At 38.1% G+C, this 60,969-nt stretch overlaps 1 protein-coding gene across 1 annotated transcript; it reads left to right on the forward strand.

The window, feature by feature from the left end:
- Window positions 1-27,635: 27,635 nt before the first annotated feature.
- LOC128544125 (neurexophilin-1) lies at window positions 27,636-59,798 on the forward strand. The gene is made up of 2 exons (XM_053514102.1): window positions 27,636-28,078; window positions 56,289-59,798. The coding sequence occupies exons 1-2, from the start codon at window positions 28,025-28,027 to the stop codon at window positions 57,078-57,080; spliced, it is 846 nt and encodes a 281-aa protein (XP_053370077.1). The 5' UTR covers window positions 27,636-28,024; the 3' UTR covers window positions 57,081-59,798.
- The last annotated feature ends 1,171 nt before the right edge of the window (window positions 59,799-60,969 follow it).

The raw sequence follows: 60,969 nt of genomic DNA on the forward strand, positions 1-60,969 counted from the left end.
TCTAGTATAATCCTCTGGTGGTGGCATTATACCCAAGTCAGTGGGTGCGTAAACATCTCAGTGAAGGTTTAAGTACACAAGTAGAGTCTCATGCTTTACAGTATATGTCACTTATTAGTTACTTAGAATGGAATTGTCATAAAGAGATCTGGGCCCTGTGATATGTTAAGACATGAAATTAGAATTAGCTAGCTAATTTCCTAGTAAATGCTGTGAAAACGCTGCACTCTTTATTGCAATTGGCCATAACTGTAAAGCTGCTCTTCATTAAAGTAGGTTATATCTAGTATCCTAAAGATTCCCTCGGAATGTCCCTCAGGAGGAACCCCTTAAAAGATAACTGCACACCCCTGAGGGTTTACCTTCCAGGAAATGTTCTCAGCAGAATCTTATTAGAAACCTAGAACTAAAACATCCCAAGTAATGCTTGCCATGTATGTCCCAATAATAAATGTTGGCAGGAATCATCAGGTTTTACAGAAAGGCAACTTGTCTGACACAGCAAATGTCGACCACAAACGTTTTTGTCACGTTAGCTAATATTCAAGTTTTTTATTTATAACTTTTTCAAAGATTATATTCACCAATCAGCGATAACATTACAACAGAAAAACATTATGCCTAATATTTTGTAGCATAATGTGCTACCGGGGCAGCTCTGACCCTTCAAGCCTGATTACACAAGACTTTGGGGGGTGTCCAGTGGTGTCTGGCACCAGGATGTTGGCGGTGAATCTTTTGGATGCTGTGCGTTGCGGGGTAAGGCCTGAAACAACTGGAGTTGTTTCTCCTGTGCATCCCAGGGGTGCGCTAACAAGGGGTGCTGGGATCTGGAGAGCTCCAGGTGTTCTTGTGTCTTTCTATTGTGGCCAGCACTGACTTTTTTTGGTGATTTGTGCTGCATTGACTTTTCCGTGGGATTGGATGAGACAGACTGGATTTTGGTCCCAATGGGCATGGGTGAGTCTTGGGCGCTCATGATCCTGTCACTAGTTTACTGGTACATAACTGATAATCAGTATTAATGGTATGTGGTGTTAGTGTTTTAGCTGATTCGTGTATCTCAAAATGAAAATGTTACACTTCAGCACTTACAGATTCTGAAGCTTGGAGCCAGGAAAGTGTACAAAGAATATAAGACACTCCATGGCCTAAAGATGAGCATATACTGTAGAGTAGTCGTAACATGCGTACCAACAATTTTTATTTTCTATAGCTGGTTTGTTGACACTTGGAGCGAACAAAGGTCATCTATTAAAGGAAAAAGAAACATATTGACTGTAATAAATGATCCAAAAGTAATCCTCTCGAACATTCTAACCCTGCATTACCACACACCCCGAGACAAATGAAAACCCGCCAAACCAAGCTGACCTCACGGTCTTGATTACGAACATGAGCCTGATTAAACAAGTATATATGTTAACACCTTATACTCTTAACACATGAGGGTATGACCTCAGGGTCTTCTTAGAGGGTGACCAAGTTCAAGGCTATTCTTTGTGTTTTTGATTAGCCATGTCTAGCTGGACTGCCGGTTGGAGGTTGTGACTGGCAAGCTATGATCCCGGAGACACTAACCAGATCCAGGCTTAAACTGAAACAGAGAGCCGTAATAAGATTTGCCCACACCAGGATGAGATTAACTCATCTAAGCCTGGCTCCTTCATGGAGAATCTCTTCCCCTCCTACTCCTAATCAGATGGTGATATATGATCGTGTGCTGACAAGCTGATTTTTAACACTTCGCTAGGATGAACTGAGTTAGCTGACTTGGGTTAATATTTGTGTTTGTGTGTGTGTGTGTGTGTGTATATACATTCTGCACTGTTGTAGAACAGTTTTTTTCACGTCTATGTCTCATAATGTGTCTAAGGATACTTATGTGGTGTGTATGAGTTTATACATCTGAGTGTTACTGTACATTTGTTATCACTTACTCCTAATTTAGCATCAGTATCTTAGGTTGTTTTTTTTCCTTGGGTTTTTGTAAACAGATTATAAGATGGTATATAGATGTGGTTCGCTTTGCTTACACCTTACTGAACATCAGAGGAAGCAAGAACACACAGCAGCACCAGGGTTGAGACAATGGAATTAACTAGCCAAATGATCTGCTAGCACTTTAATATTAAAACAAACCTCACTTTCTCTCTCTCAAACAAACTCTGTCCACTTGCTGTCGTCTTCCTCTAAAGTCTCACAGGCCACCCAGCGTCAGTACCATCGTATTAATCATCCTCAGTCATGTTTCTCTAACACTTTCCCCTCCTTTTACATTTAATGTGAGCTAGCATCAATTTCAAGCCAAAACCTTTTATTCATTCAGTTTCAAGTGCTAAAGAAATAAACAGACTTTAAGATGGCCGCTGTTGCAAAAAGGCGGGAAAATAAACAAATGTGTAAGAGTTAGCTGCTGCCTCAAACACTGGGTGGTTTTTGTTCCATTTTAGAAAAAAAAAGCTGCGTAATTTTAGCTTTGACAAGGAAACATGTGCGTCTTTGAAGAGTATGACGATAAGATATACATTTACAAAAAACTTGTTTACATGGAAAGTGGTTGAAGCCATGTTATATCAGTTTGGAGTCCTGCCTGCATACTGAAATAAACTAGGGAAACTGATGGCCCCTAGCCATTTATGAAATACGGTTATTGTATATGCACTGGGCCCCTAGTGTTTAGTCACTTACAACAGAGAGATTTGGGTTCTGTTGCACCATGTTAATTCCGTTTTAAAATGCAATCAAATCACCTGATTTTATTACAATGTGTTGCTCAAAACATTGCCTAGACATTGTGCACAAAGGATTGTGTCAACAGTGTAATTATACAAATTAAGGAACCTAAGGAAAGCCTTGAAATGTATATAAATCAAGCTAAATTGCTGACCTAATGCTGTGCATATTTTTTTTTTCTCCATTACTTATTATGGCATGCTTGATTGGTGATGATTACTCACAAAAAGAACTGATTAAAGGCATCAAAAAATATTTACTGTATTAATGGTACGGCAGGCGGCACGGAGGTGTAGTGGTTAGCACTGTCACGTTGCACCTCCAGGGGTCAGGTTTGATTCTCGGCCAGGCTTGATTCCCGTCTATGTGTCTATGGAGTTTGCATGTTCTTCTCATGCTTGGTGGGTTTTCTCCAGGTACTCTGGTTTCCTCCCACAGTCCAAAGACATGTAGTTTAGGCTGATTGGCGTTCCCAAATTGCTCGTAGTGTGTGAGTGAGTGTATGCGTGTGTGCCCTGCGATGGATTGGCACCCTGTCCAGGGTGTACACTGCCTCGTGCCCTAAGCATCCTGGGGTAGGCTTCAGGTCCCTGTGACCCTCAATATAAGATAAAGCGGTATAGAAGATGAGTGAGTGAGTGAGTAATGGTACTGCAAATGTTAATCTTTTAAAATTTTAGAAGAGTGAGAATGATCCCACTCTCTTAAATTGTTCACTGGTGCTGAATAAGGACAGTATTCAACTGCCAGTCGACCAGCAGTGCTGTGGTAGTTGGCACCAGGACATTGGCAGTGGGATCCTTTTGAGTGCTGGGTTTGTGGGGCTGGACCTCCATTTATCACAATTGTTTATCCAGTCCATTCTATGGGTGCTTAATCGCATTTGGATCTACGGAGTTTGAAGGCTGATAATCAATGTTAATATGTTAATGTTGTGGCTGAACTGTATATCCCATAGCATAATTTTGTTGCTCAGAATGATTTTTTTCTTGTCTCATGAGACTGAATTGAGCATTACATTACAAGCTCATTTTTGTCTTTTCTATTTCCCCAAAAGCTGACTTACGAGAAACAAAGAGACATAACTGAGACACAACCCAAGACATACTTAAAAAACATTTGAGGAATCTGAGATGTAGATGAGAAACAAAATTGCATTCAAGTTTCAAAGAACTGCTCATTTCTGTCTAGGAGACAAAGAAGAGATTAACGTGAGTTCTCATCTTGGAGTTTCTTTGCTATGGTTAGTATCCAAGATTTATTGTCAGACATCTTCGATTTGTTTGACAAATGTGAAATCATGGATTTATAAACTAATATAATACTGCAATTATTAGTCCTACCGTGCCAATTTGGTAAGCTAAACAGAAGCTAACACAAAATTACCTTTGCAATGGATTTCAAATCTTCACAAGAAGACTGGCAGTTCTTCACACTTGACAGCAGTTCTTCAGTCCAACATCACTTTGCTCACTAGACTGATTAAATGGTGAAAAAAAAAAAAAACTTAATTACAAAATGCAGTCAAGCAAGCGCATTAAGCACATAAAACACATATTCAGCAAGTCACTTGATTACAACTGCAGGGTTAGTGATGGGTATCAGCTTGACCTCTTATTTGTTTGGTCATGGTATTAAAGAAAGTTCGTGGCCTGTGACTGCCTATATGTTTCCCTTCATCTGACCCCACTAGAAATGTTTGGACACCATTAATATGCTTCAATATTAAATGTTTAGTGTAACATGAGTGGAGTTGAAAACACAACATAAACCCAATCCCATCCATCCATCAGTGTCAGGAAAAAGCTGGGGAGAATGGCTGGACCTCGTCATCCGCAAGGACAGCAGTTTTGGTTCGCAGTCCAGGTGGATGGACTTAAAGTCAAACCCGAAAAACAAGAATCACTCAAGAAGATGGATCGTCCAGGGGAGCTCTATCAGGAACATGAGAAAGGGTGCCCTAATTGTGTAAATATCGTTGGGGTGTTTGAATGTTCTCCAGCACATGCACTGATTAGAGGCTAATATTGTCATCACACTCAGACCGAGCTGCTGTATGTGCTGAAGAATGGGACCTTCACCATCCAGGCATAATCGCTCAAGTTTTTATGTCAGTTTACTCAAGACACCATGTTAAAAATGGGGTTCTGGAGACGTTATTATTATTAGCATGTCATCGGTGGCTAGGTTATCATTCTTATCATTTATATTGTAAAGGCACACTGTTGGTATAAATGTTGGGGCATGGCTACAAAACAGGTAACGGCATACAGTGAGGTGACACTCTTGTTTATGGCTTTAAGATGAATGAAGATTTCTGTAATTGAGCTGAGCAGGCCAGACCTCCACTTCCCTCACGGCTGTCACGGATCTGTCACCACACCACTGGGGCAATCAGCTGAATCCTTACAGGGTTTCCTTTAGCCCACAATGCCACTCATTTCTATCCAATCATGAAGGTCTGGCTAGTTTCAATACAATTATTCATTATTGTCTTTTTTCTTTTTTTTTGCCACAAAGTAAGAAATGAGGAATGTGAAGGAGGAAACATTTTTTTTCTGACATCCTAGAAGAAAAATAATGAATATGTGAAACAATGTAACTGAGGACCTTGAAGAAGCTTGTAAGGGGTAAATACCAGCGCTCAACAGAGGCCAACTAACATCTAATCTCTGTAAATATCACAGATGTTATAAGGCGAAAGATCTAAGGCTAGGATGGTAAACTCTTGGATCCAGCAAAAAAAACAACCGTATTTCAGCAGATTTAACTTGGGGGGGAAAAGTAGTGTAAAACAAAACAACCAATAAACATAGATGAAAAAAAAAATTGGCATCGTTCAACATTTAGTGCTCTAAACAAGAACCATCCTAGCTTCTGCAACAGACTGTATCTCTGTTACAGTTTATCCAATCACATGCATTTATACAGTATAAATAATTTAACTGAAAGTTGGAGCTCATTGGATCAGAAACTAGCTACAGGGCTAGAGGTATTAAATCAGAAAGGGGAGAGATTTAACAGCCTTTTATAGACTTTTCATTTTATTTACAGTCTCTCGTCTGATTAGTAAACTGAAGACATGGCATGCTTAAAAAAAAGTTGAGGGCGAAAAGGGAATGTTTGAACAGATGTACGTATGGGTATCAAACTCAAAACAGACGTGTCTCACCCAGCATGGTGCTAATTTAAAAAACGTGACGTGCCATTACTAGTCAAAAAAGAAAAAAACTTTCTTTTCTCTTTTTTTTTTTCTAATTATAGACTTAAATATCAAATTATAGACTTATAGATTTTTAAGTATTACACATTTGTGTCTTCTTATCCGGAGCTTTGTAAGCAACATGTTTTATCTGGACCTGTTCCATTTTAGTTAAAGTAGGAGTTTTTTAAAAGAGCTCAAAGGTGAGAAAAGAAAACAAGGAAAGGAAACCTGGGGGCAATTAAGAAATGAAGCTAAATTAGACAATGATTAATGACACTTTAGCCTGGGCTTTAAGAAAAACTAACAAAACAAACCACAAAAAGTCAGTTAAGTCAAGAAGGTTGCATCTATATACCGCTTAGGAACTCAGGGCATGAGGTGAGGATGAGGTGCCAATCCATCACAGAGCACAACACACAAACACACATACACTCACACTCTCAACTCATACACTGCAGGTAATTTGGAAAGGCCAATCAGCCTGTTCTCACTCACTCTCACTCATCTTTTATACCACTTTATCCTGTATTCAGGGTCGCGGGGGCCTGGAGCCTATCCCAGGAGGCTTAGGACACGAGGCGGGGTACACCCTGGACAGGGTGCCAATCCATCACAGGGCACACACACTCACACACTACGGGCAATTTGGGAACGTCAATTACCTACATGTCTTTGGAATGTGGGAGGAAACCGGAGTACCCGGAGGAAACCCACCAAGCACAGGGAGAACATGCACACAGAGACGGGAATCGAGCCCGGACCCTTAGACTCACACAGACCCAAAGCCAGGAATCAACCCTCAACTCCGGAGGCTACTGTGTGCCTCCTTTAGCTTAGTGACTCCTGTTAATGCTACGCTTAAATATCAAAAAAAAAAAAAAAAAAAAGACATACATCAAAACTTCATGTTTATTTTATCTTGGACATCTTGATTTAGTTATGTTTATGGATAAAGATGGTAAAGGAGGATAAAGAAAGCGAAAAAAGACGGACAGACGGCCAGAAAGCACAGCTGTATTAAATTAGACTGGCTTGGAGTTGTAAGTGTTACTCAAGGGCAAATATTTGTGTTTGATGCCACCAAAGGATGTTGAAGGTTAATCCCCCCCCAAAGAGAGAAAAAGAGAGGAGTACAGGACCTAACAGAAAGCATCCCTATGAGTACAAGATGAGCTAAAATGAAAAAAAAAAAAAAAAACGGAAAATGAAGCAAACAGTTTCACACACACACACACATGCACGCACGCACGCACACACACACACTCACATAACCTTCTCTTGTAGGGTTCTACACCCAACTAATAAATGCAATGACAATACATAAAAAGTAAAATAAAAATCATATTGTAATTTATAATATTGTAATTAATCATATTGTAATCATTCTGGACATTCATGGACACTGCACGCCTGCATATTTGCATATTTCTATTTAATTTTTTTTTAATTCATTGCACATAAGACATTTTCAATAAGACACTTTGCACACCCCCGGACATTTCTATTTAAATCCCACTTCATCTCCATACTAAAGTTTATATATATTTTTACATTAAATCTTTCTCTATATTTGTACAGTAAATCATCTCCTTCTCCATATTTGTACAGCTAGTTTTTTTTTATATATATTTTTCCTATATTGTATATTTTGTCTTATTTTCTATAGATATATTTTTCTTATTTAAGGTCAATTTCATTTCTATATTTTATTTCTTATTTTATTCCATATTTATTTCCTATTAATAGTCTTTTTATTTTTAAGGTCACGGGTGGGCGTTTAAGCATTTCACTGCATATCGTACTGTGTATGACTGTGTATGTGACAAATAAAATTAGAATTTGAATGGATTTGAATTTGAATTTAAAAAAATAATTATAAATGAAAAATTTGATAATTTCTGATTGGAAGGGGCGGTGCATTCTATGAGTTGGGATATGCTGGCACAAACCTAATCAGGTTACTCACTTACTCGATTTAGAAATATTACATTCAACAATTGTGAGCAAATGAATTAGGGGGATTTTACGACTTGGCAACTTTCGAGATTTTTTTGGAGGAGAGATAGAAAAAACAGAAAGATCTAAATACTCAGACATAAAACACAGCCTGGTGCCTTTGAAGATATTTTGTCAGTAGTAGAAAAGCAATATTTCACTCGGGTTTGTGGTGCTGTTAAAGGATATCCCCCCTGCCACATCCCTAATAATGTTATTTATTTTGTGAGGATAGGCCTATATGAATATGAAAGTCTGAAAAATGTAAGCCTAAATCATTTATGGAAAAAAAATTGTGCAGTGTATGGGGAGCATTGCCGCAGGGGTGCCGGAGGTGGGGTGCCAGGTTGTGGGTGTGAGGCGTGCCGCTGGATCCCCACTTCAAACGTCTATGCATGCATGCACATTCTAAAGTGTTAAAATCATCCAATATGATATGTAATACTATGTAATACAAGAAGTCTTTCTATGTGAATTTTTCGACTTCTTGGTGAAAAATATTTTACTGAACCACACTCGCATAGTTTAACGTTGGTGTGCAACCTTTGCTATCAGTGCCGCATGCTGAGAGAAAGGATGATCAGTTACAGAGAACAGACGGTGGGTTCTCAGACACATATCTCTTTTAATCATCTTCAATCTGCCTTTCCCTCATTTTTCTTTATCCTTCTCAGTCGGACATTGAAAACTGGCTTTTTCATTTCATGCATTTTATGTTACATAACCGTAATCTTTCATCCCTGTCACTGCAGCTGTCTCTCTTTAATGTCCTCCTGTCTCTCATTCATTCCCCTCTTCCACGCACTTCCACACTCCGCTCTGTTTGCTTGTCCTCACCACCAGAGCCAAATAAATTACCTTCAGCTGCTTGGTCATGCGACCTTTGTGCCCAGAGCTGTCAAACTCAAAATCATACAAATCGAGTGCGTCAGAGCCATTTATATAAATCAGCCAACCAATGATCAATTGAGGAACCTCATAATTGCACTCATCTTCTCTTTTTATGACCACAAAGAATTCAGTCGGGAACCCCTGCCATCGAGCTTGGACATCCTAAACAGTTCCTGTAGTGAAGGAGCAAAGTGCAAAGCTGGTTTTGTTTTTCACTCTCCAGCGTCTCCTTGACACATTGCAACCCATGCTGGATTTTAACCCCGCTGAAACATGAAGCATGCCTTAGTGGAGTTTAATAAAGATCTCTGGGGCGGTGCATCGGACACCCTCGGTGTTGTAAACGTGGGGGTCCCGGAGGATTCAGTGACCTAGAGCTCAACTCAGACACTTTCATTCTTATATATCGCCAACCTTCTTTTGCACCCAAACAGTTTCTGTCTTGTGAACTGAGATGTTCACTCCAATTCCGTGTTATTTACATAGCACTTTTAACTATCAATATTGGCATAAAGCAGCTTTACTGAAATGCAGATGTAGATATAGATCTCTGGTGAGCAGGGGGGAAAAAAACAAACTGTGAGATAAAAAAAACTTTGAGAGAAAACTTTATATTGAAAAGGGCCATTTCACACATTCACAACTGACTGCCTTTGCAAATTGCCTTTAACACAAAATTAAAATAAGCTTGATTTTTTTTTTTAGTATCTTGTGCTTCCACACGCCACTGATGCAGTAAAAATAAAAAAATAAAAAGTTCCTACCATTTGGTCCAGGAGCCTGAAGATAAGATAAAAGTTTGATAATGTCTTATTAAGGTAAGCGTCAGTTAACTTTTTTATTAATGCTTTCATAAGATGCAATTATTTAGGCAATGCTAAATAAAAGTTTAATTATTTTTAAGAAAAGTTTAATTAATTTTGGTTGTATTCGTTTTAAAACACACATTGATCTATATAGTACTTTAAATGGCTTGAAGAGGAAATCATTAAAAGTACTGAAGTTGGATTGAAGTAATACAGTATATAACTAGATGCCACATTGCCAAGAGCTAAATCAATTATATGAATTTTACATTTTTTCATATCATACAGCACTAATCATATTTGTGCATCATTGTTGTTTTTATTCCAATAGGCATGTAATTGAACATCCGTTTGTTATCTTAACTGTACACGTGGCCTGGATCGCAGGGAACTCCAGCGGGGTACACACTGGATAGGGTCTCAACTCATTTCAGGTAGCAAGAATGCACATTCACACCACTAATCACTCACTAGAAGCAATTTGGAAATGCCAATACGCTTATAAAGTACGTCTTTGGACTGTGGGAGGAAACCAGAGTACCCAAAGAAAACCCACAAAGCATGGGGAGAACATGAAAACAGAGCGGGGATGAGATTTGACATGTGACAGTGCTAACCACCTAGCCACTGTGCTACCATGTAACTGAATATGAATACATTATTCCAAATAATCACATGTCCTATACACTTTCAAATAATAATATGATGCTTATTATGTTTTTTCTATGTTTTTGGTTTAAATCTATTTTTAATTATTATTATTATTATTATTATTATAAACACTGATTTAAACCACCGTAACCAGACAGTTACTAAGGAGGTAAAATTAAATGTGATTTATTATTATTATTATTATTATTATTATTATTATTATTAATAATAAGTGTAAAAGTGTAAAAAATAAAAAGTGTTTGTAGTATTTGTTTAAAAAAATTTGCAAACAAGAAAAAAAAAAAGATAATTGTGTAAGAGAGAATAAACACTTTTACTCACATCTTTATTTGGGGCCAAATCCAAATTTGAGGAACATACTGTAGCATGCTCATCCAAAGGTGTTTAATGCTTCAATGCACCAAATTTATTCATTCATTCATAAAAAAATAAATAAAAACATTTTAGGTTATATAATGACATTGCTCTACACTCCTATATCCCTAATTAACTTAAGGTACATTTATAGGGGTTTGATTAACAGTGGTTAAAGTGTTGGACTACTAAATGGAAGGCTCCAGGTTCAAACCCCCATCACCATCAAACTGGCACCGTTGGGCCCTTGAGTAAGGCCTTTATCCCTCAACTGCACAGATGTACTGTATGATTTAAAGAAAGAGAAGTCGCTCTGGATAAGGGTGTCTGCCAAATTCCATGAATGTACAGTAAATGTAACTCCAGTACTGTATTCAATTACAATCCAGCCTTTTAATGTCTTCTGTTGGATGGTGACGTGTATTGATTCTGATTTAGTGGTAATAACAGTCTGCAATTGAGAAACGTTCTCTTTCGGCACACAGTCTCTCTATAAATGTCGTGACATGTTAAGCTTTCACTGTGAGAAATTCGAGTTCAGACTTTTAACATCTGAATAAAAGATAGCGTTAGGTGTGGACGTACAGAAATGTGGTTTCGATGGCCCACTTGTGGTTGTTCAGTGGTTTTGATGTCAGCTGAAGGAAAGTGAAAGTTATACGCTGATTTCTCCAGGATTTAGATGTGAGTGGTCTCGGAGCTCTAACTTGATCCAGATGAATAATAAATAGTAATGTAAAAAATATTGAGTTTTGGACTTTGCAAGCCTGGTTTTGTAAATGTCATGGTTATGACATCGTATTCTGTTGTTCGCTCACATTTTTTCTGACCTGCCGCTTGATTGGAACATTTAATATGGACTTTAAGCTTTGCATTAAGTGTGCATGGGAGGTATGCTTTTAGATTTTGCTGGGGACGAAGTGTATCTACAGTATAACGATATGAACACATGGGGACATTTCGCTGGTCCAGTGTTTGTCCTTAACAAATGCTTCTTATAAAGTTTTCTTTATATTAGCAAAGTTAAGGTAAAGAATAGTTTTAGGTGTGGGCATATCATTAATTAGCTGCCAATAGCCGAAGGAAGGTCCTTAGAAGGATAATTAGACAAATGTGTCTGCATGTGTTGGTGTGCGTGCGTGTGTGTGTGTAAGAGAGAGAAAGTAATGGCCTTGCCTCATTACTCACCAACAGTGGCACTGCAAGCACTAAAAGCTTTTTTAATTATGAATTCCATTAGTCAGTTACACACTCCCCACACATACACACACACACACCGATACCAATCTGAAACATATACAACACACATATGCAGAGTGGAGGCCAAAGCAAATCACAATAATGGTAACAAATTCTCACCAACTTACCATTACACACACTCAGTCAGACCTGACGTCCACTTAGGCCTTTCTGCCTTAACTTTTTAAGCACGTGTGTGTTTCTTTGGCTCAGAGGCATGTACGCGCACACACACACACACACTACAGGAGTATTTAATGTGATGCATTGCTACAATTCATTATCTTTTACACTGCAGTCATAAGGGACGTGCATTAGGGTTGCGTGCTAATTGATTCCATGTAAAGCTCAGATCAGTAATCGATGAGGTTCCTGTTATACGGAATACGGTTTTCCTTATCATGTGTATAAAGCTGGCCAAAGACTTAAATGGCAATCTCTCTATCTCTCTCGCTTCCTCATATACATGCACACACACACACACACACACACACACACACTGAGAGCTTCACTCAGTGATTAAACCACAGGAGCCTCCGCAGCCCCCAGAGGATGAGTCACATACAGCAGAAGCGAGTGGACTGCCTTTCATCAGAATAATATATTGCCATATTTGACAAAGGCTTCGTTAATGAACAAAAAGGCCTCTCCAAACCACACACACACACACACACACACACACATACAAAAGCATTAGCTGGTCTTATATTCCATGCTGGTTCTTCCTTGGGTTAAGAGAACCTCAGGTCTTGACTAATAAAGCTGGTCTTTGTTGTCCGTATTTTTTTTTTTTTTTTTTTTGAGAAAGAGAGCAAGCAAAATTTGTATTAAAAGCCAGTAAATTTCCAGCTATTTCTGGATAGCCTGTGCGTTTTCATCACTCAACATTGCCAAGAGCTGCCTACGTTCAGCTGAGGAGGTCACTTGACTCATATTGCAAGCGGCCAACCGCAGACCAACCTTCTGTGCTCAAGACAGCTTTATATTGTACAGTTTTATATGTCACCAATAAAAATTGCACATTGTGAAAGAACCTTTTTGTGGAGAGTAGAGAAAAACGTACTGTAATGTGACATTCCTGCTGACGGCCCCATTACTGTAAGTGTCATCACAACCAAAGACGGTTGATACGTTTCTGGCAGTGTTGGATTTTTTATTTAGTTATTTTTTTTTTTTTTTATCTCAGCAACTTAAATGCGCATCTAAGAGCAAACTACAGAAGAATGGCAAAGAATAAAACTTACAAGACAGATTTAAAAAATGATCCATTTGCAAATGCAAATTAATCACTTTATCGCCAAAAAAACAAAACAGTATAATTACATTGTATAAAATCTTTATTTCAAGCTCACTTTGAAAAATGGGCATATTACAGCATGTTGTCGTTACCCAGTTATAAAGCATTCCAAACTTTTTTCTTTTTTTTTAATTATGCATTACTACACAAAGGGGTTTGGATCTGTTCATTTAAGCCAATTTCTCCATAATGTAAGCACACTAATGTTATTAATCACTGGTCGGGCATGAGAGAATCTTCATTATATAATTATAGATAAAAAGTAATTGCACAGTCCATTATAGAATCCCGCCACAGTTTTATTGGGATCATCTCATGCAGTGTGACACGTAGTAATCTTAAATGGTTCTGTCTAAAAAAAGTGATTTCATCGGCTTTAAATTTTAATTCTCCCTTTTAACTTTTAGAAGAGACAATATGCCATGACTTGGTGGAAGATGCTACAGTGTTACCACACGGGCCATTGGAGTTTTACAAGTTTTATACTGTAAGAGCACCCACGCTATTACCAGGAGATCATACAGTAGGTGATGGGAACAAAAACAGCATCAGTGAGCTCATGTATGCATGTTTCATACATTTTCATTATTTTATCATTTTCTTTTAATTTTGTAAAACTGCTTTGCGACAATGATTTCTTGTTAGAAGCGCCATACACATACATTTGAAATGAATTGAATTGAATTGAATGTATGAAGAAGAGGTTAGATATGTAGCACTTTGCTCTGGGTTTTTCCTGGGTGGGTGATTAGGGTTATTAGATGATCAAATTGGAGAATACTTATACTATAATTTGATTTGTTGTTGAAATACATGCAAAAGAAAAACATATAATCTCAGGATTTTATACAGTATAAAAGATTTTTTTATTATGTATTTATTTATTTATTTATTTATTTTTAAGGTTTTTCCTAGAAAACTGGAAACTAATAACAATATTAGTTTCGGCATTGCATTTTTATAGGAATAAATATAAAATGCATTCATTGGCCTAAATTTGTTGTCTTTATTTTTACTAGTAGATATTTCTCATACCATAAATATGATTTATTTTTTGAGTGAGGACACACTGTCGGAATTAAGCTCAATTCTCCAGCATACACAAGAAGGCTCTAATCTAATTATCACCTATTTAAGTAGGGTATCGTTTCGCTTTGACCCTTGGCTCCAAAGGTCATGGCTGCTCCCGGTTTGGCCTGGCTGTGGGTAAGTGCTGATATCCTGTTAAAGTTGTGTGTCATATAACCACCAGGGCTTCTCACAATGCTGCCTCATTTTCTTATCCTCCCATGGAGATGATTGCCTTGTTCTTTCAGCCTGGTGAAGAGATACACCGAGAAATGGAGGGAGAATGGTAAAGGACAGAGTCACAGAAAGAGAGAGAGAGAGTAAGCAAGTCTGTGGTTATTATAATGTCTGCGCTAATGCACTAATGCTTGATGTTCTTGTGCAGAAACACCGGAAATGGCAGTATATTCAAGAACCAGTACTGTCTCGTCTCATTAAATAGGATGTTTGTCTCATTAAGTAGGCATGTGCAATAAAACTATTGTTGTTTTAAAAATTAATATGCTTTCAATTTTTTATGAGCTTTTAACTGCTGTAAAAGGTCATTCAATTTGACAACATTTAACAGCGACAGCCTTGATTATGCGCACTTCTTTAAAAGCAGCGATGACAAAAGAAGAGCAAATCAGCAGATGAAAGAGGCACCAGCTCTCTTAAAACCCCTGTCAAGAGTGAGGGATAAAAGACATCATAAGAACAGAGGCGAGCTCTGACAGATCTGCTTTGTGTGGAATCTATGATGCTTATAAGACCAAAGATTATTTTCTTTTATTTGTCTCATTCTCTGTATCATTCACCTTCACGTAAGTGCTTACTTTGAGACATTTAAGCATTTGAGGCGTTACATACAGAGCTCTGAAAAAGTCTTGAGCCATCTGTCATTTATTCATAGAAAATTAAATGATGTAGATGAAATTAAATAAATGGGAACACGTGTTTTTCTATAATAGGCTGCCTATTATAAAGTGCCTAATGATCCAATCAGCAGCAGCCTCATTTCCCCACTCATCTGTTCCAACCACTCAAGCATTCATCACTTTTTTTGGAATGAAAGCAAAGAAAGTAAAGAAGAACTTGAAGAACTATTCTTTAGGATTACATTAAAATATAAAAGTCTGGCTGTTTTGAAACCATATATAAAGAAATGATGGATGACTTAAGATTTAGGCTCAATATGTTCATAAAAAGTCTTAGACTCATTTTGTTTCTATTTTATATAAAAGGTGGAAATGAAAAAGTTTCAGAATTCTATATTATAGTAAGTAAAAAGAACGGAAGCATCAGAAAATTCTGCATTATTTTCAAGTTACTATTAAAATGAAAGCAAAACTGCTTTGTATAAAGGTCATCTTTTCCTCATGCCTAATCTATTCTCATAAGGCATACTGTATGTTCTGAAACACTATGTTACACTATATGGACAAAAGTATTTGGCTAAACCTGAAATAACGCTTACATTTTTACTGCTTTCGCAATATGTGAATGATATCACAAAAATGTAGAATTTACAAGATCCTCATATTATTATATTATTATTATACTCATCAAACCATGACCAAAAACAACAAAAACATGTGATCATGGACATAAGTACAGTACTTGGCCAAACCTGCAATGACATTGTACCCAAATACATACTGTATACTTCAATATGAAGTTGGTCCCCCTTTTGCAACTTCAACAGCTTTCACAATTCTGGAAGGAAATTCATGCACATTTCTTCTGCAGAGGATTTATGAGGTCCGGCACTGATGTTGGACGAGAAGACCTGACTCGGAATCTCCGTTCCAGTTCCAGTTCATCCCAAAGGTGCACGATGTGGTTAAGGTCAGAGCTCCAGTCAAGTTCTTACACACCAAACTCATCAAACCATAGCAAATCTTTATAGTGCTTGCTTTGTGCACTGGGGCTCAAAGTATGTAAATAGTTCCTATCCTTACACTGGGCTTATTGTAAGTATATTATTTATAATGAAAAGTGTTGTATTATGTAGCAGATTTCCAATATCACCTGTGTGTTACAACTCCAGTGTGTTGCTGGTCAGGGTACTCCTGTTTTTATTACATTGTATTACTCAGTCAGGTCCTTTGGGGTCTTATGCTTCACATGCACACAAATGCACACAGGTTGAGTGTAAACAGACAGGTGACGCTGAGCTCCACATAAGCTATAATTGACCTGAATTAGCCATCACATCCAATCAACCACGCTAATTAGACTAATCTTGTACCCACTGATTGCACAAGTAGGAAGAGAAGAAGAAAGAGAGAATCAGTCTGAAAATGAGAGACTGGCTGTATTTTAAGTGAGAAAAACGTGTATAGTACTAAATCCTGCTCCATAGCGGTATGCCATGCTCTATGCAGCAGGATGACTTACTACGCAGGCCAAATTGTGAAATCCAAGTGTGAAAACCGCATCCCAAAATGTAAACAAAAGAAAACATGAAATAGATATTGCTTAATACTAAAGTAGTCACATTGCATGAATACACAGTTTTTTATCTCTAAAATGATGATGTATAATTAGGAATAAATATTGCAGCTGCTTTATAAATTATTCACAGGTTATTATGAGTTATAAAAGTTGTGCAGTACACCACATGGCATTATAATAATGAATGATATTTGTGTTACAATACATTTTTAATGCTCAGTGAATTACCTGGAGTATATTGTTTGAGCTTTATGAGGCATCATTATAAAATGATGAATTTATTATGAAAGTACTTACAGTAAATCATTACAAATTCACCGTGCACTATAAGAAGAGTTCTAATCATTTATTGAAAGCGATGTTTAGTTTATCGTGCGCTTTATTCTGTTGATATTTTGCAAAGGGTGTCCCGCATATGGCGAATGCACATGTGCTACGGATGCAGTAGACAGGAATGAGGGGTATTCCTCGGAGGGGTATACTGGGGTATTTCTCGGAGGGATTTGTTCTTTAAATTAAGTTGATTGCCTGAACAAATGTGGTAACAGCTTGTACTTTAGAAATTGTACAGGGAACAAAAAAAAAAAAAAAGAAAAATGAATAAAGGCAATTTTTCCATTGCAAAAATATGTATAGTATTAAGACTAAACCTTTTTTGTTTTTTTCCCAAAATGCCTCGATTTGATTGGGATTGACTTCAGGAAGATGCAATATAAAATAGCTGCTATAGCCTGGTTTTTGAAGATGGAGCATGCATCCATGCATGCTCTGGAGTTAATAACATTAAATATAAACAGTTTCTGATTGAATGCAGCATTTGTTTTAATTATGCTCTCATGTGTAAAGAATGCTAGGTACTGTGGAATTCGAAAAGCCAAATATTAAATCTGAATAATCAAATCTACGTAAAGCTCAGATCAATGGAGTCAGTTGCGCTTTGTGTGAGTCTGAACACATTATCCATTATCCTGCTATTTTTAAAATAGGGAGCACTTAAAAGAATAAATATTCCCAGCTAATGGCACATTCCCATATTGATTATGTTGGATTGTGCTCTTGAAATCAATAAGAGCCACCAATGAAGCAAGCAAGGAACCGATTCTATAGTGACCTACATCGGGGTAGGGCATGAAGACAGAAGAGGGGTGGGGGGAGAGGAGGAGGGAGGGGAGATAGGGTAAGTGAGCTGGAGGGGGGTCATGTTCAATAAAACGAAGAAAACATGCCTGCAGAAGACAGCATCAGTGTCTGGAAGCAATTGACTTGAGAAGAGAACAGAAGGAAAGACTGGGGAAGACCTCAATCCACCAATCAACATGATTTAACCTCTGTTCTGCCCTCTTACACTCTCACACAATGTGTTTAAAATATAAAAATTTTAAGCGAACAAAAAAAAAAAGAAGACCACAATAAAAAGATAACATTTCAGCAGAGCGTCAATTGTAGTGAAGAACAAAAAGTATTGTGAGGACAGAGAGCTTGTCTTTCTTTAATCTGAGAGGAGGAAGCAGAAGCCAAGAAAATAGATGGAAACAGAGGAAGTCATGAAGCCTGATCCTTACAGAACAGTAAACTAGCCTGCCATTAGAGACACTGCAAAATTCCTCCAGCTCCCGATTAATTCATACTTCCCTTATTCTGTAAAATGACATCAATTATTCTCAACAATAAATTTTTAATGATTTCTCGACGTTTCCAATTCCTGTGTCACATTTTTGGGTTTTATTTTTTTTACATGATTATCAGTAATTAGCAACAACTACAGTATCAGTAATTTTTGTTGTTGATTTTCATTTGTCACATACAGAGAGTTATACAATGTGTAATACCTGCAGCGAGATTAATTAATTGCAAGCTTGCAAACTGTGCAAACATGTACAAAGTGGCAATGCACTAAAGGCATGCACGGCAGATAAAAACATAAAGACTGTAACAGCATGGCACAATACAGTGCAAAGGAAATAAAAAATATATATTTAAAAAATGCACACTTTAACATTTGGCGCCACCAGCTCTGATTTTGGAGCGGTTCATGTGTGACGATGCTTCCTCGTGCTCCCAGAACAACTCTTCACTCACAATTTAAGTCTTGGAACGTGCTTGTGCCATGGAGGAAGAAAAAAAGATTAACCTGAAGTGATCCCTGATCACAGTCATTGGATGTCATTTTTTCTGACCACATTTATTTTTGTAAGATTGACAGTTCAGTTCAGCAATATCCTGGCAGGTTTCAGGAATGTGTCAGACCTTTTTTTTTTTTTTTGGCCAGGCAGTGAAACAAAAAGTTATCTTTATTTTGAATTTTACCAGCGCAATATGCGATAAGTGTTTGCGATATATTTTATACACAATATGTATATGAATGTCTTGATTTGTGGTGTGTAATATGTGCTTTTGGAATTGATAAAACACTCCAGGTCTCCGAGGTGCAGTTAGGTGTGTGGGTGTATGGGTGTGTGCATGAAACGGAGATAAAAGAAATAAAGTCTCATTGATGGAAGCTCCCATTGCAACTCCTACTAGTTAGTACACTACACTACGCTACACTACACAACACTACACTACACAACACGTTACTACATTACACACTGCACTACACTATGTTACACTACACTACGTTACACTACACTATACTATGCTACACAACACTACACTATACTACATTACACACTGCACTACACTACGTTACACTACACTACATTACATTACACTATACTATGCTACACAACACTACACTATACTATATTACACACTACACAACACGTTACTACATTACACACTGCACTACACTATGTTACACTACACTACGTTACACTACACTATACTATGCTACACTACACTATACTACATTACACACTGCACTACACTACGTTACACTACACTACATTACATTACACTATACTATGCTACACAACACTACACTATACTATATTACACACTACACAACACGTTACTACATTACACACTGCACTACACTATGTTACACTACACTATGTTACACTACACTATACTATGCTACACAACACGACACTATACTACATTACACACTGCACTACACTACGTTACACTACACTATACTATGCTACACAACACTACACTATACTATATTACACACTACACTACACAACACTTTACTACATTACACACTGCACTATGCTATGTTACACTACGCTATACTATGCTACACTACACAACACTACACTATACTACATTACACACTACACAACACTCCACTTTACTACCTTACACACTACACAACACTATACTACATTACACACTGCACTACGCTACATTACACTACCCTACGTTATACTACACTATACTATGCTACACAACACTACACTATACTACATTATACACTATGTTACACTACACTATACTACATTATACACCACACTACGTTACACTACACTATACTACATTATACACTACACTACGTTACACCACACTATACTACTCTACACTACACAACACTATACTACATTACACACTACAGTACACTACACAACACTGCACTACAAAAAATCCAAACTACACTACATTACACTACACTATACTACACTAATTACACAACATTACACTATACTACATTACACACTACACAACACTGCACTACAAAAAACCCAAACGACACTACGTTACACTACAATACACTATACTACACAACACTACGCTACACTATACTACACTACACAACACTAGGGTCAGGTAAAGAAAGTGAAGGAGACACTTATGGAACTTTTTCTCCCATTTTTCACTGGGTTGGTTTGCTCTACTATTTCTAATCCCACTCTCTTTCAGCTTCTCTGAGGAGTAATAATGTGTGTTGGGAGGAAAGAAATCATATCACACCGAACTTTCCACTTGGGACAGCTTCAGTTGCAATAACTGTCATTGTGTCACTTTAGGATTGACAAAGGACATTGCACTAATAGAAAAACACACACACTCCTAAAAAGTGGCTCCAGTGGGACCGTATAGTGATGGTCAGCTCTTTATGCTCTTTAAAGCTCTTTATGTCCTTCCTTACATCTGCAGGACATCATTTTGAAGAAATATATAACAACAGCAATATATATTAAAGCCATAAGTTTGGTGTTAAACAATTATAATTAAAAAAAAATGCATTTGTAATTAATATTTGTATAAATATTTCATTAATATTCAATAATGATTGATAACTTGATAAACATGGTTGTGTTTTTCCTGTTATTTTAATCTACTTTAATTCAAGAAACCTGATAATTAGACATACATCTAAAAGAAGTACAGAGGGGTAACAAAATATAACGAAAGACGCTGGGACACCACAAGTCACCAGGACAGATTTTCAGCATCATTTTCATTTTCAGCCTCATCGTATCATTTAATAAGTCCTCGTGCCCAGTGGATAGGGTGCGGGTATCTCATAAGAGTCCACTTCTATTAACACTAAAACGGTTTAACATGCGATAAAGCTGACCAGGCACATACAGAAACATAGAAGAACCGTACCTCCGGATAGTTCCTTTACTTTTCCAGTGTGACGTTAGCTCCCTCTAGAGGATCCACCAAGTTTATTGCTACATCATCTCATGACTGACTGCCCTAGTTACAGTTTTATGCTTTTGTTAGTGCAACACACCTGATCCAGGACATCATGGATTTAACAAATGAGATGATTAACCAAGAAAAAAAGGCTTGGTCTAGAATATCTAAATGGTTCTTTGAATTGTCTCTTTGGACAGACGTGAAGGTAGAAACCTTCAATGGACAGTTTCCCATTTTCCAGATAGAACCACTTTGGAAATCTAAAACCATGAGCATGAAGAGAATATTTCTTTTAAATAAGTGTAGCTAGTAATTCATTGAACTACTTCAAATTAACCTGGTTTTGCCCAATAACTTTGTTCGGAGTTTCTCGAACTGGCAGATTATCTTGGTTAGATGGCAAGTGCTGGTACAAAGTTTCTGTATTAATGCTTCTAATACAACACTAGACAGGTTTAAGCAAATGTAAAGCAATTACAAAATCTCAAATATTTATTAAGCAATAATAAATAAGAAAACTGGAAAGTAACTGTTTAGATGCAAAGATCTTCTAAGATTCCAGGTTGACCTACACTGCCTGGCCAAAATGAAAAATAAATAAATAAAAAAGTTGCACACTCTAATATTGCCCTTGACCATATGTAGCTCTGCAAACTTTTTGGCTAATTCATACGATTCCAAGAACCATTCTTTACAATTTAAGGGGGGGGGCAAGGTCAGCCATGATACATTTACATTTAGGCAGACACTCTTATCCAGAGCGACTTACATTTTTATCTCATTACACATCTGAGCAGTTGAGGGTTAAGGGCTCAAGGGCTCAACTTGGTGGTTGTGGGGTTTGAACCTGGGATCTTCCGAACCGTAGTCCAATGCCTTAACCACTGAGCTACCTCTGGCCCATGATACAGCACTTCATGGAGCAGAGAGGTTTAAGGGCCTCGCCCAATAGTGAGCAGATTAGTCAACTTACATACTTTACATACTCTATATGGTTCATGAATTCCGGCTAGAGCAAACAAGGATGTTATCTTATTCAGTCTATCGTTTAAAAAATAAATAACTCAAACTCAAGATGCCAAAATGCCCCCATGCTGCCACTTCAATGTATCCACTAGGTTGCGCCAGAGTTCTGCCAAAACCCACAAGTGCTTTGCCTCATTCTTATGTGATTTTGTAATTATTTGCTTGATGCAGTGCTTACAAAAGTTTTATGTGACAAAAACACAGGGGTCCCTCATTAGGTAATACTTTGTCACAAGTTTACATTTCCAAATCCTGTCTGTAATGTACTGCCTTCTTTAAAAGTGTTATAACAGACTTCTGTTGATGATGGACATAATTCAGCCCATCACTTAGTCTCAGACATATAATAGTTCATTGAAAAAATGTGCAATTACTCTATTTGAGTTTATTTTTGTACGATGGCTTATTTGTAATATGAAGCCTCTTTATAGGTTCTGTGTGTGTGTGTGTGTGTGTGTGTGGGTGCGTGTGTGTGTGTGTGTGTGTGTGTGTGTGTGTGATTCCCAGTGCCTTCATCATAGTGATGAAAGCTAAATGCTGATGAAAGTACATTGTCTGACTGGGCCTAGTCCTCCTGGTGGCTACATGCACACACACACACAAACACACACACGCACATGCACACACACGTCACTCTTCGCCTCTCTGCCTGATGACTGCTAGGTTATTTTAGACCCAATAAAATCCTGTGTATGGCCAACTGAACGCACACAAATTGTCTTGTTCTCAATTAGGCAATAGAAATTAGCATTGCAATAAATATTTTTTCTTTTTTCTTTGCCAGGATTCCCCTGTGTGCTCAGATGCCATGGTGCGCGCATAAACAAATGAGTGTGGCGCATAACAAATGCACGGTAATCAGCCTGTGTGCCTCTGCTTCACTCAGATATTAACAACATGATATTTAAATTAGTCTCATGGCATGTGACTCCACTGGTATGAGGCATGAGCCTACAGTTACTTTTCAAATCAATACACTGCAAAAAGTAGAATCTCAAGTGTAGCTACATTAATTAGCATGTTATAGGCACATGTATCACGCAGGTCACCTTGTAGATCTTTACAAGCGTACAATTACCTGCTGGAGCTGGTGTGTTCTCTGTCTCGGCACAGGTTTTCAGCTCCAATATGTTTATCATTGAAAAGATCTGATCGCTGATTAGATGTCATTTAGGTAGCGGTTCATTCTCATTGATAGTGTGATTGGTTAGCACTGCCAACCCACCACCTCGCACCAGCATGGATGGGGATCGAATCTTGCCTCTGGACTTTGTGTATGGAGTTTGAATGTTCGAATGTAAAATCTTTACAACCCTCAGAAACACTCCAGATGCACCTGATATACTACAGTATCAGTGTACTATTGTATAGAACATGTGGATCCTGGCAGGGAGGAATGGTTTGAAATTGTGCCAATAGGAACAGAGGCAGGAACGACAAGCTTCAAAAAGATGTTTATCTGAAGTTAATAAGAGCAATAAAACTTTAAGACCTAAATCGTAGAGCTTTTTTTTTTCTTTTTCTTTTTTACCTAGAGACGACTATTGATGTTGTTTCATATACCTATCCAATACACATATTCTTGAATGATACTGTATGCATTTCTTGTAAAATAAAATCAAAATACAGTATATGTTATGGGAAGATTTCTTTAACTTATTTAGTTGCTTCAAAACTTGGTATCGGTAAAAGTTACTCATATACTGTAATACTATAGTAACCATAAATTAACTATATAGCTGGGACGATCTTCTCTTCAAATATTAACTAGCTTTATTACTGTACTTTGTAAGATTAGATTGCACTGTTGTAACCAGATTTTTTTTTTTTTTTTTTTTTTTTACAAATGTACTGGGAAGTACACATTATGTCATGGTGTGTTCTTTGTACCAGACATAAATGATGATGCTTTGGTGTGACCTTTTACATCACAGTCTATAAGGTATAACGCATACAAGGCAATAAATGAAAGATAGATAAAAGTGTTTGGTTTTTAAACAATAGCAATTCTCTAAAAGACTAAATTGTTAAACTTTATTACAGTCTTCATATTATTTCAGGAAAAAAAAAGGAAGCTTGCATTTTTGAGCTCACCCTGTGGTTTTATATTAAATTGCCAGCAACAATCTAATTATACCAGCAGCGGAAACAACAAATCACTATGTTTATAAATATTCATCTTAAGAGATTACTTATGGAAACTTACAATGTTATAAATATGGTGCTTTTTAAAAAATCGTTATGGTGCTAGCTTGTAGTCCAATACAGGTTGGTAGTTTTTTTGCTATCCATATGTCATTCAATCCCCCAATGAACAGCTCTAACACTATTTACTCATGTGATGCTTGGCAGCTCCGAAGGCTGACATTTCAACATGCAAATATGTTTTAATCAGGTGTCTATGTGATGCATATTAGCAATGATGTTCAAAAAATGAACACTAGCTAAAAAGTGCAATGCCATAATGCACAAGCCAAAAGCCATAAAGTTTTTTTCACATTGGGAAATGTAATGCATTGTCAATGCTTGTACTATACTACACAAAAGTGAATTCTGGTCTTCTGATTTTTTTTTGGTTGAAAGTTCCAAAAGTGTTCTGTACCTTTTATCGGAGCAATAAGTGTGTGTGTGTGTGTGTGTGTGTGTGTGTGTGTGTGTGCGTGTGTTTACCACCAAGTTCCAATTCTTATTCAGAAATGGTTACTATACTAATGTTTGTCACATCATAAGAGGATATGCAAACTGATACTTGACAGGAATATAAATTTTACTTAAAATATAAAAGTTCATCAAAATAAAGAGGGGAATTTCTCCAGAAGTACCTTAAACGGGAATATACAGTACAAATCAATGCACGCTAGTAAGCTACAGTACCTAGTCGATGAGCAATAAAGTGAGTGTAGTTTCTTCTGGATCTATTTTAAAAACGGTAGCTATCACAGCTATGATAAATAATTAAAATAAAAGCATTTTCATATGCAAAATACAAAACAGCTGTGGCCATATTAAAACCACTTCAATTTGCTAGGAAACACAGACTGGACCTGGAGCAAGGGAAAAAGGTCATGTGGTCTTATGAATCCAGATTGACCCCACTCCAGAGTGATGGGTGCATTAGGATAAGAAGAGAAGTGCATATACCCATTTTGTACAAGGTACTTATGTATGTACTGCATAGTGCCAGCATGCACAGTGTTAATGCTAGTTAGATTGCTATTATCAGAAGCCTTTTCAGACATCTGGTTAATGTGATGGCCAGGCTAACGTGTGCTATCTAACGTCGCTGATTATGCAGATTTTAGATCACACTGCTTTTCTGTAAGGAAACCACAATAAAGTTCATAATGAAAATTCTAACTGTTAATTGTTTTCCTTTTCTTTCAATGTTTACATATATTTATTATCAGAAAATGTATTTTGATACTTAAATACAGTAAATATCAGATACCTTAAGACTTTTACTTAAGTAAAATTTTAAAGTATAATCCTTATACTTTTACTCAGGTAACACTTTCAAGTACTTTCAAGTATACAAGACTTGGCAGTGTATTTGCTTGTTTTAAGGATTGTTGTATAAAAGCAATATTACTTGCAATTGTGTCTACGGAATATCGCCATGACTGTGATTAGTTGCTGCCTGAGCCCGCAGGGTGCAACAGACAAATCTAGCTTGTGTGATATTACTTAAATAGATCCTGTAGAAGCAAGCCTGGTCTACTGTATGTATGGAGAAAGGAGGAATCATCAGAAGTGCCATGCCATAAATTAGCTAAAGCACCAAGAATGAATGGCACATCCCTGCAGAAAAATAATAAATCACCAGGAACTTCATAGTGCACTGTTTTTGGGCTTCCATAAAACATATCTTGAAACTGGTGGCCTAATGATGAATGACATGAGCTACTGATCGCTTTTATCCAAAGTTTACTTTGAAGAAAGTGTCAGACAAATGAACAAATAGTGAAAAATGTCTAATGAGTACCAAGAAATTTCACAATGCACTGTGTTAATAACTTAAATAAGGTAGTCTATAGTAAATACTCCCAAAATACTTTACATTAAATCTTTCCAGTGCTGTTACTCACATTACTCAGTGGACCATCAGATCTGGATACAAATTTTTGGCACAGGTTTTTACACCGGATGCCCCATTTTATCTGGGGTGCATGCAGTGGCTGGGTAGTATGGGCTCAAATCCAGATCCCCAAACCAACAAACCAACAATGGAGCCTAAGTTCCCTGAGCCACCACTCCCCTGAAGTCACATTAATCCAGGCATGCCATTATTGGGATATAAACTGGTATAACTGAAGTTAAATGCATTTGAGTTAAGCAATGTTTTTTCTGTAGCTATATTAAATGGTAATATTTAGTGTTATCATTTCATATGATATTATAAAGAGCACAATATGAGCCTTAATGCACATTGCTATGTGTACAGTTTAGGAAGTCAGGATCATTTTAGAAATAGTGTACCTAAAGGTTCAATGAATGTGTAATGAGTGAAAACATTATACAAAGAACTATACTGTATATAGAGCCAGGAAAAGGTTACTGTATGTGTGTGGTTGTGTCTCCATGAGAATAGGTATATATGGAAATATTTTGACTTTTAGCTCGGCTTTGCTGAGATTAAGTTTAAGATTAAATAACCAGTACTGCGCAAAAGTTTTGATCCAGCACCATTTCATATTTTGCTTAAAAAGGGCTATACTTCCTTCTATGTTTTTTTATGTAGTCTTGAGGAATAGTTCTTTAAAGCTCCCTGTATTACTATTCAAGCACGTTCATTCTCACTCCTGTCCCTGGACCTGACCAGTTTGAGAGAAATGAGTTTTGTTTGTTTGGCCACACAGTGTTTTATGAATCATTTGCACATGAAATGGATCTAAATTAAGGTTTAAACCAGTGAGAAACAGGTGCAGATGATGACAGGTGATTAGTATAAAGTACTGGTGAAGCTGAATGATGAGTGGTTGGAACAGACAAGAGGGGAAAAGAGGATGCTGCTAAGGTTCTTATATATATATATAAAAAAAACATTTGAACTGAATCTTTGGGTAAAACAGTAGTTCCCAATTTTGGAATTTAATCCACGTCATTTTATTTGTATGAAGAAATGAGGAGCGGCTCAAGACTTTGGGACAGTAATGCAAGGGGTGGATAGAGTATTAATTATGAGTGTTAATAATTATGGAATTAGTGGAAGGTCCTTACAAGGATAGTAAGGCAAAAACAGGTGTGTGTGTGTGTGTGTGTGTGTGTGCGTGTGTAACGGGCTCGAGAAAGGGGAGGGGGGAGAGGGTTTAAAACGGCGCCGCTTCTTGTACGCGCGTTTACTGAGAGCGCGCGCGCCGCGGTGTGAGAGGAGTTCCCCTGCGCTCCGGTCCGTCTCGCTCCCGTCTGGATCTCTACCGTGGATGAGGATGAGGAAGACGCCTTTAACTTCCTGAATTCGTCACCTCTGAGCGGAGTAAAACTCTAGGCTGGTCCTGATCCTGCGCGCGTTTCACGGAGATGATGATGATGATGATGATGATGATAAGGTGTCTCACTCGACATGTCGTCATGCGCCCCGGTGGCGCTGCCGAGTAGCGGGGAGTCACTGTGCCAGGTCCGGACACGCAGTGACAAAGTTGCGCTCGAGAGTGTTGTGTGGGACATGGGAGCACGTCTGGGCTGTGTGGGATACGCTGGTGAAGGATCGGCGTCCTGAGCGGAGAGCTGTTTGTTGGAGTCGGGAGAAGCAGGGTGCGTCGCACCGGCGCCATGCGCACCGAGCACAGCTTCGTGTTGCTGCTCCTCAACGGGACGGCGTGCCTGGTGAGCGGGGGCAGGGAAGGAAGGGAGGGGGGACACGTGGGGAATGAAGAGAAGTGCTAAATGTCGCATGTATGTGGTCTCCTTATGCGTCCGGCAGGGCGGCAGATGCGCCGGTGACCGAAAGTGTCCACCCGTTGCGCGGCGCGCGGTGTGCATGAAATGCGTCTGAGCCAAGAGGGCATGGGATTTCCCTACAGCCTGAGATTCCGAAATGAAATCAAACCTGAATAGTTACAGTACAGATGAAACTTAAGAGCTTTAAAAAAAAATCTTAGTTACATAAAAAGTGGCGCATAAATATATTCAAGCCTTACTGATAGAATTATGCGCAGCATCTAAACAAGACTGAAATCCGTTTTAATCCACTTTCACCCTGCAGGGAAACACACACACACACACACACACACACACAAACCAGTGACCCTGGATTTTAATTCCAATTACGCACAAGAGAAATCTTTTTCAGCTGAATGGCGACACGCTGACGGATTGACCAGGCTCCCCGCTATGCCCTGCTGGCGCGCAACCGAACATAAAAAAAAAAGATGACAAATCTCACCGAGTTTAATTACAAAACACCTACGTGCGTCATTAACGGAGGAGTTTAAGCGCTCGGGGGAAACGGAGCACGGCCACTTTTGCGCCTTAAGCTAGGCTTATAATCAGCCAGACAATATTGGCGTAGACACTAATAATGTAATTAGCCTAATTATTACACAGCTTCTGGTCATTAATTTGCCGCGTTATTTAAATTGGAGGAAGAAACAATATTCCGCGCCCCCGCGCGACTCAACACGGAGCTGTGGGTAATTCTTTACGCGCGAGACAGTGATAAATTATTATAAGTAATTAATGTTTTTTTTTTCCCTTCTTCTTCTTCTTAAGTGCTTTATAGCGCCAGGATTAACAGACGTGCGCAGTCCTTTAATGAATCACCTCTGATTTGGTGGAGGATTAAACGAGCCAATGGACTTAAAACATCTATTTAAAAAAAACAGTTCAAAACATCAAAGAGATCAAAACAATCGAAACATCAACAACAACAAAAGTTCTAAGAGCATAACGTTAGAATGGGGCACTTCATCAATCAGTACACTCTCTCAGAAACAAAAGGTGACAAACTGTACTTTGCTTGTTGTTCAAGTGGTACTATATGTGCCGTATTTTTTTTATTTTAAATGTAATAAATATCATAATGATTAAACATTTCTTAAACAATTCAAGATTCATAATTAAACCTAAAAACCGAATATAGAAAGAACCTAATATAGCCTTTAAAAAGATGATTAAAAGCACACAGCTTCCCTGGTAAAACATACTGTACATCCTGAAAAGCAAACTTCTAATTGAAGTTCTAATTGCAAAGAACCACTTCAACAACAATAAAAACTACCGAACCAGAGGGATAATATTACACCAGAAAAAAATATTTTACTGTTAAAACCTGGGTAGACCACATTACAAATAAATCTACCTTTTCTTTTTGCTTCAAAGCTGTATGCTGTGTACCTTTAATTATCTGGTAGAATAACACTTTACAGGTGCATCTGTAGTTCTAAAGGTGCACTATATTATTCATATTTCCAGGTGTAGGAAAAAATCATTAAGCTTCAGGCCAAAACAAGAAAAGGACAAGCTTGGTATCTATTGTTTCACAGAGTGCAAGAGGCAATTAAAAGGCTTTATCGCACTACAGTCTGCTTTTTAACACTGTAAATAGGTTTTCTGTAAAGGGCACCGAGTAGTCGATTACAAATCACAGCCAATTATTGCATTAAATTTGTTTATAGCGGAGTTGCCAGTGTGGCATCTCTCTCATTACCACCTTATTAAATTAATTCAGTTACAAGACGCAGTGTTACTGGAGCCAGGTGCTGACCTGCTGCAGAGTAATGGGTGAAAATAAACTAACCATGCTACCCAAATTGGACAAATCTGTCCAGGCTGTGTAGGTGTGTGGGTGTGACTGAAAACAAAAAAGAGACGGATGAGAGGTAGAGAGAAAGAGAGACAGAGAGAGACTAAATGAGATATTTCCTTACAGCACATTTCTGTATTGCACTGTATTGTTAGTTCAACATCTTTCTGGAAATGATGGCACCGAGCAGCACACGTCCTTATTGTCTTTTACTTGGGAAGGTGCATGAAGTGTACTTAAATATACCTATAGCCCAATCGTGCACATTAAAATACTAAAATATAAAAAAATACACTATACACGTATGTTATATATGTATTATATGTCATACATTTAAGTAAATGTGTAGTTGGAAATTTTTCCCACTTATGCTATATGTCCTTTACATCTTCTACTTATTTATCCAATGTGCAAGTAGGTTGACTTTTTTCTTATGATTTGTTTTGTTTCATAAGCACTGTGAGTACGTATCATTGTAAACCAGATCCAAATTATTTTTTTCCTTTTTCAAATATACTTGGCCAATAAAAATTATTTTCTGAATTAAAATATTTGCCCTTGACAGTACAACCCCTCTAGCAATAAAAAGTAGAATTTAATACCCTACGTTTTAAGTGTGCAAGGAGGATATTTGCTCCAAGTAACCTTCTGCTATAGGATATGAGCATCTAGTTAATACATAATAGGTGCATCACTCTATAAAGACATACAGTTTGTCTTATTTCAATGCCTGATTTCTCTTAATATGGAGGGTCCGTTAAGGGGGGGCTGTGTAATTGTTTGTCAGGGCCCCTAAATTTCCATGCAGCCCATAAAAATACTATGGCAATTGAAAAGGATTGGCGTCATCAAGGTCGAGGGCCCGCTATGTTAGATTTTTAAAGTATCCAGAATTTGTAGCGGCGCCCCTCACAGACCACTGTACAAACATTCTAACAGTCAGAGTAATCAAGTGCTTCTAAACAACACACTCAATAGGCAATCTAATTGTCATACTCATGGTTGCACTGTCCTACCACTTAGAGCAGCTGTGCTATGACTCAGCTATTTGTCGAGATCCAGGTCAGTCAGTCTTGTCCTGTCTGTCTGTCTAGATCATACTTAGTCTTTCACACACGCACAAGGACTCACAGGCGAGTATGTTCAGTCTAGCTGCTGGCTGCATGACACTCTTCAAATCTTCAAACACACCTTTTTATTTCAAGTATTATAAAAGTGATGCCATTGATGTGAAAAGAGATGGGGAAAATGTGATGATATTGTATAAAAGGATCTAAGAGCTTGGGAGAGACGCATCCTTTTAAAATACATTGTCAAGAAAAGAACAATATTCTTTGTTGCTGTAAGTGAGAAAGAAATGGTTTCACTCTCAATTTCACACTAATGTAATTTTTAAACTTTATTAAATGTCAGCTTACTGTAGGTTAGGTTAGGTTTAGGTTTATTGTCAGTCAACATGTTAGACATGAAAGAATGAAAATTACCAGCATCCAACATTAAAGAAGAATCTCAGTTATAATAATAATAATAATAATAATAATAATAATAATAATCTAAAGAAAGATTAATGTATTGGTCAATAAAACCTAAGCACATAGTAATAATTAATAATAAGTAAATAAACACCCAGCAGGTTTAGAAAATATGACCCTAATTACTCTCACTCAAGTGCAAAGTTACTTAAGTTAGTGAGTTCTTTGTGTTCATTATCCTCACACCCTCAGGGAAAAAGCTGCACCTCAGTCTTGTTGTCTTTAAGTAGCTCTAAGACTTTGCAGCCTTCTACCTGTTAGAAGCGGAGCAACTTAATAATCATACATAAATAATGTTAAACTTATATTTAAAGGTCTATTTTTAACCATTGTATATGTACCAGCAACAAGCTGGGGGGAGGGGCTCTTCTTATGTGAGGTCATACTTGGAGAATAATTTAATTGGCTGGTCATTTTAAAAAAAAAAGGGAATTATCTTGACAAATGTTCAGAAAGTAATTAAATTTTGTATTTCAGTTTCGATTTAGTACTTTTATTTTTTTATGCTTTGCCAGTTTTAAGAAAATCCCCATGATGAGAATACAGACTGTGGCTAGAAAAACAGTTTTCATAAGTTCTTAGTTCTTAGACAATACTAGATAATTGTTCAGAATTCCATCTACAAAAAAAATCGACAAGCTGTTACAGCGGAGTAAATCTGTTGCCGTAATACTGTAAAATGAGCCACAAGTCATAAAGAAAGCACACGACCCACTGTCCACCGTTTCTGCTGCTCATTAACAGCTGCTCATTTGTCATCAACAGCTTCCACTCACACTGATGATGTCAGCACATGCCTCTGTTATGCGCAAAGAGATGGAGATTTAAAAAAGGAAAAAAAAAAAATCTGTATCCAGATGGTGGCAGATGTTTGTGCGTTGAATAACCCAGACCTGGAACGGGCGTCATGAAAAATTACTTGTCTGAGGGACAGACTCAAAATCCAATTCATATCCAAAAACCCTCTCAGTTGCAAACCAATCTGTTCCCTTAACCATTGGCCATCTGACACTTCGGTCATTTTATGAGCGTACGATCACCCACTAGTCATTAAAATAAGTACATAATCTGCAGAGTTTTAACCACTATCCCTTATTTCTAATCCACAGCTGGCCATAGACATTTCACCATGAACCTCCAGCCATACGCTGATGACATCACCACATGTCCCATTCCTCAAACGATCCACCATTTCACATGTTCTAGTCCTGTCCCTAGGAGAGAGTAACTTAGAAGCAGCAAGAAAGACAGTGATTTCATTAGACAGGCATCGACTTTGTGTTAAATGGTGTTGATTTATGCACAGGCATGCTCCCACTGACCCCGGAGCTCCTGGCTCGGGACCTGCTCACTCCACATCCCAGAGGCAGAGAGCTCGCAAGAAGGATTTCCCTTCGGGGTCTGTGCAGGGAGACGCATACCTGATAGCCCGCAGATGAGCCTGCAGAAAGAGCAAAGCAGTTTGATCACATTTCCTCTCCAGATATAAGGCATATAGGGAGCAGACGCATTCTTAGCGCATTTACAAGGACGGAGAAACAAAACATCTCTGAGCCTGTCAGGAATGGTGTCTGGGGTTTCCCATGAGACTAAAGATGTCAATCAAATCAACATTGAATTGCATTCACTCTTTGCAATAAAACACTGGATTTCATTGACATCCTCAAATAGAGAGCTGGAAAAAAATGTAGTAATAGCGCTCAAGGGATTTCAAGGGTTTTAATAAATAACAAGAGACAATCAGTTCTGAAGTGTCAGATCGATGGCATCTTGGGAAGGGCGCCATTTTTTTGGTGTGTGTCTGAGGAGCTTTTGGGTATGAACTAAATGCCGAGAGTGTTGCTCAACAAGTCATTTTTCATGGCACCTTTGTTAGGTTTGGTATTGGAGAAAATGATGTTTTTTTTTTTTTTGTTAATCTCCATCTGTGTATGCATAACTCTGACGTCATTTAAGCAAAAAAAAAAAAAAAAAAAGGCACGTACTGACATAATCAGGACGTAGCCAGAGGCCCAACGTTCTAAATTTCCTGCTTCTTCCAGACTTCAGACATCTCATCAGTGTACAATATGATACAATATGTATTTTTAACCAAGGAAAGATTGCGTACACTTTAATTTACATCAGATCTGAAACTAATTAAGTTTGGGCACGATGCAATATGAATTCATTCAGTTAAATTGAACTGACATTTAATGTGTAGCAAGCTCTGCAGAGCTAATGCCAGCGTTACCTGTTGCATCTTTACCTGCAGATTCTTTGGGTTCTCATTACTCCATAGCACATCTGTAGTATACTGTACGCAGCACGGTCTGTGGTTCTGCTAGTCTATTTAATGAGAAGAGCTCCAAGGTTTGCATATGGCACTGGTTTTGTTATAATCTTCTTTTGAGCTTTTGTTGAATCTACCGTCAGGTTTTGGAAGATGGGTGTTGTTGACTAATAGGTCATTTTATGGGTCTTTACAAGAAGGTCATAAATTCACTCTATTAGCAGTGCTTGTTTATTTCATGCTTTAATAAAAACTTCTCATTCATTTTCACGCTAGATTTACGGACACCGGTACTGACTAAGGGCTTAATGGGATTTTTTTTTTCCAGCCTCAGCCTTTCTTTTTTTTTTACATGATCATCCAGATTTACTCTCACATATTACATCCCTTTTCTTCCACACTGAATAGTGGTAGTGAATGAACACAGGCTGCTCTCCTGTTCTCAATGAAGCTCGAAAAAAGGTGCAGTCCCATGGCTTTCTGTCAGTCATTCTTTTTCTCTGTCTCATACTGTACACTGTGCTCTATGAAGAACCTTCACAAGCAGGACTGGGTAGACAAGAGTTCAGAGGCTGTATAATATTCATGAGGTCGGCGCTCTTGAATGAGAGGTGTATGTATACTGTAGGTTGTAGATGTAAAGGAGACATGCATTATGCTAAGGAAGTAAATAGAACAATTAACAAATGAATTGTACATTTTTTGTACTTTTTTAGGTTGTATGTACAACAGGACATGTTGCGATCAGAGAGGGTTCCAGGTAGAAATCGTTTAAGAACTCTAAACGATGTAAGGAAAGCCAATATAGACTGATGTCATTTGTAATGTAACATTGTTGTTGGTCTCTTTCGGCTGCTCCCGCCAAGATACCCTTCCTGGCGCAGCACTTCCATTTTATCCGGGCTTGGGACCAACACTGCATCCAGCATTAGCTGGGAATTGAACCCATGCCTTCCACGTGGCAGGCCAGAAACTTACCTTTGAGCCACAAATGCCCCCAACTTTTTACGTGATACAAGATTCAAAGTCGGAAAGATTAAGGGAAATGTTAATAATGGCACCTACACTGTGAAGGCCTCACTTCAGATGTGTCAAATTAAGCAACAAAACAACTAGGAAGGTTTAAAATAACTGCGATTGGTTTAAAAACTGTCCAACACATTAATAAAACCTGGAAGGATACTGTGGACCCTGCAATGTCTGAGAAGAAGTACAGTATGGTACTGTAGGTGAAAATGAAAAATAAACTTAACAAATACTTAATAAACCCTTAAACGCTTGGTGCATCGTAAACCACTTTCTAGTGAGACTAACCTGAAGAAAAGGCTTCTTTTCTAGAAAAGAGATTCAAATTTGAACAATGAAAAAAAAAAAGGTCATGCGCTATGATCCATGAGTCCAGACTGATTCCAGAGCGATGTGTGCGCCGGGGTAGGAAGGGAAGCACATGAAGTGATACACCCATCATGCATACTGTAGTGTCCACTGTACAAGCCTTTGGAGGTGGTGTTATGATCTGGGGTTGCTTCAGTTGGTCAGGTCTAGCCCCAGCAAAATGTTATGTGGCAATAAAACAAAGTCAGCTGATGACCTGAATGTACTGAATGACCAGGTTTTCTGATGGCACAGGCATATTCCATGACTTGAACTATGACAGGGTGGTTTTGGACCCATTTCAACATAGAAATTGGCCACCACATTCTGTGGCGGTCAAACTAACTCTTAGACTAAGTGACTTTTTTGGCCAGGAGGTGTATTTCTCCCAATATATTCAGATAAATGTAAGCAATTAGATTCAAGTCAGCACATCAGCATATGGACAATAAAACATGACACCCTGTTGGTGGAGTAAATAATAACATGGTGGTGTCCATTTCCATTTCTGATGTGTATATAGGCTATTGTATATATATATATATATATATATATATATATATAATGAATAACACATTATGTTTTAAAGTACATGCCATTTATTGTTATGGCACACCTACTGTTATCGTTTACATTATAGCAGCTATAAAATGGTATTCCCTTAGCAGCCTCTTTTTTTATTTCTCTTAATGAGGGGAAAAAATACACCCTGCCAAAAACAGACCTTGCAAATTCCTTTGATGGAAAGACTCTCATCAGGGCTGCAAAATGACTGTCACAATGTACTGACACAACAGTGTGTAAATGTTAAATAAACATATCGTACAGGAGAAATTATATGTTTTCTTTGTGAAACAAGATCATATTTTTTATAGTTTTATTAATAGCCTTATATGATTATAAAGCTGGTCTCCAATGTAAGTTTTTTAGTGAATGAGTGGTTACTACAGAAATGAATGATTGCATTAATATATACCTATTATCCAATATTATTGCCATTGACACTCGGGTCAGTGCTGTAGAGGTTTGGTAGCCCACAGACCTTCTGATCAATCAATTTCCAGGATTCAACAGGGTTGTGTTATGATTACAATTATATTATCATCTATTAAGGGCTCACTGTCAGGCTTGAAATGACAAATGAGAAGTGAGGTCGCTGAAGACGTTCCTTTATGGGGTGAGGAGTAGGGCACGAGCGTGTGGTCTTCGTCAGAGAGCCAGTAAAGACAGGAGGGCCGTAGATTATTGGACATTAGTGACCTTCATGAAGTTGATGTTAATTATTCATTAAGAATGTCCCCATTCCCCCCCCCAACCCCCACATCCCTCCAATTTTGTCACATCATTCAGTTGGGAAAAATTCCTCGTAAAATCATAGCACGCACAGCATGAAATCACCCTCGTGTATAAAATAAACTGTCAATCACAGCGTCCTCATATCAGTCTGAACATTTATGGTTTAAATGTAAAGACCATCCACTACTCATTAAAATAAGTACATAATCTGTGTGTGGTTTGAACCACATCACACTGGCCTTCTTTTCTGATCCACAGCTGGTAATGCCAATGCCTGACAATCACCCTGGGCCTCTGGCCACGCCCTGATGGTGTAAACTCATCCCTCTGTCACTCAAATGACCCTTCATACCATATGTTCTAGCTTGAGAAAGTGACTTCATTTGGCATCACACTGGGCTTTATCTTTGCCTGCTCACAGTGGTAAATGGGTAGATTTTATGCCCTCACAGTATGATATAACACAGCATGTATGCAACAAACAAAGACTCCACAGATGTCTGTCACTGAGTAAAAATGTCCCATAAATTATTTTGCTTTTAGATACCAAAATTAGTCAGTTTAAGGCTATTCATTTTTACATCCTAATTTGTAAGTAGCTAAAAAAGATGTCCAAACACATTATTATAATCTAAATTATTCATATTCATAGGAATCAGGTTAATTAATGTTCCCACTGCCCCAAAAAGCATGCATTGGATTTAAGTCTAAGAACACCCCTAGTGGCTAAACCCCAGCTCAGTTATAAGCATCATCATTTTAAAAGAGGTTATATATTTCCAAGGCTTATAGTGAATGCTGTAATCACACTTGCCCAGATGAACCTTATTGCCAACTGGGTTCAAACTAAAAAGATATGAAGTTGATGTGTTGGAAGTAGAAAAATGGGAAAGCGTAAGGATTTGACAATGGCCAAATTGTGGTCGCTATTGTGATGGAAGTCTGCCGAGGTCAGGACCTACCAGAAATTGTCTAAGGAAAGAAAACCGGTGAACAGGAGAAAGGGTCATGGGAAGCCAAGGCTCACTGATGTCTACCTGGGAAGCGAAGGAAATAGAATAGCTACTGTAGCTTAAACTGCATTTATGCAGTCCTGGTTCTGGTAGAACGGTTTCAGAATACACAGTGCACAGCAATGGGCACATTACAGTACACCTGGACCATGAAGCAATGAAAGAAATCGGCCTGGTCCAGTGAATTATGTTTTCTGTTACATTATGTGGCTGGCATTATGCAATTATGTCGCTCACCTGCAGAAGAGATGGCACCAGGATGCACCATGGGAAAAAACCTAGGGTCCTGCCATTTATGTGGATGTTACTTTGACACACAGCACCTACGTAACATTGTACCACCTCACAACTTACAGGACTTAAAGGATCTAGTACTGATGCCTTGGCGCCAGATACTACTCAATATTGGGCAGGTGATCATGATGTCAATGAATGGCTGGTGCATATTAAATTAAGAGAGTTAAAAAAAAAACTGTAAACATTTATATCTTGTTAGCATGGAGCTGATACCTTTATTTTATATATCTTAAACATTTTCTATAATGTTCAGAAACAATTCATTGGTATGATTGAAGGATTAAACGTATGATGAGAAACAGAGAGAGAGAGAAGGAGAGAGAGAGAGAAATAAAAACACTGGCACTTAGGTTTATGAGTGAGAGCTGGAGCCTTTAATTAAAAATTGATGCCATATTAGAGTTGGAGATTTCAATCGAGCAGCTGGAGGAAACAAAGGTGCATAGTGCACAATGAGCTCTTATTAAGAAACGGTGAGAAATAGCCCAAGAGAGAGAGAGTGTTAAATAAAAAGGGCAGATGAGGATGAGGATGAAGTGCGATAGAGAGGAAGTGGAAGACTGAAAGAGAAAACATATACTCGCTGCTCATTGCTTCTTCTCCTTCTTCAATTACACAGAGTGATTTAGAAAATGAAAATTTAATCTCATATGCATTGTTATCAGAGGTAATATTCAAACTTAATTTGATTCTCAGGTTAAATCCAAGGCCTCACCACTGGAACTTTGTGTGTGTGTGTGTGTGTGTGTGTGTGTGTGTGGACATGTAGGAATTTTGTAATTAAAGCTCTTCTTGTTAGGTAATTTTTTCGTTGTTGTTATCATATTATTTATTATGTAAAAGAGAGCAATCAGGAATATTATACAAGGAATAAAAGAAAACACTAAGACGTGGCAGCTGGTGAAACCGTACAGACTAACATGTGTGGTGCAAACTAAAACTCCCAGCATGCACCTGATCACCTGACTTCTAACAAGGTACACCTGCAGCCAATCTCAATTACGAGTAAATAGAACTCTGTCACACAGAGACGTCTGGAAGTACAAGCGCTCATGATTTATTCCTGATGTTAGAATTTCCTCTTTTGGATCTGTCGTGTACGATTTAGTTTGTTTTTCCAATTACCAATTCTCAAAAGTCTTGTGTATGTTGTTTGCTGATCGCACGACTCAGGCCTGTTTATCTTACTACCATGGAAATGCATCCTCTCTCTTTCCAGTGGTTCCGACAAAGACAGGTGTGCTGTTATAAAAGCTATTTATATTAGGGTTTCGGATTAGAAAAAGAATTATTTTAGAATAAAGGTATTTCAACTGCTTTCCATCTTTTACGCTATAGCAGTTCATCAAAAATGTTCTTTTCTTTTTTTTATTTATTACAGATTGACATCAAACCGATTTGTACTTTCACTGTCGAGGAATGTCTGTGAAATGCCCAAGATATTTTTTCTGTTATCTCTTCTGTTCTGGCATCTATAAGTGTTCCCTCAGCAGCCTCATTTTCTTTCTGTCTCTGCAAAGATTTAAAATTTAAAGTTGCACCTATGACAGTTGCAAAGCACTCACATTGGAGACTCTGCAAAAACTGCCAAATCTCTCCTCACAGAAAACAAGGTTTAACAATAACACAGGTTCACTTGGAGCACCCACCATACGAGTCTCTGTGTATTTTAATACTGTAGAACCAGATCACTGATACACTATATGAACAAAAGTGTTTGGCCAAACCTGTAATGACATTGTATCCAAAAACATACTGTATATTTCAATATGGAGTTGGTCCAGCTACTCTTCCTGAAAGGCTGTCTACGAGATTATGGAGTCTTTCCGTGGGAATTCCTGCCCATTTATTCTGTAGAGTATTTATGATGTCAGGAACTGATTTTAGACAAGAAGACCTGGCGTAAATTGGAAACTCCGTTCCAGTTCATCTCAAAGGTGCTCAAGTCAGGGCTCTGTGTTAGGGCCGGTCAAGTTCTTTCACACCGAACTCATCTAACCATGTCTTTATGGTCCTTGCTTTGTGTCCTGGGACACAGTCATGTTGGAACATAAAAAACCTTCCCCAAACCTTTGCTACAAAGTTGGAAGCATAACATTGTCCAAGATGTCTTGGTCTGCTGAAGCATTAAGATGCCCTTCACTGGGGATAAGTGGGCTGATTGAAACACCTGAATTCATTAATAAACAGGTTTGGTCAAATACTTTTGTCCAGTGTATATCAGTTGGATGGATTCCATACATGAGAACACAATTATAAAGCAAAGATCATCTCTCACTGGGTTCATGGTTCATGGTCGAATTGATGGTTTCTGAATAAAACACCTGAATTTAATAATAGGTTTGGCCAAACACTTTTGCCCATATAGTGTACAGTATGTATAAACCTTTTTATAAAAAATTGTCAACACCTCCTGACCAATCAGAAACAAGACTTTAAAGCAGAGTTTCACAAACATTCTCTTTAGGGACCCACATTTAATGACAAATGACATAACATTGCGGCCCAATTAACGACAGGCATTATTTAAAAATCATGAGATTTTTGTGTTATGTGCATAAGTGAATGTTACTGAACATTTTTATTGCCAATTACACACTATTTTATTATCTTGAACGGGAAACCAGCAATTACTTACATAGGATATATACGTATGATAAATCACAACTTCATATGTCTGGTCAGGGGTAGCTCAGTGGTTAAGGCATTGGACTACGGTTCGGAAGATCCCAGGTTCAACCACTAAGTTGCCACTGTTGGGCCCTTGAGCAAGGCGCTTTACCCTCAACTGCTCAGATGTATAATGAGACAAAAAAAAATGTAGGTTGCTCTGGATAAGAGCGTCTGCTAAATGTTAATAAAAGAAAGAATGTTCATTTAAAAGTTAACAATAAAACTAGATTTTACGAATGATACCAAATAACCACATTTATACAGTGTACATATGATTGTGACTGATTAGTGTATGCCAGACAAAAATAAATATCCTTCTACAGTGGGACAAGACCCCATGTTTTGGAACTAATGCACTAAAGAACCTCTTAGGGTGCTAAACAGCTAAGCTTTTTGTTCCATATTGTACACAAAAGGTATTCCTTTTTTTACCTCCTAATGTAGAGCTTTCTGCACTAACAGGCAACACAATAAACTACTTGTTCTGGTCCTGATTTTGGTTCCACGTTAACAGTTTGGGGCACCACAAATGCCACAAAGGTTCCTCTCTGACCAGATTATTTAAAGTCCTATAATCCCCAAATTTTAAATTAAAAAACCTGCTTTTGGCTGCTACCATCAAGGGGACACCAAAGTTGACCATCCAATCCGCTCGCCGGTTGTACTTCCAAACACAACCGTTCCATTTTTCAATCTGGGCTTGGGACCGTCACTACATGGGTAGTTTGGCTCGAACCCGGATCCTCAGCCACCACGAGAATGACTAATCCTACCTTTAACAGAAAATAACACTCTAAGCTGTTACTCTGAACCATACCAGGAAACATTACATAAAACAAGTGTCCTGTGTCTTTAAAGGCAGAAGAGGAAGAAGAAGACGAAGAAGGCGTTTGGTTCAGTTAGTGTCAGGGTGAAACTTTAAAATGGTATGTATGTATTTTTTCCCCAGTGGCCATGGGGAAGATGTTTCAAAAGATGCTAGACTAAATACACTGTACACACACACACACACACACACACACATGAACACACTTACATACACACACTCGTTATAGAATCTTCCTGTCCTCCAAGGCCATGGGGTTGATGTTTTAAAGGTTACTTGTAGAAGAGACAACTCAAGCTAATTGGAACCTTATTTAATGGAAATGTACACTTCAGAGAGGACTCCTCGGGACATGTTTGCCACCAAGCGGACTTACATTTTCTAACCAAAGCTTATGCAAATTAGGCTATTAAAGAAGCAATTTATGTATACATTATAATGTACTTAGAGGGCTTGCTGTTTAACATTGTACTTTAAAGGTTTTAGCAATGTCATGGCATTTTCATAAATTCTATCACTTGGAGTTACTTAAAAAAAAGTTTAACGGACTAATAAAGAGCAGTGTATCAGGAGTACTACAGAAGTAAAGTGTGTGACACAGCTATTCTGTTCAAAGAAGTCAGCATTAGTTAAAGTCTTACGTAGGTTTCACAAGTTAATGAGTTTCTCTCTTCAGCCCTTAGAGCTTATCTACAAGCACTTAAACATCCGGGAAATTTTTTTAAATGTCAAGAGTGTCCTTTTGTAGATCTCGCCAAAAGACAGCGATGTTGCGGCTTCTTCTTCAAGCAGTAAATACTCACACTTGTCTCTTTAAATGCCCCCAGTAGAGCGCTGTAGCCATGCTTCCAAAGAGTTCAGGTAGAAATGTTGTGCTCATCGTCTTTAATTGGCCAAGGTGAAACTGTGTACCTGTCTCTTTAAAGGGCTTTTTATTGCCTGGGGAGCTGACAAGGCTGGGTTGGTCATCTCCACTTTCCACCCCTCCGTCCCTCTCCTCATTTCTCTCTTCTCTCTCTGTACATTCACTGTCTGTCAGTTTTCCACCAGTCTCCTTGATTCTTACTCATTTCCTGTCTCTCTCGCAGTCCCACTGCTCTCAGCGTGGTCTCGTCTTATTCGCCTGAAGAAGGACCTAAAGACAGCACTCACTAACACTCGATGAGTCACAATTACCACGACAATAACGCAGCCCACGGACCCCCAGAGAGCAGATGCCCACCTCTCCATATTCGACTTCTCTCTTTATTGGCGCATATTGATGAACAACATCGCACACTCAGGAAAACACTCACACATACACTTATGCACGTACAGGCCAGAAGTCACCCTTCTTATTTTATTCCTCATCTGCCTTCATGCCAGTTAAGCTCCTTTGTTTTTGCATATTTAAATCTGTAATGTATCACTGAGTGATGAAATTGCATTTGTTTAATACCGTATACATGCTCTCAGCCAACTCTTGGAATTGCTTTCTGGAACATTACTGTGGATGTACTTTTGTATATGGCTTCTTTAATGCAGCATTATTAAGCGATGTGCTAGGCACAGCCAAGGTTTATATGAAAGTGAAGGATTTATTAAATGAAGCAGACAAAACTGAAAGGGCAAACTAAATTTAAAGTCGGCAGACAGGCAAATTTTCAAACAGACTTAACTACACCAGGCTGAACTGAATAACTGAAACAGACAGGGTCAGTACCAAAACAGTCTCATTGATACAGCTGGTGAAGAGACACCTCGACACCATTCAGTAAATGAATAGGCTATATATCGACAAAGTTCATTTGGACCAGGTGACTGTTCTGGGAAGCATGAGAACTGTGCTTTAACTGGGTTTGTAGTTCGTTGATAAGCTCAAGATCCTGGGAAATGGATTTTGTGCTTGAATATGATGTAACCATGACAATATGGTGCTCTCTACAATGCAATCTGCTGAATAAAGGTGTAACTCAATGCCGCTGTCTTAATCGGTGCCTATTTAATGCTTCAAAGACTCTTATATCTGCACCTGGATTCTGGTTAAATACTGAATAAAGTCTGCCCTAAACCCAAGGGTCACTCATTTACTTATCGTCTATACCGCTTTATCATGTTTACAGGGTCAAAGGGACCTGGAGCATATCCCGGGAGAACTAGGGCACAAGGCGGGGTACACCCTAGATGGGGTGCTAATCCGTCGCAGGACACACACATTTACACACTATGGGTAACCCTGGGTAATGTCAAATTAGCCTAATATGAGTACCTGGAGGAAACCCATTAAGCATAGGGAGAACATGCAAACTCCATGCACACAGGGGCAGGAATCGAACCCGGACCCTGGAGGTGCAAGGCCACAGTGCTAACCACTAAGCCATCATGCCGCATGCTCAAGATGTAAAATTCTTTTTAGAGGAAGACTTTTCAATTAAAAATGGAAGCACTGTATAAACCCCAGCGGTAGAAAAGCCAATCAGCACAGTCCATGAATTCTGACACAACTCTCAAGATCTCTTAACTAATACTTGGTTCAATTTCTCAAAATATTAGAAACAAACTAGTAGTCTAAGGCTATGTTCACATTACAAGCCACATTAATTCCAATTTTTTTGGTCGGATTGGATTTGTATCTTATGACGGTTCACATTCATAATTACAAATTACTCTTATCTGACTCTAATGTGGATGCATCTGTCCTCTGAAACTCCTCCCATCAATACATCTTTGCTCTCTCTACAGTATATGGGTTAAAACAAGTCATATTTATGTAACCACTCAAACAATGGATAGGATTTTAGCAAAGAAGAAATGCTTGGGATTTTGCTCTGTTGGATGGCAAGGAGTTAGTCAGTTAGTTGTCTATATTTGTTGAGGACCAGAAGAAGAAAGAAAGCCAAACTATTCACTTTAGCTGCTATTGAAATCCCGGTGCTGACTAACATTAGCGAGAACTCAAAGTAGGCCAAAAGTCACATGAATTCTGATCTGCCCGTTTTAATTAAAGTGACATGACATAATATATATAATTTTTAAGCAACCTGTATAGACTGTATATATAGTAGTTGAAGATAGTTGTCCTTTTGTTTGTTCCTCAAGCTTCATGACAGTAAAAACCTTTCCCTCAAGAAATCTTTTTTCCACATACAAGCCTGTAGCTTCAACCAGCTAGATGATCAATCCAACTAAAGTATTCCGATTCAGTTCTATCTCTACTATAGCTCTATTACAGTACTGTACCTGCACTGTGGCTTTAAAAGCCTCACCTTACGGCAGATGTGCTGCACTCAGCATACACTTTCTTCCCTTCTTTCCTTCTTTCTTTCTTTCTTTCTCTAAACTCCATATTTTTTCCCTTTCTATATCTTCCTTTTTAAACATTCACTGTTTCCTCCTCTTCCCAGCTATTTACAATCTGCTGCCTGAAACAAATTTCTTTTTTACAAGCTTATGTTGTTTTATCATCCTTATTACCAGCCAGTAAGAATGCTTGACATGGATGCTCTGCCACTGATGATGATGATGATGATGATGATGATGATGATGATGATGATCAGAGACAAACAGGCACAACACTATTTAACTCCTCTTTTGACACAGCACACTTAAACAATGATACGCATGAAATCAAACACACATCATTAATATCTCCAAGGTTAGGGGAAACATTATCATCTTTTCACCCACCTACAGTATGAGCTGAACCATAAGTCTGTCCATCCCCCCAGTAATTACTTGTCTATCTAGCACGCTTTCATCCACACATCCATCACTGTCCATTCAATCATATATCTGTTTGTTTATCCTTCCATCCATCCATCCATCCATTCATCTTTTAGAAGTATTCAGCCTTAGGTAATTTGATGAAATGGTAATTAAAATCAGACTTTCATATTAACAAATATTTAGTTTATATTTATCATTCTATTATTTCATTTGTCTGTGAGCAATCTCTTTATTAACAATACAATACCTCAGATACTGTACAATACAATGTCAGAATTCTTGCGATCCATATAAAAGCCTAAACGGTTGTAAAAAAAAAAAAAAAAAAGAAAAAAAAAAAGAGCAGCCACCTCAGGCACTTCACCCTTCCACTCTGCTGTAGAGTTGGCTTCCTCCACTGAACGCTGCCATCGCACAGATGGGGTTAAGGATTACAAGTGCTGCAAAGTCTAGACAGCTGCAATACTCTGGGTCCCACATGGTGTTTCTCAGCCCCGGGCTACATTCTGCCCTAATCTCCACAGAGTGCGCTGCTCAGCCAGCCGAGCTGGAGATCACATTATCTCACCCACCGGGATCAACCCACAATGCACACTTTTCTTTCTGAGACATGATGATGATGATGATGCTGCTGATGCTGATGATGGTGATGACCACAAGCTAAACATGACCTTTAGAGCTAACGGCTGAATCGATTGATAAGGTGATTTTCTACAACTTGGAATAAGAAGAGTGAGAGTGTTTTTGCTTTTGGAAGAGGCTTTTAACTTGGTAACATCGTGGATGTGATGTCACTGAAAGTGAGCGTACAGCTCTAACAGATGATGTGGAGATAAATTTGGCTCAGGGCAACAGGCAAATATCACAAGGTTGATTTTTCTGGATTAATCCGTGCATATGATACGTGAGAAGTTGTTTAAAGGCAAAGGTTACCACTTGGGAATATTAAGATAAAGATTAAAGAGTAATAAACAGTAGCACATAGTGGCTTCGATGTCTGTCATGTAAAATTGTTTTTCATACAGTATTAAGTGTTTATGTAAAAACTGGATTTTTTTTATACTTACAACTCCTGTTTCCCAGGTTTGATTCTGGTTTCGGGTGACTGTTTGTGTGGTTTTACATGTGTTTCCCATGTCCTTCTAGGTTTCCTCGGTGTAATTTAGTTCCCAAAACATGCCAGTAGGTGGATTGTTGACTCTAAATTGCCCCTAGTTGAAAATAAGTGTGTGAATATATGTGTGTGTGTGCATGATGAAATGTGATGGACTGTTGTCTCATCCAGTGTATGTTTCTCGCTCACTCCTAGCATTCCCAGGATAATGCAGTTACTGAAAATGATTCATGAGGAACCTTGTCTCAAAATGCCTACCTTTTTTTGTTGAACGGAAGGTTACTGTTGAATAGAGGGTTGCTTGACATTCCCAGAGTGTTGCTTGTCTTGATGGTTTTTAAAAATAGTAGGGCATGAGTCAAGGCCATGCTCATGGAGTACAGTCTGCCCTTTAATTGTCCTGCTGTCCACCTGATTCAATATTCAACAGATCACCCATTCAACTGCCAGCATGAATATATACTGCCTATCTAGCAAAGTCCCCGTTTAAGAAAGGCTCGCATCATGCAAAAAATAAAATAATAATAAAATAAGGAACAATATTGAAACCTGAAACAATTTTGCTGAATCGTCACATTTGCAAAATAAATGTGATAAGAAAAATCATTAATGACTGTGATTGGAGATCACTTAAAATCTTTAAAAATCGACAGTAGAAATCACAGCTTTGTTTAATAGTCACACATAAAGCAACTTCAATTCATATTATTGGGACTAAACAGCGATGTGGCCACATGTAACCTGCTTGTTAGTGAAGTTAATTTTTCTGGTTTAATCCAGAAAAAAAGGCTTCACTGTTCTCAGGAGCATAAAGATTGACTTTCGAGCTACAGAAAAAGCTTCTGTGGTCTATGCATCCTATGCATGCCTATTTCAGAGCAATGGATGCATCAGGGTGAAAAGGGAAGCACATTAAGCGATGCACACACCATGCATAGAGCTCACTGTACAAGCCTCTGGAGGCAGTGTTGTGATCTGGGGTTGCTTCAATTGGGCAGGGACTGAATGGCCGGGTTATCACGTCAAGGCATTTCTTTTCTTCCCTCATAGTAGTTTAATTTACCGTAATCAAAGAAGTCAAACTAAATATTAGCATATCTGGGCAGTGTATTCAAGTATGAAGAATGCCAGAACGTACAGTATAAGTCGGGTGTACCAGGTTAAGAGAACACTGATCTGGGAAACACATTGCATTTTGCGGTGGTTGCAAAATGAAAAATCTGATTTGGAATAGAAATGGATTTTTTTTTTCCTGTGATATACTTGTCTAATTTATGGAAATATAAATATATAAACTAAGTTATATAAACTTATTGACTTCAAGACTTTCTGAAAAAAATCACAGTAAGGAATCATTTAAACAAACGCAGCTATTGAACAGCTTAAGCAGTTTAAGAATAAATATGGGTATAAAATTAAGCATAGTCCTTATGGTCAAATGTCATATTAATGATGTCTTTAACTTATTTATTACATTTTAAATTGAATTAGTAAGCAGAATTTTTTAAAGAATCAATGCATTGAAATTTGTCGGTAGAACTTGAATTTTAACTTTTATATCTTTTAATGCCAGAATTATACTTCCACTTGAGCATTCTTCAGTGGCGGTAAGGCTGTTATTTTTAATTCTGTAAGAAAAAAAAGAAAAAAATTTGGCAATATGTGTACAAAAAGATTTTTTCCAAAAATAGGAATTAAGGGTAATTAATATGTTATATACATGCTACAATATATGAGAAGTTTGAGAAATGATCAAAACCTAGTAACTACTTAATATTAAACCTTTTATCCGCATTCGCTTGCAGAAGCTTGCTAGAGTTTTGGTATTCCCATCTCCAGCATGGCAACGTCAAATAAATTTTTAACACCACAAATGTTTTTGGCTTCCATTTTGGGGACAGCGTATCATCTCCTCACTCCTGCAGTTAGTTATGGATATGAACACCAAGCAGAAGCTCACTAATATGTTTCTCTCCATATGCTGCCACCGTGGCAGATGTGTTGATTAATGGCATCAGTGGTTCTATTGATTACAGCCCCTCAACATTGTTTGTTAAAATGAGCAAATATATTTTCTCTTGTAATGTAATATTTTATTGCATTATAGCAGACACAATGTATAATGTATCATATTGATGTAATGCAATTTAAATCTGTGTGTGGGAGAGAGCGAGCCAGAGAAAAAGAGAGGATACAGAAGACTTCAGTAGTATGCATGCAACATTTAAATCATTTAAACACACTAGTTACTGTAAGAAGGGCAGCATATGATTTGATCACGACTTCTGAACTTGCACATACTGTAGAGATGCCGGTTCTAAAAACATGTGAGGTTTTTCTGAGGATTTAATGCTGTCTGAGGTTGCTGTGGTGTTGCAACTTCTGATATTCAGCCATAACAGTAATCGGTCAAAGCTTTTTGTAGATCAGTGTCATGGGAAATTAATACAATTTTGCTCATAAAACTTTAAGCATCTTTTGGAGCGCTGCAACAGATAGGAATAAATAGCGAGCAGCTTGTTTGACTTACTTGTAGCTCGTTTTGTTTAATGTCAGGTGTAATGTATTTCCACCAACATAAATTGGAGTAGTGAGCCTAATTTCACAGTGTCTTGTGCATGTTCTGTTCACTGTCAATGTAAAATTGTGTTCTGGCCTCTAATCTGGCTGATCATTTTACCTGGTGTGTGAGGTGAGGTATAAAGTATAGTTTTTACTTTAAATATACATGTATATCATTCTTTTCTGCCTGTGTCATGAGGAATAATTATTATAGATGATCAGGATTAAGATGATATTATTGCTTTAATCAAATCATTGTACAATCATATTTTATTTATAGTTTTCCAGTGCAAATGCTTTGTACTGCATTGTTTTGTTAATATTTAGTTCAACTGTAATAGCCAAAGTTGCTTAAACATTTGATGTTTTAGGAGATTAAATACATTAGAACATTATGGCACCAATCATAATTTTGATAACTTCAATTAAAGTCCTTAAAGACAATATATATATATATATATATATATATATATATATATATATATATATATATATATATATATATATATATATACAGTGAGGTCAATAAGTATTTGATCCCGCTGTGATTTTTGAAGTTCTCTCACTTAGAAATCATAGAGGGGTCTACAATTTTCAGCATAGGTGCATTTCCACTGTGAGAGACTGTGTGAGAATATAAAAAGAAAAATCCGGAAATCACATTGTATGATTTTTAAACAATTTATTTGTGAATTATTGTGTTCAATAAATATTTAATCACTTGCTTATCAGCCAGATTTCTGACCCTCAAAGACCTGTTATTTTGCTTTTAAATAGTCCATATGCTTCTTACGGAGCCACTCCTTGGTTTTCCTGGCTGTGAGCTTTGGGTCATTGTCATGTTGGAGGACCCAGCCACGACCCATCTTTAATCCTCTGACTGAAGGAAGGAGGTTTTTGCCCAATATGTCACAATACATGGCCCCATTCATCCTCTCCTTAATACAGTGCAGTCGTCCTGTCCCCTGTGCAGAAAAACACCCCCAGAGCATGATGCTTCCAGCCCCATGCTTCACTGTAGGTATGGTATTATTGGGATGATACTCATCATTCTTCTTCCTCCAAACACGGCGAATGGAGTTAAGACCAAAAAGTTCTACTTTGGTCTCATCTGACCACAGGACTTTCTCCCATGACTCCTCTGCATCATCTAGATGATCCCTGGCTAACTTCAAACGGGCCTGAACGTGGGCTGACTTAAGCAGGGGAACCTTCGAGTGCGATGCAAGATTTTAATCCATGACGTCTTAGTGTATTAATAATAGTGCCTTGAAAACGATGGTCCCGGCTCTCTTCACGACATTGACCAGCTCCTCCCGTGTAATTCTGGGCTGATTTTTCACCAATCTTAGCATCATTGATACCCCATGTATCTACTTAGACTTTGGCTGATTGTGGGGTGCACAGGTGTCTTTATGACAGCTAACGACCTCAAACAGGTGCTACTTATTCAGAAATAAATTGTTAAAAAATCATACAATGTGATTTCTGGATTTTTCTTTTTAGATTCTGTCTCTCACAGTGTAAATGCACCTGTGCTGAAAATTGTAGACCCCTCAATAATTTCTAAGTAAGAGAACCTGCAAAATCACAGCGGGATCAAATACTTATTGACCTCACTATATATATATATATATATATATATATATATATATATATATATATATATATATATATTTATTTATTTGCTTTAAGAACTGTAATCGAATAGGAAAAACATTGGTGGCATCAAGTCAACATTTTAAATTAAATAAACCCTAACTCCAACCAATAATGCCTATTAATTATCAGCCCAATTTTTTAATTATGTTATATAATTATTATATATTATACAATATATATATGTAATATAGTTTGCACTATAAATTTAGATCTTGTTCGATGTTCATCAAAGTAGTAGTAATCTATATTTCATACCTACAAGCCTTCCTTCATTAAATTACGTTTAAGCATCTTGGAGACACTCTTAAGTGAATTACAAAAGAAGGGGGAAGTGTACAGTATACAGGAATCAAAGTTTGGAAATTTCTTCCGTTACAGATTGCAAACTACAGTGAATATCCAATAGTTCACCCTGGCTACTGCACGTAATTATGCCTCTCTACCGCAATATACTAACTGCAGTTTGCCTCAACTGCAAATGACATCAGTGGGCTCTCTAAGCTCTTTAGGTTTCATAATAGGCTGTTTATATCTAACGCTGCTCTTGCTCCCCTGCTGAGACTGACTCCTAGTGTACTAGAAGTGTCAAAGCACATCATGTGTCATCTCAGTCTTTTAACCAATGCTGGTAGAGTCGAGTTTTTTTTGTTTTTTTTTGAAAGATGTGTGTAGGTGTTGTATTAATCCTTTAAGTATTAGACTAAGAAAGAAAAGATGCCTGATGGAGAATGTAAAAGGGATGCAAAGATTGAAGAAGGAAGAGAGAGAGAGCGAGAGAGAGGATGGATGAAGTGAGAGTGGCAGGGCAGGTGCAGAGGGGAATACCGCAGTTTGTTCTCATCAAGCAACCACCCCAGCTTTGACTCCACGCCAACCTAGCCTCTTTGAAAAGAGTTCGAAAATAAATGAGAGACATGAAGGAGAAGCCTGAATAGATTAAAATCAATACATCTACCCTGCCTCATATTTTTATTCATTATTAATCCAGGGCCAGCACTGGTCTCACAAGGGGGATATCAGAAATATCTGATATGCTGGCAGGCTTTTCTAGTGCAGGCTGTTTTGGTTGAGCGAAAGGGGGTTGGCGTGTGCCACATATTCCCTAGACGGATTAAGCTTGGCTCACACTGTACAATGGAGGCAGTCTATTAGTGCATTCACAGAGTCAAACTGTAGGAAGAGCCCTTGGGAAAGGCCGTATGCCACTCGGAACCAGTCAAAGCTTTTTACTGCACGGTGCATTGCCTGGCTGCTATAATCACAAACTGGATAGATTTGCCGGGTTCAACAGTAAAACAACACTAATTTGATCATGTATCCAGTATATTAAAGGAAAAAAAAACAACAACAACAATCCAATGTTTTCATCCAAAAACATATTACTGTCTGGATCAGATGAGGTTGAGGTGTCTGGCTCCTCACTACTGTCACCTCCCTAGAGCAGGAGAGCTACTGTAGACCTGGATTCCTTTAACGCCGCTTTGAAACAATGAAAGTGATTTTGTGGTTTTATTTGAAACCTAACATGGTTGAAAGATATAGATTAAACGTGTTCTTGGGTTAATATGTGAATGAATGGGCGGTGTTCTTGTCACCGGGTATAGCCAGAAAAGAAGGAGCTGTCATTTAGGAGGCAATTTTAATAACAAATCACGAGCACCATGAGGCATATTGTGGTTATCTATTATCATAAAGACAGACAGATGATAAACCTGCAGGTGCAGGATAATCCGACAGGAAAACAGAGGGGTGAGAACGAGAGGCAGACAAAATGGTCAGCAACAAATAAAGAGAAACCAGGACACAGCTAAAAGGGTAAATGTGAAGCATCCAAAACAATTGAATCACTTGTTGTTTAACTGTTAACCGTAATGTACATTCAGTGTGCGTAAAGAATGGAATGAAAGGGGTTTTAAAAATCATAGAAATTATTTAATTATTAATCAATTGATTAATTACTCTGTTGATTCAAAGTGATTAGTCAAATGTTTATTGTCATGGAATGAATTTTACTCGTTAGAATTTTGTCCAGTCAATTAGGTTTACTTAATTAAAGTTTAATCAGATCCTTAACTATATCTTAACATATAACACCTTATGGTTGATTAACATAAAATTAGAGCATGGATACAAATGTCAAACCTATTTACATTTTAAATGGTTTAACATACCTAAGCATGATGGAGGAGTTATAGTTAAACTCATTTTAATTAATTAATTGACTATTACCTTGATGGGAACCTGTTTGTAATTATGTCTATAAATCTTACATTGCTGTGCTATAGAAGACATGCATTAAAAAAAAAAAAAAAGCTCTCTAATACCCAAAAGCACTAGACAGTGCATCAGGCACAAGGGCACTGAAATCAATACCATACTCTTTACTCTTTCAGACCCGACACCTCACTCGGCCCAAGTGTCAACACATAAACAAGAGAGGGACTGCATTAGCTTTCACGGAGCTGGATTTAACCCAAGCCACAAAACCACAGGTTAGGTCCTTCGCTAGAAGATTGATTTACTGAGCAAAAAAGCCTGCGCAGAGTAATTAAATTTCAAATTCATAACTCTAATTAACCAGTGAGCCACCACTCGGAGAGCTGCTTTATGAAACCGAAGATTAGTGGATTTGAGATCCATCTAATATTAAAGAATTATTCAAGCGATAAGGGCTTTAGGTATTACACACATGCCACAGACGGCTATTAATCCGACAGTTTTGCTGCGCCGATATTCAAATGTTCCCCCTTTCTTGTTTTCTTTGAAAATCCGAGCTGAATCAGAGACTACAAAAGGAGTCAGAGGTGGATGAACAGAATGAGTAACGGGCAGGAAAAAAAAGAGAGCCTAAGCCGGAATTACAGTGAGCGCTGCACACTAATCCTGGATGAGCAAAATAGACTGGAGTCTGTCTTATCAAGATCAGAGATAGATACAAAAAGGTGGAATGAGGCAGGGAAGGCATGAGTAAGCCTGATTAAGTTGGAATAAGCCTGAATAAGGAAGGTGTGGAGTGCAAGTGTGGGCACGGGGATCAGGGCTGAGACATTGTGCCATGCATTATGGAGGAGACAGATGCTTAAATGCATAGGGTATGACTGCTCTGCCAGCGAGAGGAACTCAGACACTCAGCCATCCAGAGTGCACAGTGATGCATGAATTGAATATGCAAAGTCATATAGTCTGATGGCTAGATCAGACATGGAAGGAAGATCAGGTATGCAGAGCATCAGCCAAGGCCAGTCCAGGCTTAAGATTTAAAGATAAATAAAAAAGTGCTCACTACAGTCATTCTTTCTTTTATTCTGGCATATGAGCACACATAGGGCAGAGTTATTATAGTCAGACGTTAAACTGGCATTTAGGACATGTGGGAGCGCGCTAGGTTTGTTATACAGTAGGTGACAACTTAAACTATCCAAAGTTTCTATTTGTAGTGTTCCTTCTTTCTTGGTTTTGGCATCAAAATATATTTTCAGTGATAAATTTCATTTTTCAACATTCACGATTAAATGCATATACACCATATGACAAATTTATACATTTCATAATTTAGAAATTAAATCATTGTAAATCTGTATTCAGAAATCATTGTATTCATTCATGCGACAATATTATTATTTTATGATGTTCTTCTAAGTTACATTTAATCAAATTATATCAGCTCAGAGCATCTTCAGATTTTTGCAAAGAAAAGCATATTCTTACAGCCCTGCACTAGTGCTGGGGTTTAGCATCATCCCTTTAGACCAACAACTGAAAATCTAACCCACGACACCACCACTGCCCATAATTAAGTTTACAGTGATGTTAGACATGAAGATAATTTATCCACTAGTTTAACTTGTCATGTGATTAGCCAAATAAAGAGCCATTATGTACATGTAAATGCTTTATGACAGCAGGTTCAATGTGTGCTGGGTGCATTTATTTAGTCTTCTATAAAAGATAAAAAAAAAACTTTACATCTTCAAAAACTAATTTAAAAAAGTGCTTAAAATATCTTTCGGGAAAAAATAAATACAATTAGAGTAAACAAATTAAAACTTTCTGTACTTTTTGCTAATTATAATATAATAAAACACCTTATATATATCGGGTATTTTTATATTTCATAATTAGCAAAAAGTACTATAAAAAGTTTCATTTTAATTAATCGGTTGGTTGTAACTTATGATCAGGCCAGTGAAGTCGGTTCTAATAACATTGAAGACATTACAGACAATACTTTAAAATCCAGCCCAAACAGCACACAGGAACAGACAAAACATGAACAATACATCAAACAGATACCGCTCACTACTGATGCACTACGACTACAGTGACATGAAAAGGCACACTGCCACTCACACACACGCAGACACGAACAAACAAACTTGAAAAGCACCCACACACTCCATCATCTGATCTGAAGGACAGAAACTCTTCAGCTGTGCTCTTGAAGGTAGATGGTGTGTGCCTGAGTGTTTGTGTTCAAACAGATCATTATCATGTAATAATTATCCATTACACACACTCACCCTCTCCCCGTGAGCCACTTCACTAAGCCATGTGTATACCAAGAGAATGATAATGTCTATCGCACCCTCACCTATTGATATATCTCTGAAACACACACTCTCTGAAACTTCCACCTCTTTCTAAACTTTTCATTTTTTTGACCTTCCATTCACCTCCATCCTTTAACTTGTGTCTAGAATCTAGCGATGTTTATGGACACATATTTGTGCATGTTGTTATATTTAAACATGCCAATGCCGATAATAATCATTTATATAATATAATATAATAATAATAATAATAATAATAATAATAATAATAATAAAGATGATGATAATGATGATGATGCTTACTGGAATAGACATGTTTAAATAAAACAAATGCTGCTTATTATTGCTTTTTTTTTTGTTGCAAAAAGACAACTCACATGGCATAACATTTCGAGAGAGAGGAAGACGTTTAATGGAAGCCTCATTTCTGGTCCTAAAATAACTCCAAAACAGTCAAATTTATTCAATTATACTAAAAAAAATTACTTCAACAACAAAACTAAGGATGTGTAGAGTAAAAAGGAAATCTAAATCCATTCTTTGAATGCAAGTGGATTAGTCTGTGAGGCATGTCTAGCATTTTAATCCATTTGAAATAGATCCTCTGTTGAGTTCCACATAGACCCCCTTAAAGGTTCCCACAAAGGGACAAAGAAATCATTAGGGAGGTAAATAAATACCTTTTTCACATGCTTAACAACATGATTTCCTCCAGGTTCTCCGGTTTCCACCTACAGTCCAGATACATGCAGGTTAGGCTAATTGCCGTTCCCAAATTGCCCGTAGTGTGTGAATGCACATGGGAATGTTGACAGGAGGGAGGTTCTACCAGGGCTGTAAAAATGGGAATAAATACAATGGTCATCATTTGCTTCTAAGGTCCCTAGTTGGAGGGTCCTAGACGGAAGGAATAACATGATATGTCTAGATGCTGTATATCAGAATTCCCCCCCGTATTCACATATAATAGATTTGACTACTTTTTAAATCAAGCAAATTAGTATTGTTTTTTTTCTGTACTTCGGACAGTTTGGCTCCGTCTTGTCTGATGAAAGACTTTTTCATTGCTCATTTTTTACAGACATACTACATCATCATTCAAACACGCACACACACTCTCTCTGTCACTCTCTCTCTCTCTCTATCTCTCTTGGTACAAGCTATGGGCATTGGAGGTTGTATAAATACATTATAATGGAGTAGGCGAGAGAACTTTATTGTTGCTGAGACAATATTTGTGGTATGTAAAGCTAATTTATGTCTCTTTTTCTCTAATTTTTTTTTCTTCTTTCATATCAACCAAACCATATTTTTATCCCCTCATTTTCTTCCCCTCCTACACTTTCTCTTACCATTTAAATCAACCCTATCCACCAATTCCCTGATGCCTCCCATCCCCAACCTCTTTTTCTTTAGTTGGTTTTGGCACAGGAAGATCGCCGCTCCTCTTCACTGAGTCCTAAATCCTCCCCTCTTGCCGAACCATCGAAGACTCTGAGTGTCCTGGGTGGCCAGGGCTCCGTTTCCCCCCTCAGCCGGTGGGTGCTGCACAGCCGCAGTCGAGCAGCCAATGCTTCAGCGCTAGAGCTACCCTACCGCTCACCTGTACCCTTCTCCAAACAAGAATTTTGGGAGATGCTGGGCAGTGACCTCCTCAAGCCTGATACCAGTTCTGATGACGATGCCTCAGCAAGCTCTCGTGTCAAGCGCCGTCCCATTGTCAAGACAGGCAAGTTTAAAAAGATGTTTGGTTGGGGTGACTTCTACTCCAACATCAAGACGGTGCGTCTCAACCTGCTCATCACCGGCAAGATCGTGGACCACGGTAATGGGACGTTCAGCGTCTACTTCCGCCACAATTCCACAGGCCAGGGAAACATCTCTGTCAGCCTGGTACCACCCGTGAAGGCAGTGGAATTCGACTTGGAGCGCCAGAGTGTGGTCTACCCTAAGGACTCGAAGATCTTTAACTGCCGCGTGGATTACGAGAAGGTGGACCGCAGCAAGCGCACCTCACTGTGCAACTATGACCCATCCAAGACCTGCTTCCAGGAGCAGACCCAGAGCCACGTATCCTGGATCTGCTCCAAGCCCTTCAAGGTCATCTGCATCTACATCTCCTTCTACAGCACAGACTACCGGCTAGTGCAGAAGGTCTGTCCGGACTACAACTACCACAACGAGATGCCCTACCTTCCCTCTGGATAGAAAGGAATGGGGACAGGAAGCAGAAAGACAGGGATGGGGTTCGAGAAGAAGTGAGATTCAGTACAACCAAGGAGGAAGGGATAAGGAGAAAAGAGCATGAATGAATAAAGAGATTGAAAGTGTTGACGTGGGAGGTGTGGGTATATTTTAAGTTGTATAAAAGCTTTCTTCAGGGTGTATAAGGGACCATTTAGGAAAATCCTACCTGTTTGGAAAAGACCTCTTTGCAAACTGAGCATTTTTCCATGGATTGTGTTTGATCATCTGTAATATTCCTAAGGTGAATGTAAGGCATTTTGCTCCTGTGATAAATGTCTTCAAAGAAACTCTATGAGAAAAAAAAAAACCCTGACAAATCTGACTGCAAAGCTCAACATATGCAAATCAACCTCTCTAGTGCAGGTACTGTATGTGAGTGAGAGCAAGAGCACACTAACATGAGGCTTTGGTGACAGGCAACCCCCACCGGTGTGCTTTTTATGCATCATCGGGCGTACATCAGGGCAAGGTGACATACATATCTGAGAAATCATAAAACAAAGAACAATTACTATGTTGATTTCAATACGCCTACTATGCAGATGCTAGGGGTGGTGGTTCAGGTTCCTGAGGACAAAAGAAGTCTACAGTATATTTTCAGAGCATAATTCAGGTTGAACTCTCCAGAACAGCCAACAACCACATACACCCATGACCTCTGGGTAAGTTTTCTCGAAGGAAAAGAGAAAGAAGGAAAGAAACGATTAAGTGAATAATGCAAAGAAAGGTGAAAGAGCGAAGAGGCTAAAGTGAGAGAGGGTTTAGGACGCTTTTTAATTAAAAGTGAAATAGAGAGAGATGTTGAGTATGAATTGCCGCATCCGCTCAATTGTTCTAGCCATATGAGACGGGGGAAAAAGATTACATTTTGTTGCTGACAGGACTCCTGATTTCTCAGCATGATAAGTTACCCACTGAATGCAAGATTGCTCTATTCTTTTCTGCTAGAGTCAGCCTGTAATCTGTGATTAAAAAGCAGAATACTATGCATAATTTAAGACTTATTTAAAGACATCGTTAAATGGATTGGATAGATTCAGATATTCATTCGCCCTGGAAAATCTTGTGACAGGCCAAATTACTGCATTAGACGAATCGGCAGGCAGCTTGACCTTCAACAGCTTTGCGATTTAATAACCAGTTCTGGTTAAAAAGATGTTGTCATAAACAGATTAGCTTTAATAGCGGGTGAGGAGGTCAGAAGGATGACAGCAAAATGGACAGACATGCTGTAGTGACGTGAAATGCATTCGTGACGGTCAGGACATTGACATATAGTAAAGATTGGAAAGTTCGCCAAGAGGGTTGTTATAACACCAAGTAATCACGTGGATGAATTACAATATCGTTCCGAAAAGCATTATGCTATTTCACGCAATGGAAGGTATTAAAAATACAGAAGAATCTTTTTAGGGTTTTATAACCAAAAGCATATCTTGCCTAAAGAGAAACCTAGCATGGTGTATCCCCCTCAGGCCTGCACATTAGCATTGATATAAACGCAGAAGCATCCCAAACTTTACAACTATTTATACTCAGCTATGAAGCCCCGTTCGCATTTCATTAATCTCACTCTACCTCCTCTTCCTTCCTACACAGCCTCATTAGGAACTGCTCATTGAGCCATTTTTCAAATGTTCTCTTTGAGCGCTTAAAAAAATGAACTCACTCAAATATAATACCAGTTTTACTACAGCATAAAGTAAAGTCAGGTCATTTCTACATCATAACCCAGACACATGTGCAGAGCTACAGTGTAGACACTAGGCCTGATGGTCTGTGCTGCTCTGCTCCTGAGCTGTGCTGTGGTTGAGTTTAGCATCCCGCATCTTTACACACTAATCCCATCCAGTTAAAATACTTGCTAATCTCAGTATGCAGTATAACTCGACTCGGTTTAACTAGACTGTCATATATTCCAGTTTCCAGAGAAAGATTGTTCCTCCAGTGCTCGTGCATAAGTTCTGCCCTCAAACCCATGGATGTGCATTGCCAAGGCAGCAACCCTTTCCCCTCTCCAGTGCACAAACACAAACAGCCGTTAATTCGCTGCAGTGTAACTATCTCCATTTCAACCACGCTCTAATCTCCTCCAGTTTAATTATATGCTAATGTCCTTCAATTTAACTACATCCTAAGCTCCTTCAGTTTAACTATATACTGATCTCCTGCAGTTTAATTACATTCCATCTCATTCATCTTAACTACATTGCTAATCCCTTACAGTGTAATTACACACTAATCTTCTACAGTGAAACTGCAGTCTAATCTCAGTTCAATAACAATACAACCTTCTCCAGTTTAATACACACTAATGTTATTTCGTTTAATTACATTCTAATTTCCTCCAGTTTAAGTACGTGTTATTTCCCGCCAGTGCAACCGCGAGTAAACCCATCCAGTTTAATTACGTCTAATCTTCTCCTGTATCATTACATGCTAATCTTTTTTTAGTTTAACTACTGTATGTTCTAATCTGCTCCAGTGTAACTACACAGTGTAAAACAAAACAAAAAAAAGAGGTACAATGCGACATGCTCATCGGTTTATTTTACTTTGCTCAGATTTTCACACAGACAGAATTGGTTCTCATGCACTTTTTGGAAACCAAAAGCATATGCTTTGTAATAATTAGGATTTGAACCCATATTTTTTTAAATCCCTAAATGTAATAAAAAAAAAAAATCAAATATATTAATTTAATCAAAATTATGTTTTTGAAAAAAGATGCAGATGCAAAAGAAAGAGGGTCAGAGAAATCTATGTGGGACGTTTTCTTCAGCAAGTAAGCTGAACCAGCTTAATTATTTTACATAATGTAGCATCTGTTTCTTTACTCAGTCTGTTCTCCAAAAAAAAAAAAAAAAACAGATTTTGTCATCGAGCGAGCTGTCGTTCATGGACAGCAATTCAGCAATAGGCCTCAACCGGAGAGTGAGAGGAAAGGATGAACTTGTGCTGTCACGCACTGGTGGGTGTTGCCAACAAAAGGAGAAAAGTTCAAGTGGTGGAATGTGCCAGTTGTCATAGCAACCGGCCCCTGTGAAGTGCGGACGGAGCCTCGGACACTTGGCTCTGAACTGAGTTAGCGTTCAATACAAACTGAAACTGAGCTCTCATGTGGCAGATGGTACTGTCGGTACTATATAAAATATATCATTATATAAATATATAAATACAAATATAAATAAATATATATATATATATATCCTCACAAACCCAGCAGTGGGACTGGATCTATTGTATGGGACACTCAAGTAGATTCTCTAGCTCATTTAAGGTTTGTTTATTTCTCTATATTTTTTACATTGTTTCTTTTCCATGTGCATCATGTTGATGTAGTGTATGGATGATAATGGTGGCATTTATTGTGGTTTTCTGACCTCTGGAAAAAAAAATCAATAAACTAGACAGGTGTGCTGAACTTCCCTTTTGAGTTTAAAGTGCTGAAGCAATTTCTTGGGTATCCAGGCTTATGTGCAAAGGGCCGGTGGTGCCCAGGTTTACATTCTAACCAAGCAAGAAGAAAATCAACTTTTTGAAGACAAATCAGTTAAGTAAACAAGGAAAGTCACGTGAGCAGATAAGATTGGACACGACTGGGCTGAACCGTCTCCACGTCTCAGATCTGTTTTGACAAAAAGGAGTGTATGTCAACAACAAGTGTGTCAGAAATGTAAGAGATGCTCCCTAATCAGGTGCTGTTCTCAAATAGAAGGCTGATTTTTTTTTTTTTAAGGGCAGCCCATTTTGTCCAACCCAACTATAGTCTCGCAACCTTATATCAACTTACATGACTCAATTTATATAATTAGAAAGGATGATTAAGGTTATGTTCAAAGGCAAGATT

This window comes from Clarias gariepinus, chromosome 16, assembly GCF_024256425.1.
Source record: "Clarias gariepinus isolate MV-2021 ecotype Netherlands chromosome 16, CGAR_prim_01v2, whole genome shotgun sequence".
NCBI lineage: Eukaryota > Metazoa > Chordata > Actinopteri > Siluriformes > Clariidae > Clarias > Clarias gariepinus.

Coding starts and splice junctions, on each gene's coding strand:
- LOC128544125 (XM_053514102.1), top strand. CDS start 28,025: ATGCGCACCGAGCACAGCTTCGTGTTGCTGCTCCTCAACGGGACGGCG. Junction 28,079..56,288: donor TCAACGGGACGGCGTGCCTG/GTGAGCGGGGGC, acceptor CTTTTTCTTTAG/TTGGTTTTGGCACAGGAAGA.